The 72,089-nt window shown below is 38.6% G+C and overlaps 2 protein-coding genes and 1 pseudogene across 2 annotated transcripts; 1 reads left to right on the top strand and 2 right to left on the bottom strand.

The window, feature by feature from the left end:
- The first annotated feature begins 7,450 nt into the window (after positions 1-7,450).
- On the top strand, positions 7,451-20,811 carry LOC104211287 (UPF0613 protein PB24D3.06c). The gene is made up of 9 exons (XM_009760325.2): positions 7,451-7,867; positions 15,167-15,243; positions 16,287-16,392; positions 18,158-18,250; positions 18,377-18,442; positions 19,103-19,248; positions 19,909-20,017; positions 20,232-20,296; positions 20,428-20,811. The coding sequence occupies exons 1-9, from the start codon at positions 7,655-7,657 to the stop codon at positions 20,573-20,575; spliced, it is 1,023 nt and encodes a 340-aa protein (XP_009758627.1). The 5' UTR covers positions 7,451-7,654; the 3' UTR covers positions 20,576-20,811.
- Positions 20,812-23,376: 2,565 nt separating this feature from the next.
- On the bottom strand, positions 23,377-25,539 carry LOC104211286 (uncharacterized). The gene has a single exon (XM_009760324.2). It carries the CDS (start codon positions 25,474-25,476, stop codon positions 23,605-23,607), a length of 1,872 nt encoding a protein of 623 aa, XP_009758626.2. The 5' UTR covers positions 25,477-25,539; the 3' UTR covers positions 23,377-23,604.
- Positions 25,540-45,037: 19,498 nt separating this feature from the next.
- Positions 45,038-67,408, bottom strand: LOC104211284 (uncharacterized; annotated as a pseudogene).
- Between the last annotated feature and the right edge of the window lie 4,681 nt (positions 67,409-72,089).

Raw genomic sequence — 72,089 nt, 5'->3', positions numbered from 1 at the left:
CAAGAGGGGCCATACGATACGGAGGAATAGAAATGGGTTGAGTGCCCGACAACAGATCAATGCCAAAATCAATATCTCTATCGAGCGGCATGCCCGGAAGATCAGCTGGAAACACATCAGGAAAATCCCCTGCTACTGGGACTGAATCAACTGTAGGGGTATCAATACTGACATCTCTCACATAAGCTAGATACGCGTCACACCCCTTCTCAACCATTCGATGAGCCTTAAGGAAAGAAATAACTCTACTAGGAGTGTGATCTAAAGCACCCCTCTACTCAACACGCGGTACACCTGGCATAGCCAGCGTCACGATTTTGGCGTGACAATCAAGGATAGCATAATGGGGCGACAACCAGTACATGCCCAAGATAATATCAAAATCTACCATGCTAAGCAACAATAAATTGGCTCTGGTCTCAAAACCACTAAGAGCAACCAAAGACGACCGATAAACGCGATCTACAATAAGAGAATATCCCACATGATTAGAAACATAAATAGGGGGACTCAAAGAATCCCGAGATACACCCAAATACAAAGCAAAATAAGAAGACACATAAGAATAGGTGGAGCCTAGATCAAATAAAACAGATGCATCCCTATGACAAACCAGGACAATACCTGTGATGATAGAATCGGAGGCGACAACCTCGGTATGGGTAGGAAGGGCATAATATCTAGCCTAGCCTCCCCCTCTAGGGCAACCTCTACCTCCCAGACCTCCACCTCTAGCTGGCTAAGCAGGTGGGGTAGTAACTGAAGCTGTAACTATAGCCTGAGAACTCTACAGGGCACGCTGCGGCTGAGAAGTTGTGGAGGTGCACCCTTCCTAAGTCTGGGGAAATCCCTCACCATATAGTGTGTGTCACCACACTCAAAACAAGCTCTGCGAGGACGTGGCAGCTGTGACTGGCTCGAGCCAGGTCTGCTGAACTGACCACTGAAAGCACCCCACACAGGAGGCGCTATAGATACTGGAGGTGCATAATAAGGCTCCTGAGGCCTAAGAGGAGCTGGAATACCACTGGCTACTGGAAGAGCTGAATGAATAGGGTGACTCATATAAACCCTACCATGACGACCTACAGCTGGGGCACGGGCACCAGAATAATGGCCCGACTATCGAAACCTCTTGGCCTCCCTCTCCTCTTTATCCCTAGCATGCATACCCTCAATCCTCCTAGCAATTCTCACCACCTGCTGATAAGAAATATCCATCTCCAACTTATGATCCATGCTAGACCTGATGCTGGGAATAAGCCCCTTAATAAACCGGTAAACCCTCTCGCGAATAGTAGAAACCAAGGCTGGGGCATGTCTAGCCAAGCTAGTGTAACGGACAACATACTCCGAGACAGTCATAGTACCCTAGAGCAAATAATCAAACTCTGCGCGCCATGCGTCCCTGAGGCTTTGAGGAACATATTCTCTCAGGAACATATCTGAAAACTGAGTCCAAGTCAAGGAAGCAGCCTCAGCCGGACTGTCTAACTCATACGTGCGCCATCACTCATAGGCGGCTCTTCGAAGTTGGAAGGCAGTGAAGGAAACCCCGCTCGATCCTGTTATAGCCATGGTATAGAAAATACGGTATTACTCATCTAGAAATCCTAGATCATCATCCGATGCTAAACCATTGAATACATGAGGCTTGTACTTCTTGAACATCTCAAGCCTCAGCTGCTCATCCTCGGAAACTGCTGCCTTGTCCTCCGGTTGATTCAGACTGCAGGTTGTACAAGAATAATCTCTGGAACATGATCAACATGCACTCGCTGCTCAGGAGTACGGGCGATGGGAGTCTGTGCTCCTCCCCCGGACTGAGATGTAGCTGCAGCAAGGGGAAGCAACTCTGCCTGAGCCAGAGTGGTGTACATGCTCATGAACTATGCAAGAGTCTCCTGGAGTGTTGGAGTAGTAGTAGCAGTAGGCATATCAGATGCTTGGACTCCGGCTGAAACTGTTGGTGGTACCTCAGTGGTAGCTCGCGCAGGTGCTCTGGCTGCACTACGTGCGCGTCCTCGGCCTCTACCCCGGCCCCAGCCTCTGACGGCTGTAGTAGGGTGTGTGGGCGCCTGATCATCTCGGGTAGCATGTGTCCTCACCATCTGTGAGAGAATAGAAGACAGAAGTTTAGAGTTGTGATATCAAAAATCTTGCATGACAAGGAAATCAAATAAAGTGGAATTTTCCTAATAGTTTCATAGCCTCTCGTAGATAAGTACAGATGTCTCTGTACCGATCCGCGAGACTCTAATAAACCAGCTTATGATTCATGAATCCTATGAACCTAGAGCTCTAATACCAACTTGTCACGGCCCTAGTTCGCCTTCCGTGAACTATCATGACGGCACCTAGTCTCTGCGACTAGGTAAGCCTAACAAATGCGAAAAGAAAATAATTAAAAACCGAGATAACAAAATGAAACAGTGTTTAAGTTGCCGCCTGGCATATAGCAGTACAAGAATCTCAACCTAACACTCCCAAAATTCGGAACCCCATGAATCACAAGCTAAGAGTTTACATAAAAAGCTCTAACTCCAGAAATATCTATCAACAAGGAAAATACAAAAGGGATATACTAGTACTGAGAATAGAAAGGGACTCTTCGGTCTGCGGACGCGGCAGATATACCTCGAAGTCTCTACAAAAGCCGCCTCGCCTCAAGTTTGATAAGACTGAGTGGAAGTACCTGGATCTGCACATGAAAAATATACGCAGAAAGGGCATGAGTACATCACAACGGTACTCAGTAAGTGTCAAGCCTAACCTCGGTCGGGTAGTGACAAGGAAGGTCAGGGCCCTACTTAGATTAAATGAAATATAAGGTATAACAATATAGAATGAGACAGTACAACTAAGTGCGACAGTAAGAAATAACAGAATAGAAAGAACAACAACAACTATAACAGAGACAAAATAATCACGGAAAGGAGTACGGCTCAACAAAGAGATAACAACCGGGGATTTCCTAGGATACCGTCCTGTAGTCCTCAAACATAAATATCCAGTGGATCTCCCAGGTGCAATCCCATAGTCCAACTCATAATGCGCGGGGATCTACTGGAAATCCAATCCGTAGTCCCAAATGTAAATATCCAGTACAGGGAGAATCTACCGGGTGTAGTCTCATAGTTCCAATGTAAATGTGCATGGGGATCTACCGGAATACCAATCTATAGTCCCAAAGTAAACACGCAGGGGGATCTCCCGAGATACCCTCCCGTAGTCCCAAAGTAAACACACAGCAACAACATGAAGAATAGACAATTCAATTCAAATTCCATACCAAGGTAAAACATGTATTTCTAGCCTAGCATGCTGCACATATCCAAATAAGGCAGTTTGAGCAAGTAAGCAATTAAGTCAATTAGGCATGCTTCCCCAAGCTAACAACAAGCTTAAATTGCAAGTAATATAAACAGGAAAAGAAACACAATTATAATTACTTAATGAAAACCGGATTTTTCCAACAATTAGCACAAGTATGCACTCGTCACCTCACGTACAAGGCATTACAAATATCAGTAATACCAAATCCTAAGGGGAGTTCCCTCACACAAGGTTAGACAATCCACTTACCTCGAACCGGCTCAAAAATCAACCCGAAACCACGTTCTTACCACGAGTACTCAACTCCAAATGGCCCAAATCTATTCAATTTAATTGCATAATATATATATATATATATATAACTTCAAGTAACTCATTCCACAAATAAATTCTAAGCTAATACGCGAAATTAGGTAAAATGACCAAAACACCCTCCGGTCCCAAGTCTCGGAATCGGGTAAAATTTACATTTTCAGAATCCTCATACCCTCAAGAGTCTAACCATACCAAAATTATCCAAATCCAATGTCAAATCCCCAATCAAAACTCGAAATTTAGGTCTAAGAATTTCCCCCAATTTTCATCTCAATTACGGAATTAGATGATGAATTCATGTTTAGATTAATGGGTTATAAGCAAAAAGGAGTTAAGAATCATTACCCAATCGATATCTCTAAAAATCCCTCAAAACCTCACTCAAATCCGAGCTCCCAAGCTCTAGTTTTCACAAAAATGGTTAAACCCTCGACTTTGAAATTTTATACTCTGCCCAACTATTTCCTTCTTCGCGAACGCGGAAGGACCCTCGCGTTCATGAAGCACAACTCCGCTTGGTCCAACTTTCCTCTTTCGCGATCGCGATGCCCAAGTCACGAACGCGCCTCCTCCTACGCGAACGCGGAACTACCTTCACGAACGCGTAGGTATAGATCCGACAACCTTGTGAATGCGGGAGTACCTTCGTGAACGCGAAGCGTTAACCCTTCACCAGCCCCAGCTCCTCTTTGTGAATGCGAGACCCCACTCATGAACGTGAAGAAGGAAACCAGAACTGACTGCTGCAACTTTTTCTGCAATTTTCTGAGTTCCAAAAAAAACTCGTTGAGCATCCGAAACACACCCGAGACCCCCGGGACCTCAACCAAACATGCCAACCAATCCTAAAACATCATTCAAACTTGTTCCAATCTCCGGAATGGTCAAAACAACATTAAAACACCAATTTAACATCGGATTCAAGCCTAAGAACTCCAAAAACTCTCAAATTATGCTTTCGATAAAAAAGTCTATCAAACCTTGTCCGAATGACCTAAAATTTTGCAAGCACGTCACATTCAACACTATGGAGCTACCCCAACTTCCGAAATTCCATTCCGACCCCGATATCAAAATCTCACTATCGAACTGGAAACTTCAAAAATTCAACTTTCGGCATTTCAAGCCTAAATAAGCTACGGACCTCCAAAACAAAATCCGAACACGCCCCTAAGCCCGAAATCACCCAAAGGAGCTAACGGAACCATCGGAATTTCGAGGTCGTCTTCACACTGCTCCGACTACGGCCCAAATTCTACAACTTAAACTCTCATTTAGGGACTAAGTGTCCCAAAACACTCCGAAACTCAAAACCAAACATCCCAGCGAATCAAAATAGCAGAAACAAACTCGGGAAAAGCAGTTAATAGGGGATCGGGCGTTAATTCTTAAAACGACCGTCCGGGTCGTTACACATTCACTTGATGTTAGGCAGGGGAATAGCTGCCAATTGATTATATGAATCAATGACTTTACAACTACTTGTTACCACAATAATTTCCATAACATATGGTCTTCACAATAACCTCAAAGTTTAGGAAGAATAATAAATATGCGTAGAATGCTTTAGGCGTGCGTTATTAATCTATCATCGTGGTTGTGGACACGTTCGCGCAACTTCGACTAAAATTTCTTAATAATAACAAAGCGTTATTAATTGTGGACACGTTCGCATGACATGAATTTTTGACGCGCCAAACGAATGGGTACACGTGCGCGTGACCTGTCTAAAGATAATTTCTTAATTAAAAGAAGTAAATGCACAAAGGTTCTAAAATAAGTAATTAGACAATTTGATTAAGCCAAGTATGATCAAAGCGACCGTGCTAAAATTATGGAACCCGGGAATGCCTAACACCTTCCCCGGGTTAACAAAATTCCTTACCCAGATTTCTGTGTTCGCAGACCATAAATAAGAGTAAACTTCCTCAATTCGGGATTCTAAATCGATGACTTGGGATACCATAAATTATCCTAAGTGGAGACTCTGATTTTAATATAAATAATCCCGTTTCGATTGTCACTTAAATTGGAGAAAACTCCCTGATACCCCTTACGGGGTAGAAAAAGGAGGTGTGACACAACCAAGCCTCGAGAGGGTACCCGATCTCGAGGATTTCTGTCAAAATGAAAATAGGCTCTAAGGAGCCATCAATATCATTCTAAACCTTGAGATGGTGCCCGATCTCGAGGATTTTTGTCAAAATGAAAATAGGCTCTAAGGAGCCATCAATGTAATTTTAAACCTCGAGATGGTGCCCGATCTCGAGGATCTGTGTCAAAATAAAAGTAGACTCTAAGGAGCCATCAAAATCATTCTAAGCCTCGAGATGGTGCCCGATCTCGAGGATCTCTGTCAAAACGAAAAATAAGCTCTAAGTAGCTATCCGTATAAGCCTAACCCCGAGGTGGTACCTTATTTCGAGGGTTTCTACTATTACGAGCGTGGATCATTCACCCGATTCTTTGGCCCTCGAGCTACCTGAGCCCGAGCTAGTTCTCACTCGAAAATTACTAGTAAAGCCTTAGAACTGTTTTTGCCTTCAGATCAAGTCAAACGCCCTATCGATTACTTTAGTCCAGGGGCCACCCGAGTCCAGGCATATCCTCGTCTGGGGTCTGTCAATAACGCCTTAGGGCTTTGGGAAACGTATCAATAGGTGCAATCAATATTTTTTTTGGGAGACGGATCGACGACGATATTATCGCTTTGAGAAAATAAATCGGCGCTACATTGAATGCTTCTGGAAAGATGTACCGATGGGATGTATCGGTTATCACAAAGTCTTACATCATAAACATGATGTCATCACAAGAGGCTCGAGGGGGCTGGTGTCAAAACCGTTTCTTGTCATTTTCATTCTAAGAAACATGGGGACTGTATGTATACGACTAAAATGAGAGAGCCCGATTTTATGATTAGTATAATATCCCGCAGCCCGTTTTCGAAAGGCTCGAGTCCAGTTCGAGGTTCGAACTCGAGGATCCTATATGCTCGACCTCAGAGCAGAGTAAATCAACGGCTATGATGAACGGGTGAGAGATTCCTAAGGCGCATGATTAAAGCTGACCAAGTTTATTAGGCTAGTTCAAGCCCGTACCGTGGCATTAAATGGTTGTACCAGCCATATATCTTTGTAATAAATGCACTTGTACTATGTTAATAAATGCACTTGTACTATGTAGGGATTCCCCCTAGTATATAAAGGGGACCCTTGTCATTTTGTAGAGAGGAGATACTACTCGTAACATTCAATACAAGAACATTCTCTGCTCTCTAACTTAAACATATTCTCTTGGTTTCATTACTTACATTTAGTTGCTTATATTGTTCTTCATTCATTGCTCATTATTGACCATAAAGAGCCTTCGTCAGAGCTCTTAATACTGTTAGCCCTTCATCGGCCATCCATAGCTCAGCATCGAGCTCGACCTCGACCTCGAGGCCCCGTATAGTCAAGCTCGAGGCTCCGATTCTTAGCCACTCAGTTTGCTTAAACATATTATTTTCAAGTTCTTATCTTATTTTCTAGTCTCACACTTAGCATCTATTGCCTAACAAAACTAGCATAAAATTAGATCACGTATTTTTAGAACCACAAAATCAAATGTAATTATAATTACCATTTTCAAGGTAAACAATAACATAGTTTTTACCCTCGGTTAAAAACTAGACAACATTTATATATGTAAATTATTTGTAAATTCTCGACGAATTTTTCGGTATTACAATTATCAATAGATTACATAAATGAAATCTAATCTTTTTTGGTGGTAAAGAAATAATTCTTGGAGTTTTGGTACTATTCCTCTGCTTAATAAAGCATGTACTAGTAATTAAACAGTTTTCCATTTTTAATTAATAATTTCAAAAATCAGTAGTGTCAGTTGTCTCTGTTCCTATATCATTGTAAAACCTTCGATCAATGAAGACTTTTTTACCAAATCCAAACATCTAAAAATGAAATTATTTTTGTTGAAATCTGACCCTTTTGCTTAATCAATGGATCTGTCAACTTCTGCTTCTTTTTCATCTTCTTCATCGTCTTCTTGGTTTTCCGGCATAGTTCGTGGCCGTTCCGCTAGTGTCAAGATGCCTAATAAAAATCCGGCCGCCGCAGCCGGCGGTGCTGACAGTGTCTCCGGTGCTGGACCTATTACTGGGAAAAGGCAGTTCCGTGGTGTAATGTTTAAGTATGGTCCTAAGGCAATTCAGGTCTGTTTTTGAGTTTTCAAAGTTCTCTATTTTCTTGTGAAATTTGGACTTTGCTTATTGGCTGCTATTAATTCACATAAACAATGATTTTTGTTTTTTGAGTTTGTTAAGCATTATGGTATATCATGTATGGGAAAGATTTTTCTTTAGCTTACTGTATATAATGGAAAATTACTCATGAAGTATGGTTCTAAGCAAATTTAGGTATACTGAGTTTCTAGGTGCTGTAATTTGTTGGGGATGTTCAACTAAGCAAATCAATTTTCTTTTTGGAGTTCTTGACCAAAGGTTATTAACATATCAAGAAGGTAGATTGGTAATTGTCCCTAAGTTGATTAGTGTTAATTAACTGACCATTAGTTCTTTTAGTTGGATTAATGATTCTGACAACTATATGGGCATGGCGGACCTTGTATTAGGCGAAACATTTCTTGGGGAATGGGTGGAGAGTTGGACTTGGCATTCAAAGATTAATGGGACAACATGTATTCTTATTTGCAGGGAAGTTACTTATAGTGAGTTGGTCAACAACATCATTGCACTTGTGAGTTAAGAATCTGAGCTTTGTGTGTGCTAAGGATTGTGGTGTGTGGGAAATTGTGCTTTAGCTACTGTTCATTGCAACAACAAACTATACCTCAATTCCAAACTAGTTGGGGTCGGTTGTATGAATCATCAGTTCTGTTTAGTTCCGTTTGGACGAGTGCATACCAGTACTTAAGAATTCGTGATTCTCTGACTCTAGAAGTTCGCAACATTTTGAATTATGTTGGGAAAAAATTTCAGATAGTAGTTAACTGCATTGGATCTGGGAGTTTCCAGTTCCATGGAGAAGATTCAGCTTTTGAGTTTTGGGGAGGTTAGGGAGGATTATGGGGAAGTAGTTAGACTATTGTAATTCCTAATGCAGTACTTCATCGTTCATACCATACCTTTCAGATTCGGTGAAATGTGCCATCTTTCGATTCTATTGACCAAACGTTAAACTTGGTGGCGGGTCAATGCTACGAGCATATGATGTTGGGAGAATCCACAAAATTTGCTGCTTTATTTTGCAGATTCATCTATCATTTTGTTGATTAAACGAGATACAATCCATTGGTAAATCTGAGGGTGTTGACCACAAGTGCGAGCCCCTTTTGAGGGTAGACGTAGCATGTCATATATTAGATTGTACGATGAGTTCATCATTAAGTCTATAAGAAATTAAAAATCCTTATATACCGAGGTGCCTTTTAGTGGGAAAACATCGGATACCCATTTGGCCGAAAGATATAATGGCTAGAACCATAAAGGGCAAGATGGAAGTTATACATTAACACCCAGTGTTCTTTAAAGGCGAAAAGCACAAAAAAGCGACAAGGTTCACAAAGCTTGAAGTGAAAAGTAAGAAGTGAAGAGCACATTTCTTTGTAACGAACCGCACAATTTACCGAAAATAAAAAATTATCTAACATATAAGAATTTTGTACCACAATATGCAAATTGTAATTACAATAACTAATTTCACTGTCCAACATACAGTAATGCCGATATAAATCCAACTCCTCGGATTTGCAACTTAAAGAACCAAACTCTTCTTGTTAGGATCATTTTGCGAATCATTGTTTGAAGAGCACACTTCTCTAGAGCGCATTGCTCCATCCGTGAAGCGGTAACTCCTAGCTTTGCATTGCTTCATCGCTTAAGTGACAGAGCGATGTTTTTTTGTAATACTAAACACAAGATGATACAATATGCATTCTCAATATCCATTTTGCTCCATTTGAACCCATTTCATCCCCACACCCAATAAAGCCTTAGGTTCCTACCGCCAAAGGCTTGACCTAATGGTCAATAAAGCTAGAATGGATTATGAGAGACTAGAGTTTAAATTCTAATAGAGCAAAAAAATTTAGGTGATTTCTTCTCATATATCTAAACTTTGATGGACAGAGCTACCAGATACATTTTCGGTGTGAAGTAGCAGGTATGGAGTACGCGAGCTGGCCTGAACACCTGTTATTTAATGTAATGACAAAGTAGGTTCTCTTATGCTAGGAATTCTCGATGTTTTATACTGGTATGTAAATCTCTAAATAAACTAGAAGAATCTTGGAAAACATCAGACCGAATGGAAGTATACTAATTGATTAAGCCTTAGTTCCAACTTGTTGGTAGTGACTGCAAATTTATCTTGTGCAGTAGTTGTGTTTTATTCATCGAACTCCATAGATTTCGAGACAACTTCTCTCCACACGATTTTAGGTCTACATCGACCCCTTTTAACACAATAATCATCATGGTTTTACAATCATGGTCATGGACCGGTGTATTTGGAGTTCTACCTATGACATGGCCTAACTATCTCAGACAACCTTCTCTCATTTTATCCTTTACATGTGCTACTTGTATTTGTTATGTGATTATTTATTCTTTTGGTTAATGTTTTATGGCTGCACATCCATCTTCACATTCATATTTCTACAACATCTTGTAGATATGTTAATGGTAGTTGCCGTTTAGAAACTAAAACTTCAAGTCAACTAGTGGTAGAGTTGCAATGACATACAACAAAAAAAAGAATTGTGTTGTAGAGAGAGAGAGGGGAGTGTTGTCAGGGGGAGTTTGATGATCTCCAAGTGAGGCGTATTATTAGGAGAAAAGTATAACTCCAGTTTGAAGAAGAGTATATGGACTACTATCATAAGCTTCCTTGGAGGATAGTTAGAGACTCGGACACCCGGTGCAAATCAAAAAAAAAAAAAAAATCAAGCGGAAGACTTAATCTGATAGAATAACCAAAGCCAGTACGACAATGCTAACATACGTCTCTACCCGGAATCCGGTGTCACAATATCACGGACTGTCGATGAATTCTACAAGCAAATGTCTGAAAAGGAAGTACAATCTGTTTCGGAAACAACTGAAAACAGAATACATAATAAGATAGAAGAGAACGTCGGGCCTGCGAACGCCTGCAGGACTACCTCGGGATCTCTAGCCGAACTGAAGGCAGCCACCCCAAATGCTACTGTTCAAAAGCTGCTCCGGGATCTGCACATATTGCAGAGTGTAGCTTCAGCATAACCGACCCCATGTGCTAGTAAGTGCCTAGCCTAACCTCGGCGAAGTAGTGACGAGGTTAGGACCAGACTACCAGATAAACCTGTGCAGTTATATAATATGCAACAGAAAATAAAACAAGAACAACAAGTAAAGATGGGAGGGGGGTACATGTTACTAGGTATATCAATATCAACAGTAAATCAAGAAAAAGGCATAATGACAACTTAGAATTTACAACAAAACAATAAGGAACTTGTAACAAATCCATAAACACTTTATATCATCAATTGTTGCAGCGCGCAACTCGATCCCAACACATAACAACACTGTTGCGGCGTGCAACCTGATCCATATCATTTATCACTGTTGCGGCGTGCAACCCGATCCAATTATATCATTTATCACTGTTGCGGCGTGCAACCCGATCTAATTATATCATTGTTGCGGCGTGCAACCCGATCCACATATAATATTGTTGTGGTGTGCAACCCGATCCAAATATATCATTGTTGCGGCGTGCAACCCGATCCACATATACAATCAACAACAATCATAACAAGAGTCCCGGCAAGGGATCAATAAAGAACTACACTATCCCGGCAAGGGAATCGACAGTATAAGTAACTACGTCCCGGCAAGGGAGAAACAACTATAACCAGACTTGTTCCAACATCTAACCTCAGCTAACACCAATACTCAGTCATAAGTAATTTCCACGAGAATAATCATAGTCCTTGCTCAATACCGAGAATCATCAACTTAAGCATCCGTAGTATTTTAAGAACACAATAAATTACGATTTAAGACTCACGGTCATGCTCGACACTAACGTATAGATACTCGTCACCATGCCTATACGTCGTACTCAACAAGAAACAAGTAGCAAATAGGACACAACTCTTAATCCCTCAAGCTAAGGTTAGGCCAAACACTTACCTCGAACTTCCACAGCTAACTCAAGCCTCAAACACCGCTTTTCCTTTTGAATTTGGCTCCAAATCAATTGTATCTAGACATAATCGACTTAATATCATCAATAAACGCTAAACAATCCAATTCCAATGCTTAATTATAGCTTTCCCATCATTCTTTCCAAAAAGTCAAAAATTGGTTCGGGTCCGCTTGGTCAAAACACGAGGTTCAGACCAAAATCCGATCACCCATTCACCCACGAGCCCGAATATACAATTAGTTCCAAAATTTTACCCCAAAACGAGGTCTAAATCCCAAATATACAAAAAAAACTAACTCTACCCAAATCCCTAATTTTCTACCCTTAAAAACATGATTTAGGCCTAGAAATCTAATGGGTGTTAATGGAAATTAAAGAAAATGAGTCTAAGATTACATACCTATGAATTGGTGGTGAAATCCTCTTTCAAAAATCGCCCAATTTGGAGTTTGGAAGAAGAAGCTATGAAATTTTGATTATGTCCCGTTTTTGCTTATGTTTTAAAATCACTGGACAGGCCTTCATAGCGTTCGCAATAGGCCTGTCGCGTTCGCGAAGAGTTGGGCCTAAGTGACCTTTGCGTTCGCGACATTGGGCTCGCATTCGCGGAGCTTTGACCCCTCGAGCCTTCGCGTTCGCGGGCCAATGGCCGCGTTCGTGTAGAACAAAATGTGAACCCCTCCCCAGGCCTTTAACCTTACGCGTTCGCGTGTGCCTCGACGCGTTCGCGAAGGGTACTCCCCCCTCAGCCTTGCGTTCGCGAAGAAGAAAACTAGCACCTGGGAAGTTTGCCTTACGCGTTCGCGAGTTGGACCACGCGAACGCGAAGAACAAAATCCCTGTGCACTGAACAACCAAAAACCTGCAACTTTCAATAGTTCGAAAACTTTTCGAAACCCATCCGAAACTCACCCGAGCCCTCGGGGCTCCAAACCAAACATACGTACTAACTCAAAAACATCATATGAACTTATCCGTGCGATCAAATCGCCAAAATAACCTCTTAAACAACGAATTTAGCATAGAAATCTAAGAAAAATTTCAAAACTTTCAAAGTAGGAATTTTCACAACTACGGATCCGAATCACCTCAAACGACTTCCGTTTCTTACCAAATTTCACAGACTCATCTTATTTCACATATAAGACTTGTACCGGGCTCCGGATCCAGAATACGGGCCCGATACCATCAATTCTAAATACATTTCATTTCCAAAACTCATAGAAATTTCTAGAAAATAATTTTCTTTAAAAATTTATTTCTCGGGCCTGGGACCTTGGAATTCGATTTCGGGCATACGCCCAAGTCCCATATTTTTCTACGGACCCTCCGGGACCGTCAAATCACGGGTCCGGGTCCGTTTACCCAAAATGTTGACCGAAGTCAACTGAAATGCATTTTAAGTCAAAATTTCAACATTTTTCACAGATTTTCACATAATAGCTTTTCGGCTACGCGCCCGGACTGCGCACGCAAATCGAGGTGATGCTGAAAGAGGTTTTTAAGACCTCGGAACACAGAATTCATTTTAAAAACAAGTGATGATCTTTTGGGTCATCACAATAACTTTATGTTCCTCCACAATTTTATTTGTCTCCTCCACTTCCTTATTTAGATAGGACCTCTGATTTCATGATAAGTGGGGGGCTTCATTCCAGGTCCATATTGACCAACGACCTCAATAAAGTCTTCAAAAATGTCAGTATAGTTGGCGCAAATGAATGGGAGCTTGCATAATAGACCCATCGTGCAAAAGCTTTAAGTGCACGATCTCTTAAAATGTCCTTGGCAATTTTTTGCAAATCTTTTCCACCGCTCTTTGCTTCTGTCTTCTTTGGGAAATAACAATCTATAGGACCTTTAGTCCTACTCGTACCCGTTGATTCGAGATTGCATCTCTTCCCCATTTTGTTGGAACTTGGTAGTAACCAATTAGCAGCTTCACTTTCTTCCATATGATCATCAAGATTGGTCATAAATGGTTGATGACTCATTTGATGTTTTAGCTCCTTCTTCTCATCAAAATTCTTTATTTCCTCCCTCACATTCGGCGGCCATTTCCGACAACTTGTGACGTTTCTATCGTCGCCAATAAGATGGAATTTAAAGCAATAAACTTTTCCTGTGATAATCTTGTTACAAAGCTTGCATATAACATTTGTTATTCTTCTCATTAACTTTATCGCCATATTGTCAAGCCGGATCTTTCTCTTTCGAACTTTGAGACATTTTTAATCCCTATTAAGATATAAAAAAACAAATATAAAGATATAAGCTGAAAATATAACATATATATTTTAGCTGAAATTAGCAACACCTTAATTAAATTAAATTTAATTACTTAAATCAGTAACATTTCAAATGAAAAAAATATAATAATTAAGTTTATAAACTGAGATATACACAAAAATTAATAAACAAAGGCTGAATAAGAAGGAAAAAAAAGACTGATGCCTGCCCTAGCAGTGTGCAGCAGTTGACGCCTCGACGAGAAGAAAGAATAGAGAAAAAAAAAAGGGAAGAAAAATTACCTGGAGGCTGGAGCGGCGGACCCTAGCAGCAGCAGTCTGCTCGATGGAAGAAGAAATGTCTTTGCTTTGGGTTGGGGTCTATGTTTTGTATAATTAAAAAAAAAGACCCAATCTTTTTTTTTAAATTGACCTATTTAAATGAAGCGATCGCTTTTTTCGCTTCGTTTCTCGATTCAAGTATTGAAGCGCTCGCTTTCGTAAATCGATTCGCTTCCGGATCAGAAAAGTGATGGATCGTCGCCTCGCGTCGCTCGCTTTTTCGAACACTGTCTCTAAAGCAGTCTGGATTTGCTCACGTTAATCCTTCAACATTTGTTTGTGCTCATAACTGGTCCTTCTAGCTAGTGGAATGTTATTTCCATCAAACATTATCTTGACTGGAACATGTTTTTTATATGGGGACACAGATCATAACTCGAGGGAAGAGTATGACCAATCAAGAATTAAACCTAAAATAATCAAACACAAAATACCGAACCAAACTGCCTTACGTTGCTATTTTTCTCCTCCAATCCTTTTCCTCAATAAGTTAGAGGTCTCTGTCCTTCTATTGCCTGTCAAATTGAAGAATGCACAGTGGAGAAACATTCTGCTTATTCCCCTTCTCCCCTAAAGCTTGGCAGCTTGCTAAAAGACAATGTGTAGGGAACAGGGGGAAAAAGTTTCAATTTAAGGAAGTAATTATAGAATCAAAAGCTTCAAGGACTTCCAATGCCATTTACTCTTATGTACACAATTCTCTAACGTGATGCCTTCAATTTCTTGCAGGTTGCTTTTAAAACGGGTGATTATAAACAACAGGTCATTTTCATAGGTGGACTAACGGATGGATTTTTAGCTACTGAGTATGTATCTTATTACATTGGTTTAAACATCCCTCTCACCCATCTGCCCTCTCTTCCTCTTTTCTCATTCCCTTCTCCATGTTTTTGTTTTCTTTTTTCACTTTTTTGTTCATGGTCTGGATTAAGGGTGTTCAAAATATATTGAAGATAAGGTCTTTCTTTTCAAACTGGCTTATCAAAGAAAGAAAAAATGATTTTCTTTTCGAACTGTTCCTTATTTGACTTGGCTCAATTCAAATGACTTATCAAAGATTTTGCATTTTCCATAATCACGAAAATTTTGGACTAAGGTCCTCAGTGATAACATTTTAAATTTAAAGAAAATTACCTTGAAATTCTTTTTCTGCAACCTATTCCCCAAAACTGTATTTAAATCTGCTGCTACTTGCCCTTGGTCTTTTTGACTTTTCCTTTTCTAATGTGGTTCTGCCTTTGTCTTCTTTTTTTTTTTTTGGGGGGGGGGGGGGGGGGGGTGGGGGGTGGGAGGGGGTGTTGTCTGAGTTATAGTTAATAGTGACTGTTCTTTTGCAATACACATAACCAGTGGCGGAGGCAGGATCTCCACGAAGGGGGTTCAAAAATATTTTTTTGTAGCTAGTGGAAATTGAACCTATGACCTTATGAAGATTTTGAACCCCGTTGACCACTAAACTACACTTTTGGATTGTGTTAAGGGGGTTCAAAACTTAATATATAGAGGTAAAAAACAGATTTTGCCTTATATATACAGTGTAATTTTTCGGCGAAGGGGGTTCGGGTGAACCCCCTTCCACCCCCCTAAATCCGCCCCTGCACATAACACATTATTTTATCTGTATGCTTATATTGGTTCGAACAAGAGTTGAAGTCTTTTCTACAAGGCTGAACGCACACACAAAAAAGAAGATAAAGGAACCAAAAATAAAGAGAATGAAAGTTAATGACGTTAAATCCACAAAGCTCTCCCACGTCGAGCAGCAAAATCATCAAATATACTCTTGATAGCCCTTCCTACTTCTTTTGTCTTTTGTGGTTATTAAACTTGATGATCTCCGTTATTGCAGTTACTTAGAGCCTCTGGCTATTGCTTTGGATAAAGAAAAATGGTCATTGGTTCAGCTTCTACTTTCATCATCTTATAGTGGATATGGAACGTCAAGCTTGAGACAAGTAAAAATTTCTTCCTCCTCTTTCCACGTATATTCAAACTGTTCTCATTGATATGTAGATTCTTGTACTAGATCTGAGGTATCAGCAAGAGGGTGTATTTTACTCAATATTTCCATGTCAATATATTTTGTTCAAGTTCTCGACATGCTTATTAGGTTATTCCATCATTGATCATGTACTTTGAAAGGTAAAAGTTACAATCTCTCTCAACTCATTTAGTCCATAGAAAGAAGAAAAATAAAGGGCAGCCCGGTGAACAAAGCATCATGCATTCACGCAGGTCCATAGAAACATGTTCTTATATATGCCTTCTCCTGAAAACAATAAAGACTTTTAAAGAAGGAAAAGCTTAATTTTTGCAATCCTGTTCCGGAAAAACTTAAATTGTGCAATTTCAAGGATGTCTTGGACAGCCGGAAGACATCATAATTCAGTGCAAATTTGCTCGTGGTTTGTTTTTCAGAAGGTTTGATACCGAAACTTGTTAGAAGTTCCTTAATCATAAAGGATTTATGATGGGTAAGGGCTTGACACAGTTTTAAGGTCAGAAGGATATAAAAGGAGCTGGACTAGAGACAATTTACTCTGTTTGCAAGGCTGGAAATCAAAGAGGAATTGTGTTGAGAAAAAGGAATAGATCACATAATAACTCCTAGATCTCTCGGACATGGAACTTAAGCTAAGATTTGCTTCACATGATTTTAAGGCAGTTGCTTTGGGATCTTTACTCGCTGAAGTTTTTAATGAATTGAAAATGTTGGAATGGTGTTTGTAGTTGTTAAGGTTTGAGGAACACGAATTAGAAATTCCTGTTGGATTGTTTAAACCCCCATACAGCTCCATCTTCATCTAAATTAGTGCTTGAACATGGCTATCACCCTCACTTTCCTATACTTGTCATATAACTGGAAAGGTTGCTGCCAGTTCTTCTATATACTCTCATTCAGAAGTGCATGGAACTTGACCAAAAGATGTTATTCTCAAATTCAGCATGTTGGTCAGTGGCAATTTTTTGAACAATAGATCATAAACTATAAATTAGGCCCTCTTGGAAGAGTGGGAACACAAGTTTGGGATAAATGGTATGAGAACAAACCTCTATCCCATTCCCCACCACAAAAAAAAAAGGAAAGAAAGAAGAATGATCTATAACAGCACAAGGCTTACATATGATTCTATACCAAGCACCCAAGGGTTGGTCAATGAAGTGGGAAGAGGACCACAAGGTGTCAGGTTCAAATTCCATCGGAGGCAAAAAACACTTGGTGATTTCTTTCTATCTGCCTAACCTTGGTAAGCAGAGTTACCTGGTACCTGTGTTGGTGGGAGGTAGCAGGTACCCAGTGGAATAGCTGAGGTGTACAAGCCGGCCCGGACACCATCGTCATAAAGAATAACGATTTTGTACCAATTTATGGTGTCATATATATACCTATAAAACGTTAAACCTTGCATTCCCCAATATGTTTTACTCAAATGTCAAGCCTCATTTTCTTGTGAAATCGTCATGTCCCAGATCTGCTTTTGTATTAATGATTATTTTCCTATTTTAGTCTTCATTTGGTTTTCAAAAAAGCATGTTATTATGTCTATGTTTGACGTCCTAACACCTGTGCATTCAAAATATTGCGTTTATATATTTACCACACTCAATAATGTTTCCTGTTTTGGGAGCATAAACCTTTGGATCTGCTTGTTAGAGCTATTCCTCTTTTTGCTTGTGTTTGTGAGCTTAACTTCCTTCGACCTCCGTGAATTTCTAAAGGACGCAACGGAGCTTGATCAGTTGATAAGTTACTTGATAAACAAGGAAGATTCTGAAGGGGTGGTACTACTCGGGCACAGCACTGGCTGTCAGGTAGGTATTTGTTTCTTTGTATGGACGAATCGAACATTTGATACTACTACATTAAAAAAAGCATGTAATATCATTATGCACGAAACGTGAGGATAGAGGAAGCTGACTTTCTCTATTTGTATACAGGATATTGTGTATTACATGCGCACAAATGCTGCATGCTCCAGAGCAGTACGTGCAGCCATATTGCAGGTAATACCTGCTTAAAAATTGTAGTTTAAGTTGCCTCTTTTGGTACAAATAAATTCAGTACATGCTTCCTACCATTTTAGCTGAATGTGCTAATTTACTGTACCTCAATGCTCATGATAGCACATGCAATGGATATGGTCCTTTGAGCTCTAATGGTTTATCCAAATCTCTGTCTTTCTTTAGTGAGGAGAAATTTGTAAAATGGACAAGATTTTGCCTCTTGATATCTTTATTACTTCATACCTGATATGTGACTCTTGCAGTTACTGGTAAATGACCTACATTTAGTTCGAATGGAGCTAAGGCAGTCTTCAAAGTCATATGCTGTTTGAGTTTTGCAGTTTCTGTGTGTGTGTGTGGGGGGGGGGGGGGTTGATGAAAATAATGGTGAGATGGGAAGGAGGAAAATATAATTGTTGCGGTCAGTGACTGGCGTTTACAGACATTCAATTATGAGAGTTCAGGTGCTTTTCCTCTGAGAGAGAATCAAGCTGGCAGTGTAATCTTATCTCAAGAGATCAGTCTTAAGCGTGGTGAATATGGAGACAGCATTTAGAATAGTATCTGTGTTCTCATAGCCACTTTTATGCGGCCAACTTTATGTAATCTGGGTAATGTGCTGCTTTCAGCATCAACCATAATGTTCTTTTGGCTTTTCAGGCTCCAGTTAGCGATCGAGAATACAAAGCCACTCTTGCTGATACTGCTTCTATGATTGACTTGGCCTCAAACATGATAAGTGAAGGCCGTGAATCAGAGTTAATGCCAAGGGAGGCAAATCCAGATGCCCCAATTACTGCCTTTAGGTAAGGACGATGATGTAGTCCAGTTACTTTCCCATATACTGCACTCTACCACTTCATGATCATGGTTTCTACTGAATCTTAATTCAAAGGAGGTCAACTACAGCAACAACAAAATACCCAGTGTAATCTCACGAGTGGGGTCTGGGGAGGGTAGTATGTACACAGACCTTATCCCTACCTTGTGGAGGTAGAGAGGCGGTTTCCGATAGACCTTAGGCTCAGGAAAAACATAGTTACAGCATAGTTGAAAAGAAAAAAAGAAAAAAGGAGGTCTATATGTATTAAAAAGCATGCTCCAAGTTAGTTTATTACAATTACGAAGTTTTGATAATGGACAATAATTATCAAATAAAAACCGTGAATTGATTGCAATAAGACACCTTTTCCTGCTATTTGTTCAACTGGAATTTTATAATAAGGCAAGATATTGAGGATGACGTGGAAAATGCCTCACAATGAAGAGGTCCTTCAGAAACTTTTAGCGGAGTTCTTCCACTGAGGCATAAGTGGATTCTCTGGCATATACGATACCAGAAAAGAAGGCCATCATAGATATGATAGGGGTCTGAACAAGAAGTTGGATTTCTTGTTTGGAATCTCAAGTCTTTGCTTACTCTTTTCTACACATGGTTGCCTTCCTAATAATGATGTTTTTGACAGATATCACTCACTTTGCGCATACAATGGCGAGGACGACTTGTTCAGTTCTGACTTTAGTGATGACCAGCTGAAGCAAAGACTTGGGCACATGTCTAACACTCCTTGTCAGGTTGAGACCTTTTAGTTTACTATGTAGAAAGACTTTAGTTTAGGTCCGAGCAATTTATGTTACTTTTTAAGTGTTACATGGCAAAAGAAAGAAACAGACATGGTGAATTTCCTGGATAAAATGTCACTTTTGACATTTTCCACTTAGCCCTAGAAATTTCAATCTGTTTACAAGGACAAAATGGCAGGTTCTGATTCTCACCTATTCTCTGCAGGTTATATTTTCCATGGGTGACGAGTACGTTCCAGATTATGTTGACAAGAAAGCGTTGGTTGATAGGCAAGCACAAAACCTTATGCAGTCTGTGATGATCTCAGTGCACTAATACTTTTTTATGTGTTTTCTCGTACATTTGTCCTCATGGTTACTTGACCATAGTTCTTGTCTACGCATTTTTTAACTTGGTGCAGATTGTGTAGAGCAATGGGTGGTGCTGAAAAAGTTGAAATTGAACATGGGAACCATTCTCTATCTAACAGAGTTGCTGAAGCTGTTGAAGCCATAATGAGCTTCGTCAAGCGAGAAGGTCCGAGCGGGTGGGATGATCCATGGAACTAAACGGGTTGATCCTGCAACTTGAATGAATTATTTTGCCTTTACATTCTTTGTTTCTATGTATCCTATCAGTTACATGTACACTGCAGATTGAGGAAAGTACAATATTATTTGTCTTTACCTAGCGAATGGTAGTCTAGAAGAGCATATCATTTCTTTCCATTCTTTGTCATGAATATTTGGAATTGATTCTTCGCAAGATTGGGAATTGAATATTTATCCTTCTTTTATTGGAGTAATTTTGTGGATTCTTGGATCTGAATATTTTCATTGTAAAAGGTTGTGTTGTCTTGTATATTTATTGTGGAAAGAAAGCACAATCGTGCTTTTCTTTAATTTATTTGACATGTACATTTGATTTGTTAGTTTACTACATTTGTTTGTGTCTAGTTTCTAGCTTGGATATTTTCTCGGTGTAAAAGAAAAATAAAAACTTGTATATATTCTTAAATTAAAAATTTAAGGGGTCGTTTGGTTTAGAAACAAGTTTTACTGGGATTATGATGTGTGGATTATACTACGAGGATTTTTTTTTTTTATAGAATTTCCCAGATTTCCTGGGGTGTTGTATTTATTTCCAAAATATAGGAGGAGGATGTGAGCATTTACCTCCAAGGATTACAACATAATGATATACATCTGACAGAGGTTGTTACATAAGTTTGCGCCTCTGTTAAAGTACAAGACATTTACTACTTAGCTAACAAAAAAATTTGCTTTGTCATATTTAAGCCTAACAGTAGGCATCTGGTGTTTGTCAAGCACAAAAGAACTTTTAGTTCCTTTTGGGAGTTGTTGGAAAGAAAGGTATAATTTGGCTTCAGAGTTAGTAGTTGCCAATTTTGCGAGAGAATCTGCTACTTCATTTGCCTCCCTGAAGCAATGCACAAGGCTAATATTGGCCTGGTTCATTATTTGCGAAGTGTCTTTTATGATCTTCTTCAACCTATAGTTGTTGGTATCACCCTCCTTAAGTATATTCATTACCAGCATTGAGTCCAATTCAATTGTGAAGTCTGAGAACCCATTTTGTACACACCAATTAATGTCAAACATAGCAGCTTGAGCCTCTGCCATGTTATTGCTGCTGCATTTTGAAGGAATTGAGAAGGCCATAATGAGATCTCCTAGGTCGTTTCTCACTACTCCTCCCAATCCCGCTTTTCCATTACCATGAATAAAGCTTCCATCAGTGTTTACTTTAATTGATCCCTGTTTAGGTTTGTTCCAGCATACTGAGATAGCCTTAGGAATAGGTTGAAGTTTCTTTATGTTGTCACAAAAGTTGGTCCAAGGCAATGTTAGCTTGCATTTTGGGAAAGCTCTATTGATTGCAGCTTGAGTATTCCAGTAAATCTGTTGCTTCATCTTGTAGTAGTTGAACCTCTTTTTATCACCTATTTGCAAGAACATCTACTCTTCCACATCTCCCAGCATATTATAATAGGGATGATTTGGAGAGCAAGTTTGTGAAGAGCATTATTGGATTTTTGTAGCCACCAATGATTTATTAATCCTTTAATTGGCAATTGCATAGGAATGATTCCTAGGGGGGATCCTATAGCTTTCCAGATATACCTAGCTGCATCACTCTCAACAAAAACATGTTGCATAGTTTCTTTTTTTGGGTTAGTGCAGCAGTTACAATTAGAAGTAATATTCTTACCAAGATTAAGGATAATATCATCAAAAGGAAGTTTAGATAAGCACAATCTCCATGTTAGAAAAGAAATTTTAAAAGGAATGCTAGAGTGCCATACCTTTGTAAGGAATTGATCTTTCTCCTTTGTGTCTCTGAACAGATGTAAAGCCGTCTTGTTAGAATACTTACCATTTTCAGTAAGATCCCAAAAGGTTTGGTCAGGCAAATCATGCCTACCAATGTTGATATTTTCTATATGGTTGAACTCATCTGGAAACAAATCTTTGAGCCTTTGGATATTCCATTTGCCATCTTGAATAAAATCTTTAACGAGGATTAAATAATGATTATTATCATTATCATTATTATTATTATTTAATGGATATACTTTTTATGTAGATGTTTGTTTGTAGGATTAAAGCTGGAATATATGGTGTACAAATAGAGACGGAATCAGGATTTGAAATTTATGGATTCTAAATTTGTCACGGGATTGATAACTTATCTTAGTTATTGGGTTCATAATTAAATATTATATATATTTAATGAATTTTCTAGTACAAATACAATGCAGTCAATACTTAAGCAAAAGTGATGTGTTAGGTTTTTTTACCGTAGATAAGTTTGAAATAATATTTTAAATTTAACTTTGACCATCTTAAGTACTTTTGAGAGAAAGAGCTTTAGAGAAAATAATTTTGGAGATTAACATTCTGGAAAGAAGATTTTGGAGATTGATATCATGGTCATCTGGTTGATTTATCCTCAAATTAGCTAATCTCGTTATTGTTGTTTCATATTAAATGTGATATAAAAATAATATTAGTGGTGTGGTACAATAAATCCCAAGATTACTTAAACCGAAATCACAAGTTTCAATCAAGGAGAGGACAATAGAATTGGGATTTTGATTTATTTATTTCTCAAAGTGAATGTCACTCTCATAGAAGGTTCACTTGCTATGTTCATACAATATATTTTTCTTCTAGCTTTTGACTTAATAAAATGTGATCCACTTGCAAAAAACGACTGTAGCAAGTTGGCTTGCAAATGAAATAATTGGAAATAGTAATTCTCAGATCTACAATAGTCCAAGCAAATGGGACTAGAAGAAGCTCAAAAATGAATAGTATAATATACAACACTATTCCCCTATACAACCTTTAGTATTGGCACTAGACCTGGAGATGACTACAACGTGGAAGTAGTTTCAGAAAACATAATGACAGTAAAATACAGATAGATAGATCAAAAATATCACCAAACTTCTTTCACCCTACTCTCACCCCCTTTTCCTCTCGCAAAAATCTATCAGCCCAGCTTGAAATGCACCATCCAAACGCTTGAAACCAGAGACAATGCGCCGTTTACCATCACCGCTAGCCACCTTCTATCGTGCACATAATGCATTGAGCAGTACATGACCAAGCATGAGGTCCACAAAGTATTGGTGCCCAATCTGGCCATCCCTCCACTTCAGCTTGGCAGGAGCACGGCCATAATGCACCCCGTCATTGCATCGGTTGTCATAGTGCCATGGATAAGTCATGTCAAAATCATCAATTACGCGATCAACTAAACCGTATGCCCTCAACTTATCCAGGACTACCCCATTGAAGGCCTCCATTTTATTTGGATTGAATGCCAATCTTCTAGCGTATCCGCCTGTGGTGACTGTGGTCCTATATATGACTTCTGGTAGTGTCAACCCTCTCTGCCTTACCTCATTCAATACTTCAGCCCAGAATGATGCAGCATAGTCGGCGCCTTTAATGAAATGCCTAAGACTAGACCAATACACTCCATCGTGTAAGCCCGAATTCATGATTATGGCGTCTGGAATAACATTTCCAGAGAAGTACCCTTTCAGAAGTTCTCTATAGTCAGCATCTGCCAACGAATTCAAGCCTCGATACTTGCCTGTCTCATTAGGATGCCCGTTGTAAATGTTAGTAAATCGAACTGCTTGTGATGGATTCCTTGCGTTGCTAATGTTCATATCAACTCTTCTTGGGACATCCTTCATATCATTCACGTCTAAAATGAAATTAAGGATGTTTCTCACTGTATCACAGTGATTCGAATCGCCCCACCAGAAAATCCAGCGATCCTTCAAACAGTTCCAGGCTTCTTCACTTGAGAACATCTTGAATGAACAATGTGTTGAATATACCCAACCATTGCTCTCCAACAACCCCAAGGGTCCATCACACCATGGTTTTTGGCATGGGAAATTTGGTTCTTCACATCTATATCGCCCGTCATTGCTAATTGGGCAGCTATTATTCTTAGCATGACGAGTCCATCGACCAGACCACACATCTCTAACAAGATCTGACTTCTTGCATTGAGATATTTCAGGTAATTCAACAGAGGATTTGGAGAACTTGACTGGGATCACGCGGAGAACCTTGTCAAATGCAAATCTTTCAGGCGAAAACTTCAAGCCTTCATAATGTCGAAATAGTAGAATAACCGTAAGATTGTAATCCCCAGCAAAATCAGGATGGACTTGCAGGGAAAGCTGGTAAGTACCATTGCCTAAATCTTTAAGGGTAGGCCTAGACTTCCATGTTTCACCAGCAAGATCAGTCTCAAAATAATCACCACCCAAACAATGGGGTTTCCCAGAATCATCCAATGCATGGAAAACAAACTCATGAATATCCCCTGTTGACAATTCAACGTTTTCGCGACCATCCAAAGCTGGAATCTTTACATCCACAGTTCTTGATTCCCTACATGGCTCACCTCCAGGAGCCAACCAATTAGTAAGAAGATTTGATGAATAGTTTGCCTCTAATTCAGCTGAAATCCACCTATGAACTCTCGGCCTTGAAACCTCTACCAATTCTGGTTCCGTATGTGACACATTTGTCACTATTTCAAGACTGAAATCAGGGGCATTACCTTGATTCTCAGTCAAAATAATCTTTTGAGGTTCAACTTTAGGAGGTAAAGTTTCTCGGACAAAATCTTGGTTCAGATTCTGGTTAGTATTTACAGAATGGGGTCTGAGAGAAATATTGGTAAAGCTGAAATTTTTAAAGGTAGGACTAAACTTTCCTGAACTATTCACCTTCAACAGAACAAAATCTCTCTGAAAATCACCCACGTTCACCCCATAAAATGACCATACAATCAAGAATCTAAGTAAAAGAGCCATTGTCAGTATCTTAAACCACCATTGAACCTTGGGGTTATTTGACCTCATAACCCACCCAATAGTTGCACCTTTCTCTGGCATCTCAGCAGAAAACATATTGACGATGCTTACACAGAACTAACTGTACATGCACATTTCAAACTTGTCCAAGTTCGTAGAGATGATACAAGGTTAACAAAGAATGCAACGTGAAAGTTATTAGTATTACCACATTACAAGTAAAAGTATATTAATTGCAGAAAATATCATAGTCTAGATCACGTGATAGTGCATAGTGATATTCATTAGTTTTGACCACATTACAAGTAACTATATTATTTTGCACAAAATGTCATTGTCCAGATCAAGTGATTGAAACATAAGATCTTCATTATATTTATTTCATTCATCGTACTATGCACAAATAAATTGATGAATGAAAAGGTAAATCAATTAGTACGTTAATGATATTATACAAATAGCATCGTTCGGTCATTGTGTATATATAATAAAGGCATGTAATCAATCATAACTAAAAATAATAGACTCATTTTTAGAAAAGAGAGATTTTAATCTAACTAATACTACAAGAATTTACTAAAATGACATAACTGGAGTATAATGGTCGGTAGCAGTAACCATTTATCGAATTGTTTAATCAAATAGTGTAAACGCAAAGAGTTGATGGAGTGGCGTGTAAGGCAAAATTTGTCTGTGACTGGCAGGCGGCAGCAGCAGATTCTTCTTATGAGAAATTAACTTGAAAATCAATGATAGCTTCAGCGCAACGATACCATTTTTGTCGGTGCAGTACTACTTGAATGATCTTCTGCCCATGGCTGAGGGCTTATATTCTATACAGAGAACTTTCGTCCTCCTCTGCTCTGTACATGGGAGGAGGGTGCGGAGAGGTAAACTACTCGTAGGGGTTTGGGTCGGTTTTTTCCTAAAAATAAACCAAATCAAGTAAATCGATTTGTTTTTCAAATATTGGAATCAAACCAAACCAATTAAGTCCTACCTCTTCAGTTTTATTGCTTTTACTTTATTATTTATACTTCATTGTTCTTAGCTGACCTCGAGGTCCCCAAGAAAGTCAATGTCACAACCCAAACCGATGGGCCGCGACGGGTGTCTGAGTCCTACCTGTCAAACACCCCTAAGCATGCGTATAAGATATAAACCTAAATAATATCTGCTGAATTACGAGAATGATGTACATGAAGGAAATCTGCCCAAAAAGGCATACATACATATACGTGAAACGTACGTAGAGCGAGCCGACAAGGCTGCTATAGACAACTATATACCTCAAAACTGGAAGCCGCCAAGGCCACATACTATCCGACTAGACATACTGTCTACAGACATCTAATAGAAATATAATTGTACAAAGACGGGACTGAGCCACGTCAAGCCCATATATATATATATATACAAACATATCGTACCAAAATCCAAAGCAGCTCTGGATCAAGTGGAGCATGCCAACTTTCGCCGATCAAGGATCCTAAGAAGGGGGGACCGTCAGCTTGCCTACCTGCACCTGCGGACATGAAACGCAGGCCCCGTGAAATAGGGCGTCAGTACGAAAAATGTACTGAGTATGTAAGGCATGAAAATTAGCACGTAAAAGACATAGATGAAACATGGAATAAAGAAACACATCTTTAAATCTGAATAACTTTGTAAATTCTGAAACATTTATAATGTCATGCATGTGCGTATAAATGTCGTGTCATGCATAGGTATGGGTGTACATAATATCATCAAGCCACCGAGGGCATCCCATCATATCGTCTCGGCCAATGTGGGTAACATCAACAACATATACCAGCTGATCAGGGGGTGGTGCGTATATAACGCCGTAACCTTTTTCCATATCCTATATACATATATTTACATATATACGCGTATATAACGTCATCCGGTCATGGGTCAATGCACATGTATAAAAGGGTGAAATGCATGAAAAATACATAATAATCTCAATATTCCTTCCGGATAAATTTTTTCAACTGCGTATTATTCTGAAACCCATGAACAGAAGATAAAAATAATAATTCACATGGGGAATCAAGAATATAGACACCCTTAATATTTCTATGAATAGAGTAATTTATGAAAATTGTGCGTTTGCTCGTTTCTTCGGTATAATTTGGACCATGCCAAAAGAAAGAAATGATGCTCTTAACATACCTAGAGTAGAGAAAACTCCGTATAATATTCCTGGCGAAGATTGCACCATACTCTTTTAGAAGCTTGAAATTAGCTTTTGTTGAAAGAAATTAGCTTTCAACAGAAATTAGCTTTTGTTGAAAGGAATTTGAAGATGGTTACTGTTTCCATGGAGGCCATCATCTCTTTTGATTCCAAAATGACAATTTCTTTAGTCTTTGTAAGTTTCTTAAGAATGATAGTGTTTATTATATCAAATGTAAAGTATAAAAAGTGAGGTCTTTCTATCTCAAATGAACTAAGTGGCTAACGTTTTTGTGCAGGTAATATTTTCCTATACAAAATATAAAGGTGAGGTGTCTTATACTTAATGAATTAAGTGGCCACCTACTCATAAATGAATACGAGCTATTTTCCTAATTGATGGCATTCTGCCACGTTTTGGGAGTTAATTTATTAATTTTTGCCCACTTATTAGTTAATTGGGTAATGTTCTGTTATCTGGTAATTAATCAATTACCCGCATAATTTAAATATTATCTCAAATTACTTAAAATACTATTTATTTTTAATATACTTTATACATCGTACTATCGTGGTCATATAATACCTTGCATGATACTAGTCCATAATTATCGGGTATTATCGCTCGACCCGTATTTTATCCCAAATTGGCCACTTTCAACGAAACTCGTTTTTTTTTAATTCGTGTACCCTTTATCCTTCATAACACTTATTTATCGCTTGTTATAAATAGCGTAAATATGTTAACCTCAAGATAATCTCATCCCCGAGTCTATGTCAATTAACTGAAAACGAAACTTTTAACGTACGAAAATGCAAGATGTAACATCCAAGCTCGAGGTCCTCATTATTATAGCAACACTAGTTTGGTTCATCAATTCTTCTTATCTAAACTTAATATTACTTGTATATTCGTTAGTATTAGAATAAATCACATATCTTTAAAACCACAAATTACATTTAATTATTATCTCTATTTTTCGAGGTAAACACTTTGGCGCCCACCGTGGGGATAAAGATAATAGTGATTGTTTTAGTGCTAGTTTTCTGATAACACACGTTATTCTTTACACTTTTTCTTGTCAAAGATTCTTTAATTTCAGGCTTAAACATGTCTAGCACACAGAATGCGCCTATTCACGAGGACGAAAGTCTTGGAGAAAACAGCAGTATAGGGGTCGGTGTACCACCCATAAACCCTAAGGGAGTGCCAAACATGGAGCCAGTTGATATCAGTTCGCACAACGCTCTAAACACGGACACAAGCATATACCCCACAAGGAACACACATAGGGAAGCCCGAGCAGGAGGCCAGGAAACACGAGGGATGGAAGAAGGAGGAGTCATCCTCCAAGTGATATTCGAGATACTCCAAGCTCAGCAAGTCGCCATCGCTCAGCTTTAGAGTCAGAACAGAACTTCTAACACCGCCGAACCAGTAAATACCCGGCATGAGCCAGCGCTAGAAAGCCTGATGAAAGCGGCTCGGGGACTGACCCTACAATCATGAAAATGCTCGAAGAACTAACTAAAAGAATCGAGTCAGGAGAAAAGAAGATAGAAGACAACGATAAAAAGGTGGAAACTTATAACTCTCGGGTAGACCTAATACCGGGAGCACCTCCAGTTTTGAAAGGTCTAGATGCCAAGAAATTCATACAAAAACCTTTCCCCCCCAAGTGCGGCTCCAATGCCCATTCCTAAGAAATTTCGCATGCCCGATATACGAAAATACAACGGAACAACTGACCCTAATGAACATATTACTTCATACACTTGTGGAATCAAAGGAAATGACTTGAATGACGATGAAATCGAGTCAGTATTATTGAAAACGTTTGGGGAAACACTATCAAAAGGAGCTATGATATGGTATCACAACTTAGCTCCTAACCCAATAGATTCATTTGCTTTATTAGCAGACGCCTTCATGAAAGTACATGTCGGGGCTATAAAGGTGGCCACAAGAAAATCGGACATCTTCAAAATAAAACAAAGGGATGACGAGATGCTAAGGGAGTTCGTGTCCCGATTTCAGATGGAAAGGATGGAATTACCACCGGTCTCTGATGACTAGGCAGTTCAGGCCTTTATGCATGGTTGAATGAAAGAAGCTCGATTGATCTCAATAGCTAAAGCAAAACTTGATTGAATATCCCGTTGTGACATGGTCGGATGTGCACAATCATTATCAGTCAAAAATTAGGGTCGAGGACGACCAGTTAGGAGCCCCTTCGGGCTCAGTTCATCCTAACAGATTTGCAGCCAAGCCCCTGAGGGACTCAGAACGGGGATCAAGATTCAACAAGGAAAGATATCAATCGTACGTCGAATATAGAAGGAACATTTCAAGGCATGATACACCTTGGAATGATCATAGAGTAGATCGAGGCCAAAATACTCGAGGGCTCATGAATAAAATCGGGTTCGACAAGCGCTCGGGACTGATGGAGGCGCCCAAATTGTCAGAATACAACTTCAGTGTCGATGCCTCGGGTATCGTCTCAGCCATTGACAAATTTAAAGATACTAGATGGCCCACGACCATACAGATCGGACCTTCTCAGAGAAATACCAACTTAATATGTAAGTATCATGGTACTCATGGGCATAGGACCGAGGATTGCAGGCAGCTTAGGGAGGAGGTATGTTGCGCCCCCTTTTTCTCGCAAAATCGGGTTTATGACATTTAGGAGGACAACTCATTCCTTTTGGGAATTGGGTTTGATTTGAAGAGTCGCCACCTAATGATTAAAGTGCATTAGGACACTAGGAGGGGTTTGTTTTGAGTAACCAGAGATTGGGTAAGGGCTTGAAATTATCCCAAGGGGAAGGTGTTAGGCACCCCTCAGGATCCACTAGTGTGGTTCCGACCAAACTATTGTTGTGACTTAAGTGCAAATAACACACAGGCAAGTAAAGGCTTCAAATAAGAGGGAATTTTCACGTAATGGTTACAAATAAACAAAAGTAAGAAGAAGGAACTAAAAGAGTTGATTTCCTTAAAAGAAATATTTTTAAAAAAAAAAAATTAAAAGAAACAAAGAAAACAAAGGAAAGGGGGGAGGGGGTCCTAGGTTTATTGATAATATGGATCACTCCACATAACATTCGGTAATCACTCCTCAGTGATGGACTACACGTGATGTTATCGCGTGGTCATCATATCCATATCTACCCTTTTCCCACCCCGTTAAGGTATTAAAGCGCAAAATGGTCTCGTTTAGTTATTGCATGCTATTACTCGCCCCAATCCTATCAGCCTCGGAGGCACTTGGGACTACTAATCCTAAAGGGAGGAGGTATTGGGCTCATTTGTGGTTTCAAAAGGTAAAATACTAAGGCGACAAACAAGACACATATAGCAAGTTTGGGGAAGCATATAAACAAATAAAAGGCTCAGACAGACCTCCTTTAAACCAAAGAAAGCACATAATGTAGCATGACTTGCATGTACTGTTTAGGGTCTGATTAAAACTTAAAAGGTTGAGGCAGACTGATTTATTACATAGTTTAGATAAGAAGCCCGAATCAGGCCCGCCTGCTGGTTGTAGCACATAAAATCTAATTCAGCTTATAAGCTTTCACCTTATGGCTTGCCTAAGTGTTAGATGAAGACCCTATAGGCATGATATCTACTGATTTCAGAAACAAGGATATGAGCTGATTACATACTGATTTAAGAAAAGATGTCAATTATTAAAGGAGGGCGAGTTTTAGCAAAAGATCATAAGCTTTGCAACTGGTAATGCATTATTATTGCTGGTTTTAGACTCATAAGCGAGTGAGGTGATTCAGATTTGATTAAAGCTCCTATAGGCATGCTTTCTATGCGTTTGTCGACTTTAGAACACTTTTATAGACATAGAGAAATGCAGAAATCCTACAAACATGATATCTAGGTGTTGTATTTTTTATGGACATGATATCTAATGCAGTTGGTTATTTAAGACCTATAAACATGTTTGCCTAATGAAAAGTGGATATGCAAGATTCAGAAAGACCTATAGGCATATTTTCTATATATGCACATGCAGAATTCAGATTTCGAGTAATTATAGACATGATATCTATATGAGAGGATGCAGGATTCCTATAGACATGATATCTATATGAGAGTGCAGAAATTCAGGAAATTCTATATATGAGAATGTAGGATTCCTATAGACATTGTATCTATATGGAGTGTAGAAATCAGAGATTCCTATAGACATGGTTATCTACATGGAAATGCAGAAATTCAGAAACTCCTATAGGCAGGTTATCTACATGGAAATGTAGAAATTCAGAAACTCCTATAGGCAAGTTATCTACCCCTTTTCGCATACATTAGTTGATTTAGAACCTAAGGGTTTATTATGTTCCGGATGCAGTATTCGGACTAATCGTTATAGTTATACACTCAAATTTTTCACAAACGAAGGCAGAATGGAATTCAATATGAATTGAAGATGAAATAGAGAAATTCTTTATATTGACAAAAGATATTTACAAAGCCCACGAGGGGCCCTTACACAGAAACAAAGAAGCAAAAGCAAAAAGCCAAGAACCTAATCTACTTTTTGGGGCATATCCTCGAGAGCTACATCTTCGAGAACCTCCTCCTCGGGGACTCCACCTTGATCTTTAGAGAAAATTGGAGCCTGGTGAAAAACTTGGAGAGTATTCTTATCAGCACAACTATTTTGAAGCCACTTCTTGAGACGTTGCACCGGTGTGGGATGCAAAAGTTAGTAGATGATAGTGTCACCTCATTACATGGAAAGCAAAAGGAATGAAGCGCCACACCAGGCTGAAGTTAAGAGAGATGAGCAGTAGTGTAAAGTTGGCATATCTTCTGATACGGGAAGAACTCAGTGCCCTTCTCTCATTGTTTCGAGCCAACAACAACAACAACAACTCAGTATAATCCCACTTAGTGGGGTAAAGCTTTGAAAAAGGGAGCCATGGCATAACTGGTAAAGTTGTTGCCATGTGACCTTGTGGTCACAGGTTTGAACCATAAAAATAGATGATTAGAGGAGGATATAGAGAAGGGAAAGGGCTAAAAGTTGATGAAGAAGGAATGCGTGTAGTTTTTGTTCAGCCAAATAACCCCTTATTTATAGAAAACTGACGATGAAACCGGCGGCGCATGCAATGCTTTTGGGGGAAATGGACCAGCGGTACGTTCAATGCTTTTGGGTAAATGGACCGACGAGACATTTCGATCACTTCAAACGCCTACGTCACGAGCATGACGTCATCGCGAGAGGCTCGAAAAAATTGAGGTTCAAATCGTTTCATATCATTTCATTCTAAGAAACGTGGGGACTATCTGTATACGGTCAAAATCAAGGAGCCCGATTTTGAAGTCTCGGATTGGGCTATGAGTTCGAGTTCGGGCGACTTGAAGTAGAGTTCAGACTTGGCTGAAAGACACACACCTCGAGGAAGCAGATCAAAGTCTTGGCACGACCTACATCGAGGGCAGTACATTCTCGAGGGCAATCAAGAAAGAGCGGGAATTTCTCAAGGACACGTGGATCAGGGCATAAATTAAAGGATAAGATTTGTACGAAATGGTACATGTCTGTACTAGGTTGTTATACACCTGTACCAATAGAATTCTTCACCTCAATTAGGAATGTACTATATTGGAATTTTCTCCTCCTATATAAAGGAGACCCCAATTATTTGTATAAGGACACATTATTATTCACTACAATAGAATATTTTACTCTGCTTTTCTTGTTTAACGTGCTCAACAAGTGTTCTTCAGCTTTATTGCTTTTACTTTATTATTCAGACTTCATTGTTCTTAGCTTACCTCGAGGTCCCCAAGAAAGTCAAGCTCGAGGTCCTCATTATTATAGCAACACTGATTTGGTTCATCAATTCTTCTTATCTAAACTTAATATTACTTGTATATTCGCTAGTATTAGAATAAATCGCATATCTTTAAAACCACAAATTACATTTAATTGTTAGCCCCATTTTTCGAGGTAAACAAGTCTAAAACCTATTCTCAACTAATATGTATTACTGTATCTATATGTATTTTTTTCTTCTATTATGCTCAGTCTTTAACTGTATTGATTAAATGAATTTATAAAACTTTCAAGATAACTTCTTTCCGCGTAATTTTGTGTCTATACCGTCTACTTCTGTCTTGGTACACCACGCTTAGGTCATGTAAAGCTTAACTCAACCACCGCGCTTCATTATAGAGGAAGTGAACAATCATATGGCAACTTTTGCTTCTCACTTGTAATACACATTAAATTAACTTTTAGTATAAGTTGACTTTTGGAGAACAAAATCCTAACTTAGAGGAGCGATTGGTTAGAAAATTTTATATTATGTTAACAATGTCGTGTGTGGCCCTCTCAAATTTTGCAAAATGATAGAAATAGAACCACCATAAGAGTTGGTCTTTAGCTTTTGGCATTCGAGGAAGTCCCCTAATCAATGGGCAAATTTTCAGTGTCAAAAACTAAAATTTTTGCCCATATTCAAGTTTTGCTCATTGGTCAGATAACCCGCCCAAAAGGTCAAAATTTCAAGACCAACTATTTAATAAGGGGCTAGTCCTGGCCTGGATAGGGGCTCTTAATTAAGGGGACCAGTCCGGCTCACAACTCCTTAATAAGGGGCCAGTTAGGGGCCTAAGCCCGTGTATTTTCTTGGAAATTTTTGCTAACAATCACTTTCAACATTTGCTATCAAATATTAGTCACTATTTTAAAGGAATTTTTACACCCTATAGCAAACTTTAGTACCCTATTTATTTTAAATAAATAATATTTTAAAATATTACATCCTATAGATACCTTTTATACTTTATAGCCAAATATCTAATTATAGTTACATCCTACATTTAAGGCACCATATATGCTAAATAATATTTTTCTCTCTCCTTTTTAGTCTTTTCTCTCACATAATCACAGTAAAATTGACTAACCACGTTCTCTCTCTTTTTGCATACACTTTACTCTTTCTCCCTCAACCCACGATTCATACCTCTCCTCCCACCCAAATTCTCTAGTTCTCCTCCATTATCACTCCATTACAATCGCCTAGGGTAAGTTTAATTCGTTGATTTTGATAGACGAAGAGCAATTGGTTCAACTGTAGCGGCTCGATTCTGCTTAGCAGTGGTCGTTGAAGTAGGGTTCACAGCTTTTGCGTAATTCATGGCTTCGTTTGTGGGGTTTGAGGGCTGGGGATTGTTTGTAGTTGCTGTAGGAGGTTGGGCAGATGTGTTAAGGGGCTGACCAGCCGGAATTAATGGCTGGCTGCCGGCCGGCGAAGCCATCAGGCTGCTTCTCTCTCTAGATCGCCCAAATCGCCTATTTGTATTCAGTTGTATTCGAATGTATATTTCAGTTGTATTCACATGTATTCAGTAACATTAATTTATATATTTTAGATGTATTAAAAAGTTATGCGTATTCTCTTGTATTCAGTTTTAATCAGTTGTATTTCACTATTTTATTCAGCAGAAGTTAGTTGTATTTTGTTGCATTAAAGAGTTTTATTCAGCTGTATTCAGTTGTATTTTGTTGTATTCAAGTGTTTTATTCAGATGAATTAAGTTGTATTTTGTTGTATTCAACTGTATAAAGTTCTACTCAACTGTATTATTCATATGTATTTCTCTTTATTCAACTATAATCGCCTATTTGTATTCAGTTGTATTCGAATGTATATTTCAGTTGTATTCACATGTATTCAGTAGCATTAATTTATATATTTTAGATGTATTAAAAAGTTATGTGTATTCTCTTGTATTCAGTTTTAATCAGTTGTATTTCACTATTTTATTCAGCAGAAGTTAGTTGTATTTTGTTGCATTAAAGAGTTTTATTCAGCTGTATTCAGTTGTATTTTGTTGTATTCAAGTGTTTTATTCAGATGAATTAAGTTGTATTTTGTTGTATTCAACTGTATACAGTTCTACTCAACTGTATTATTCATATGTATTTCTCTTTATTCAGTTATAATCTTTATTATGTATCTTTCAAATACAGACTAATGAGGGATCGTTTTAGTTCGTTGAGTTAAATTAGGAGAATATCATGTGATTTGATTTCCTTAGTTCGTGGAGTTAAATTAGGAGAATATCATGTGATTTGATTTCCTTCCGTTTTTAACCAGTTTAACCTTCTGTATTTAACGTTAATGCCGCTTGAATACAGCTAAATACATGTCAAACTTAGCTGGAATTCCAGTTTTTACGCCTATTTTTTTGGTTGTATTAATGAATACAACAGCTTAAATACATAAAATACATTGTATAAAAACATAAAAGGTATCTATAACACGTAATATAGCAAAGGGTATCTATAAATGACTAATTAGACTTAAAAGATGGTGCTTTATGAAAAATTCTCTATTTTAAAAGCTATTAACATTTGCCCATTTTTTAATATAAAAAAAAATTTTGAACCAAAATATTCCCAACTCCAATAAATAGTGTTGGAGTTAGAATCTTTAACAAGTAAAATTCCGGTACTTCAAAATTTTGCTTGAAATTACCCACGTTCAAACTATCAATTGCCCATACATAGAGATGGTAGTGGGGCGGGGCAGGGCAGGTTTGGAAAAACCCACGAAAATCAACCCGCCCCACACCACTTAAGTTATTTTTCTTTTTTCTTTTATTTTTTTCTAAAACAAACTAGTTTGATATTTTAGTAATTTTAAAACTAGAGAGAATAATATTATTCAAGCAATTATATCTTTTCTCTTCGTCGTAGTGTGAAATTACATGCTCCGCCAATTAATCTCATTAGTAGTAACATAATGTTCCAAATGTATAAAGTTAATCATGCGCTGTTCATGAAATAAAAGAGACTAGATTTTATCACCCAATCAGTCAGTTGGTATATGCATAATACATTCTTTTTTAGTTTGCCATTCTTCCTTAATAATGAATATATAATTACTATCAGCAAAATAAAGCTGAAACAAAACAAATCTTAGAAGCTTTATAAACCATCCTTTTTAATATTTCATAATGTATTTTACTGTCACGATTCCGAATATGAACATTCCAATATAGTAACCATTATCGTTTTTAAATACCAAAAGATTAATGAAAACAAAATAATTATAAGATACAAAACAAGAATGCTTTTCTTGGATAGAAACGGACAGTTAAATTGATAGTCAATAAAATTAAAGTTGAAACGATCACTTTGTTACAGAAAAGATCATAATTCAAAGCCGACCCACCTTGAACCCGCATTAAACCCGCAACCCGCCCCGCCCCGCTTTAAATTTTTTAAAAACTATTTAAACCCGCCCCGCCCCTCATCAAACAAAACCCGCCTCGCCTCGCATGCGCTCTACCTCATTGCCATCCCTACCTGATCACGCCCAACTATGCCTTAAAAAAAGGACTAAGCGGTCATTGCAAATATAATCTAGTTTACAAGTTCGGAGTCGAATCTCACAGAGAACTAAGGCCTAGCTACAGTTGTTCACTATCACCAAGAAGAGAAGCTTGAACAGTTCCTAACTTATAGATATTAAGATTCTTATGTTTAACTAATTAACTAACAAATTCAAATAGTAAATTAACAACTACAGATACTAAGGGTTAGAGACAAAATTAAGGAGGTCTAGAGTTATGATTTCCCCAATTGTAAGAATCCTTCCCGCTATGTCTTCTATAATTTTGCCTAAACCAATCATGAACGCTCTGCGTGTTGTAATTTTCTCCCGAGTAATTACGACAATTTACTAGACATACTCTCCCGAGTTACACTAGTTGGCTATAATTACAGCTCACTTAGATCGCACCCAAGGTTTCGTTATCCCTAATCCCACCTTTAAACCCTTGGTTATTGATTCCTCACATACGTCGGGAGTGATGTTGTTCAACAACTACCTAAATATGCACTCTCTCCCGAGTAATACATACTAAATAGGCACAGCTAATTGAGGGCCCTTCAATCAAACACAAGAATAATATAGTTGAACAAATAAAGAAAATACTACGGCTCAATTATATAAAAACATAATAAGAATTTATCCTATAAAAGGTTCCATCAAAACCCTAGATAACAAATTAGCTATTCATAATAGTATGTAAAACTACAATACTAAAAGTCATAACCAACAATGAAAAATAGGAAGAGGAAGGAAAAACTCGTAGAAGAATTTCCCTCCTTGCTCCTATTGTGTCTCTGCCTCCTTAGGTCGAATCTGTGTCAAAAATTGGTCTCCTCCCCTCCTTAGGTCTAAATTATGTTAAAAGTGTGTCCAACCTCCTAAAATACCATTTTTCCATGTATATATACCAAGTAGGGTCGGGCCCAAATAATTATACACGAAAAAGGACAATATTTCACGTATGGACTGTCGCGGTCAAACCGCGGTACGAACGCGGTATATGGCAGGTATACTGCCTCAGCCCGCCTCAGGTCCGCGATCACGATTTCGACCACGTTTTTCACCCTGTTCCATTTGGAATTTGGCAAAACATAAAACATATAGCCTTTGAGTTAGCTTTCCAACCATATATTGTGGAGCCCAAATGGAGTTCTGAGCAAAAAGTTATGTACATTTTACTAGACAGTGCGCAATATGCTTACTCGATTCTTCGTTTTGTTGCTCTATCATCCGTTGATCCCCGAACACGATCCCGGATTAATTCCTTGGGCTTTTACTCAGACTTCAAAGCTCTAAATCACTTGAATTCAATCCATAACATCCATATAGTTCGGAATCACTCCTACAAGGCATAAAACACACTGTTAGTGCAAAACACTAGCGATTAAAGCGCAAACTCAACTAAAGTGCAGTAAATTAGAATGTAATAATCGACTAAAATACGTAATTATAGCCTATCATCAACACCCCACACTTAAATCATTGGTCGTCCTCGAGCAATCAAACTACACTTTTTTTATAGACACGACCTTTTTAAACAATTCTCCTAACTCATCACACCAAGAGTATTTGAAATAGACTAAGCACAAAAGCATAACATCTTCACCTCAAGATTTAACTCACAAGTACCACGCATTATTCACAACTCACCCACTTACTCGTACATAGAAGTCGCTAACATTACCTTTCCTTCATGAATCAAGTGCCCTCACACAACAAAAGAGAGTAATCTCACACAATAAAATTTAAGAACATTTAGGAACTCAAGATAGAAATAATTCACTCACTCTCAGAAATAACATTCATATGCCACAAAAGATGCACCATAAGCTTGCTCGTAGTGTATTACTCTACTAATCGAGCTCATTCAGTCTAGGATTAAGTAGGACTTTATTGGTTGTAATGTAGGCTGCGGGACGGGTAGGATACATTTAGATATAAGAGTGACTACATCTCCCTAAGCACTTTAATACATATACTTTAACATTCACGCCATACTTATGTCAAACCAAACTCCACCTTCACATCAATAAATATTACCCCATACTTCTTTAAGCACAATTACATCAAGAACCACCACTTATCAAGGAATATTTTTCGCAACAATCCAACTATTTTTTTTCTTTTTTTCTTTTTTTTTCCAATTCAAGTGGCTCTTACTTTTTTCAAAACAGTGCACCTTTCTCCTTATTCCATTAATTTCATTCAAAAGCCAAACCAACCACCCCACACTTTAACTTTTACACAGTTCATAATAGTTCAAGTGTTCATAGGAGGTTAAAAGGTTCAAATAGATGATTAATTCAAACAAATGAGTAAGGCTTGTAATGTGGTTGCCAAAGAAACAAGATTACAGGCTCAAAGGGGTTAACTACGATACATAACAATTAGGTGGGTAAAATATACATATTTGGCTCAACAAAGAAACGCCTATATCACTTCCAAGACCAAACAAAACTACTATTTCGCTTTGCAAACACACTGGACAAGTTCTAGGCATCAAATGCAATGCACAGAATATAACAAATCCTTAGACACACATGGAACATAACTCACTCAGGGTTGGTTTCATAGACACTCTAGTCAAAGAAGTTAAGCAAAGTTAAGATCATACAATTTAAGGTACTTCTACAAGAGTCAAAAACTGAGCCTAAGCGTCACAACCAAAGTACTCACTATTCTCAAGGCATAACAAAGTCAAGAGATATTGCTTCATTTCAAAATATAATACAATGGATCATATTTCTGGAAAAAAAAAACTAACTACACCCGGTTCAAATAAAACCCTTGGAAAAGAACCGCGGTTTAAAGAAAAATCAAGGGATAATTGCTACACTACCTAACAAAAGAAAATCTTTTTTTTTCTTTAGACTTAAATCCCTCAAAAAATTGTCTAATAGATCCATCGTCGGGAAAAGTCCAATCCTTTTTTTTCGTTTTTCTAAAAAAATAAAAAAAGTATTCAATTAAACTAACACAACTAAAATAGAATAGAAAGTCACCCAGGCAATCTCCTCACCCCACACTTAAAATTGTGCATTGTCCCCAGTGCACACCATACTAATAAGAGGGTAAAAGAAACTCCATGGTAGGCCAAAGGCCGAAGCACTAGCATCTCATGGGGTACTCAGACTTCTCCCAGGCATGGTCCTTCGTGTGGGTACCTCACACTTAGTTCCAACCATCTGGTTTGTTGTTGCATCCTTCCAATGGTTTTGCATTCCATTCTCCTAAAAATCAAAAATCGACACTACAAGAATAATACAATAAAAAATAAACTAAATTAAAAATAAAAAAATAAAATAAAGTTGGGTTGCCTCCAAACAAGCACTTGATTTAACGTCGCGGCACGACGTGAATCACTCTTTGCCTCCACCTCGAGCTTATGAATTGAACCCCAAGTTTTGATTCTGCTCTATGATCATGCTCCGGGGGTGGTGGAATAAATCTACTAGCCCAATAAAATAATGTAGTGTTCTGCACTTCTTGGCCTTTAGATGAGGTGTGTAATCCCGACTTTCTGGCAAGAAGAATTCCAGAATGTAAGCACTTTGTTCCTCATTCCTTGACTCCTCAAATGGCTCGGACGACTCTATCTCCATATCATCATCTAAACACAATGTGGACAAATGCTTGGAGTGAGGACCAATGCGCTCAACTACATGAACATTGGGACTGTCTACATTCTCAACACTAATGAAAATAGAGTCAACTAAATATGTATCCTCAATATCCTGGTTGACTCTAGTATCTCTTCTACAACATTGACATCCTCAAAATCTAGTGCGATTGATTGTTGGTGTTCTACTCTAGCCTCCTCCTCTAGCTCATCCTCGTATTTTTTAAATCCTCCAGTAAAATGGCAATTTCTATAGCCAAATCATGCTCATATTGGCTACTATCCACAATGTCAACTTGTTGCGCTTTACAAGGTTCAATTAATTTATTCGCTTGAGCCTCCAAGTTGTGAATAGTTGCCCCTTGGCTTTGTACCCGCAGTTGTATCTCGTCATATTGTTCCGTAAGACACTTTAGCATATCCTTGATCTTTTTCAGGTCCTCATACCTGGGTTCTTTGTTCCTATTAACTCCACAAGAAAAAGAAGAACCATCAAAGTAAGGGGTTGGGGGAAGATAAGAAATATAAGCACAACCATGAAAGTGACCATCTTGACCACCACACATATCGCACACATTCTACACATAAGATTGAGTTGGTGCACATAACTCGCTCTCGGGAATGTTTTGATAATTTTGCCCTGGGTGGTTTCCTCCACTAAACGCATAAGAAGGATCAAAAGTAGAATTACCAATATCAAAACTCTCATAATTCCAAGATGTCATGTTTCTCAAATTAATAAGTAAAACAAAAATAAAAAAAAACACAAATAAAAATCAAATACAAAAAAATAAAAGTTCAAACTTGAAACCTAGCAATATGTATACCTACAACTACACCGTTAGTTCCCCGGCAACGGCGCCAAAATTTAATCTTGCCCAACTATGCCTTATAAAAAGGACTAAGCGTTCATTGCAAATATAATCTGGTTTATAAGTCCAGAGTCGAATCCCACAGAGAACTAAGACCTAACTACAGCTGTTCATTATCACCAAAAAGAGATGCTTGAACAGTTCCTAACTTATAGATATTAAGATTCTTGTGTTTAACTAATTAACTAACAAATTAAAATAGTAAATTAACAACTACAAATACTAAGGGTTAGAGACAAGATTAAGGAGATCTAGAGTTATGATTTCCCCAATTGTCAGAATCCTTCCCACTATATCTTCTATAATTTTGCCTAAGCCGATCATGAGCGCTCTGCGTGTTGTAATTCTCTCCCGAGTAACTACGACAATTTACTAGACATACTCTCCCGAGTTACGCTAGCTGGCTATAATTACAGCTCACTTAGATCGCACCCAAGGTTTCGTTATCCCTAATCCCACCTTTAAACCCTTGGTTATTGATTCCTCACATACGTCGGGAGTGATGTTGTTCAACAACTACCTAAATATGCACTCTCTCCCGAGTAATACATACTAAATAGGCACAGCTAATTGAGGGTCCTTCAATCAAACACAAGAATAATATAGTTGAACAAATAGAGAAAATACTACGGCTCAATTATATAAAAACATAAAAAGAATTTATCCTACAAAAGGTTCCATCAAAACCCTAGATAACAAATTAGCTATTCATAATAGTATGTAAAACTACACTACTAAAAGTCATAACCAACAATGAAAAATAGGAAGAGGAAGGAAAAACTCGTAGAAGAATTCCCCGCCTTGCTCCTATTGTGTCTCTGCCTCCTTAGGTCGAATCTGTGTCAAAAATTGGTCTCCTCCCCTCCTTAGGTCTAAATTATGTCAAAAGTGTGTCTAACCTCCTACAATACCGTTTTTCCATGTATATATACCAAGTAAGGTCGGGCCCAAATAATTATACCTTCTTCCGCGAAAAAGGACAATATTTCACGTATGGAATGTTGCGGCCGCGGTCAAACCGCGATACGAACGCGATATATGGCAGGTATACTGCCTCAGCCCGCCTCAGGTCCGTGATCGTGGTTTCGACCGCGTTTTTCACCCTGTTCCATTTGGAATTTGGAAAAACATAAAACATATAGCCTTTGAGTTAGCTTTCCAACCATATATTGTGGAGCCCAGATGGAGTTCTGAGCGAAAAGTTATGTGCATTTTACTAGATAGTGCGCAATATGCCTACTCGATTCTTCGTTTTATTGCTCTATCATCCGTTGATCCCCGAACACGATCCTGGCTTAATTCCTTGGGCTTTTACTCAGACTTCAAAGCTCTAAATCACTTGAATTCATTCCATAACATCTATATAGCTCGGAATCACTCGTACAAGGCATAAAACACACCGTTAGTGCAAAACACTAGCGATTAAAGCGCAAACTCAACTAAAGTGCAATAAATTAAAATGTAATAATCGACTAAAATATGTAATTATAGCCTATCATCACTATCCATACAATCAAGATTCTAAAGAAAACAGCCATTGTTAATATTTTTTATCCATCATTAGCCTTGGGGTTACTGGACCTCATAACCCGCCCAAATTTTGCATGTTTCTAAATTCTAAGGTATCGTCTAGGTCGAGTGATAGTTTTTTTTACCAAATTACAAGTAGTATTATTTTGCACAAAATGTCATCATCTAGGTCAAATGATGGATAAGGACTTTCATTATTTCATTCATCGTACTATACACAAATAAATTGATGAATGAAAAGGTAAATCAATTAGTACGTTAAATAATATTATACAATAATATCATTTGTTCATCTTGCATTATTGTGAATAAAGGCATGTAATCAATCATAACTAAAAATAATACTCACTTTTAGAAAAGAAATATTCCCTATAAGGATCGCTGGAAAGTAATTTTGTAAAAGAACAGAAGCTTTCATGAATGTGCAGATGTCACAATCAAATTCACATATTGTTTGCTTAAAAGCACCAAAACAAAGAAAAAAATTATCCTCTTCTTTTTTACTATGATTGATGCATTTGCAAATTGCAATCATTACTTGGAAACCGCGTTTCTATTACACAAAGTTGCTAAATTTGGATTTAGCACTTATAAACCATGGTGCCATTACCAAATGGTAATTGACATTCAATTTCGTCTTTATTAATTTGTTTATTCAACTTTCATTTTGTTGGTTGTGAGGGTGCTTGTCGAAAAAAGGCCTTTACAAAATTTATCTCACGTTCAAATCAAATACCCCTTCTAAGTTAACACAAGGCATTTTAAAGATAGAAATTCTATATATGAAATTGTTAAATCTTTTTAATCAATTTAGCATCCTCAAAATTATCATTGCCACTACATCACAACTTAGTATTATTAATATCAATTGAAAATCCATGATACGCAGAAGGAATATGGTAAAAATAACTATCTCCATATACAGAAAAATAAATCAACCAAAATTACTAACTCTGGAAAGAAAACCATGCCATAGCCTCCAGCTGAGTCCCATTTTCGAATTTCAATTGTGGGGCACATATTTTTGTGATTTGTGGTGACGTTTTCACTTATATATATTACAGTAAGTAAAGTCAAGCTTTAGGTTAGGGTAGGGGGTTAAATTATTTGAGTTTTGAATTGTTGAAAGCGCACTAATACTATCCTTCATAGTTTTCTTCCTTTGCAACAAACGTGCCATTATGCCTGTTCCTTTTTTTCTTTTGTTTCAGTCTGTACAAGAGCGAATGTATGTTCCTAATGCGTACCATTTTTTATATATTAGCTAGTTAACGTGAATGCATTATAAAAAAAAAAATTGTCTTTCCTCATGTGGCGTCCCCTTTCGTGACTTCGGGCGCAATGACCTACAAAATATTTACACAAACATTGTCGATTTATTGTCATAATTCAACTTGTAAGTATGTTTTAGTTTGGACTGCGCTAGTTTTAATTTTTAAGACTTTGGACTCCTATCTATTGGTGTTTTCATTACGGATTGGTCAACCTGTCACAAACTCACGATTACTTACTCACACATAATTAAAGGCAGACCTGGTCATAGTTTTTTTTTTTCCAAATTTGTAACACAAACTCAAATTTTGGACTATATTTTCAGATATCTTTAGCAATTCGTTTCAACTTCATGTCAAGACGAGACCAATACCCATCCCAACATAAATACATAATAATGCTTAATCTGGTGCAAACACAATAATACTAAGGCATTCCAGTTGAAATTTCCTCATGTAAGAAATTCACCGCACTTGTCAATTTCTTAGTGCAGCAGATGAAGGTATCATAATAGAGTCAAAACACACGATTAGGTCAAACCGTCTAAAAGGCAGCTACTCTTGGGATCTAAGCTCCATCTCAGCCGATTAATGCTATCGACCATTGACTGGGAAAGACTTCAAAACAGAAGCTGTTTCGTGTACAAGTTATTAAGTGTTGACGGCAATACGATCTACATGTATCAACAAGCCAAAGGTACGTGGAAGAATCCACAGAAACAGGTTGCTGGATCGTTCCATTTTAACATATTCGCTGCTTTGGGACTAAGAAATCCCCAAGTCTACTCAGACACTTGCCCATCTCTTATCATAATAGTAACTGTATTGACTATTTTCTGCAAAACTTGCAGTCTCCAAATAGGCACCTAAGCCAGGAGCGCAGGAGCATACTACAAGCAAGGACCAAATAAAAAAAATAAAATAGGCATTACAGCAGCACCAGCACCTGGTGCTCGCGTGCTCCTTCACATAGCTCCTACACCTCCTCTGTTTGAAGCAGCTCCGCTTGTGACTGATCCACTGTGAGATGGTTCTGGCTCCATGTAAAACCGAGCACGGAAAGCTGCCAAATGTGCATAATAGGCTGGTGGAATTGCAAACAGCATCAATTAACTTAAGTTAGTAACATGATACGATGAACAGGCTATACGTGGAGAAATTCCAAACAAAAAAAGGATAAGGGGGGAGGGGGTTGACACTGGGAAATAAAAATAGATGCTGAAGAAAAGCCACTAACAAGTGCAGCGAACATAGCAATGGAGACAGAACGAGTACACCTAGCATATCTGAAATAATGAGTAACAATTAAGCCACCAGAATTAGAATGCTGGAAAATTTCAACTACGGCAGTCAAAAGTAAACATATGTATAGCAGAGATTGTTAGTCAAAGACTGCAGGGCGTCAGCAGTAAAATCGTTCTCATCCCACAGAACATGATAATGAGCTGGGCGGCTAGCACCCTGCAGTATCACAAACTCCAGTAACTTACAACAGAATCCTTAGTACACGACTTGGAGTGGCAAAATGGTTAAAATTAAACAGTTAACCACCCATATTATCCACTAAAAAATGGGTTGGATAATGAACATTTTAAAAACGGGTCAAATATGGATAAGAACCATATTATCCATTTAGAAAATGGATAACCAATGGATAACCAATGGGTTTAACTTTTACATTTGTAAAGCCTCAAATTGGGAGTTCCTCAAGTTAGGGAGACTAAGAATTCTCCCAAAAGTTATCATATGCAAGAAGTCATGGATAATATGGGCTCCGCCGGTTAACCTGTTTTTTATCCGTATTAAATATGGGTCGGGTCGGATAATTTACCCGTTTTTCAGTATCCGTTTTCGACCCAAATCATATCCGACCCGACCCAACCCGCCCGTTTGCCACTCTGACTATTATATGTTTATGGAATACCAATCTTATTACATGTATGCCGGCATGGCTACAGAGATAGAAATCAAATTCAGTAGGGCGGCATATCTTTGAATGAACAACCGTACCTTCACAATTACATTATAAAAAGGTTTTAGAATCAATTTGCAGCTAAGCTAGTATAGAATCACTATTTGATAGATTCTTACGAGTAACATCAACCCTGTCAATCAACATACTAGATAAATCAACTAGTCAGTTTAAGCCAAGAACGCAACAAGATTGTTAGCTAAGCTATGACCCTAGAATATCTTCTCCTACTGAATTTTATCCGAAATTGCCTACGTGTGTTAGTTGATCTCTAGTTTAGTTAACGGCTCGATAGTCTCTTTGATTGTCGATTAATTACCTACACATTTTGGAAAAAATCTCTTGAATAGATAAGTTGTTTGAGTTTGAATCACTCAAAAGTTAATCATAAGTCTCTGTAGGAACGATACTCTACTCACTACTTTATTACTTGACGACCACGTATACTTGCGTATGTGTTTGGTCGCAACAAGTTTTTGGCGCCGTTGCCGGGGACTTAGAAATTATCTACCTGTCTGAGTTAAGCTTTTATTATTTATTGTTCAAGTTCTAATTTTAACTTTGCCTTATTTATGTTAACGCAGGCTCTTCTCTTGAATGCGGAGGAGTAGAAGGGCAAACAACCTCCTTCCTCTTGATCCTCTTGATCCTGAAATTGAACGAACACTTCACAGGGTGAGGAGGAAAGTCTAAGCTAGAACTAGAATAGAAAGAGAGTTGGACATCGTAGTTCAACCACAGCCACTAGAGATGGCAGGTAAAGAAGAGCGTCCGGTGATAGAAACCGCAAGGCCCAATCTTGCTAATATGACTCAGGCTATTTGTGAAGCATGATATCACAAGTCACTTTGAACTCAAACAGTACATGGTACAGCTGATTCAGCCCATAGGGCAATATGTGGGTCTATCTCGTGAAGACCCGCAACGGCACATTCAGAACTTCCTGGAAATTACGGACACTTATAATTATCCGAACGTTTCCAAGGACTACGTCATGCTGACACTATTTCCCTTTTCACTGCTGAGGGGAGCTAAAGAATCGTTGCAAAAGGAGCCTGCGAACTCGATCCACACTATGATCTAGCAAGAAAATTCTTCATCAAGTTTTTTCCCACTAAGAAGACAGGGATGGCGAGACTCTTCGTCAAGCTTGGGAAAGATACAAGAAGCTACTCAGAGACTGCCCACATCACTGTCAGACTGATAGGTGTTGGGTCATTCTTTCGTTGATGGGTTAGACAAGACATCAAAGATGAATCTTGACTCAGCTTGTGGGGAAATTGCATGGCAAGGCCGTATAGTGAAATCCAACTCCTGCTAAACAATTCCACCGCTAATGATAATAATTGGCAAGGAGATGGGGAATAACGAAGAGCACTTAAAAAGAAAGCAGCCGGTGTAATTGAGCTTGATGACTTCTTAGTCATGAGAGCAGATATAGCAAAATTGGCAAATCAGAAGAATAGAATGACAATGCACCAAACACAACAGATGCAACACGTACAACAAATGTCTACTTACTGCGAATTATGTGGTGACGGTCACACGAGTGACATGTGCCCCACGAATCCTGAATCTATCTACTATGTAGGGCAACAAAGCAGAAGTCCGATAAATCAGCATGCACTATATGGGAACACAAATTGGAAGAATCATCCTAACTTCTCCTGGGGTGGAAATATCAGACGACTCAGAATCATTATAGGCCCCAAGGAAATTTTAATCAACCTTAGAAGCCACCCAGCAAGTAGAAGAGAGTACGAATGACTTGTTGAAGAAGTTGTTGCTTGACAATCAACAACTCATGACCGATTTCAGAAATCTTGAGAGACAAATGGGGCAGTTAGCGTCAAATCAAAATACTAGGCATGCAGGCGCTCTTCCCAGTGATACAGAGAAGAACTCTCAAGTTAATGCAGTCGCACTCATAAACGGGAGAGAATTAGAAGAAGTGCCAAAGAATAGAAGGGATAAGCCTATACCTGAGGGGGAGTTGATTCCTAAGGCAACGCACGAGTCAAAGAAAGATGATACATACTTTAAGCCAAATATCAATACCCCACACTTAGACTCTTGCTCGTCCTCGAGCAACAGAACTATATCAACACCCCAAAACGTACATCTCACTAGGAAAGAGCAATTCAAATTTAATTCAATCACACTCAACCTTTTGACTATGGTCGATACTAGCGATCAAGCATGAACACACGAATTTTACATTCTTCCCGTTTTAAACAAGCCCAAGTATACACAATGCGATTCAACCCAACTCAAACAACCTATCCACAACCACCCTACCTCAAGAGTCGACTTGTTACCACTAAGCACCGTTAACTTGCGCACTCGCCAACAAGAGAAGTTTACAACATTACCAATTTGTCATGAGACCAAGTGCCCTCACCACCTATGTTACTCGGACTCTTCAAAAATGTTGTTGGGTGCGTGTCGGATCCTCCAAATTTAGTGCATTTTTGGAGGATTCGACACGGGTGCAGCAACACTTTTGGAGAGTCCAAGCAACATAGCAGTCACCACAAGCAAAAGAGTGAATATAGAAGTAGCTCATAAGTTCAAATATGCCATTGAACATAAATTAAGGACATTAGACACAGAGTTCAGAAAAGCGCCCGCTTCCTCGCTTTAAGCGAGAAGCGAAGCGGAGCGGGAGGTTGGGCGCTACTCAAATTAAAAGCGGCTCAGGTAAAGAAAAGCGCCCGCTTCTCTCTAAAAAGCGAGAAGCGGTGAAGCGGATCGAAGCGGTCGATTTTTGAATTAAAAAACCTAAAGTCTTTTTTTCAATTAAAAGACCAAATCGCTGACTTCTGTTCCATACCTAATAGTTTCTTCGACTTCTTCAGCAGCAAACTAGAGTTCTAAACTAGCGATTTCTTCCTCACTAAAACGGTAAAACCAACAATTTCTTCAACAAACTAGGGTTCTTCGTTTCTTCTTCAACACTACAACAACAGGCTTCATTCCTGGGCCATATTGGCCTACGACATCAATAAAAGCAGCAAAAGTGTCAGTATAATTAACACAATTAAAAGGAAGACCTACATCATACATCCACCGCGCAAAAAAGGTAACTGCACGGTCCCTCAAAATCGCTTTGGCATCAACTTGAGGATTACCACTTTTTCCTCCCTTATCTCCAGATTTTTGCGGGAAGTAACAATCCATAGGACCTTTGGTCTTGCCAGTAGATCCACAACTAGAAGACATTGGTGGAAACATCCTTCCCCGCTTTTGTGATGTTGGTGAAAGCGACGAAGCATCGTCACCTTCTTCTGTTTCATCATCATCATCAAGATTATAAAGTTCTTGTTCATGAATCATGAATTATACTGACACTTTTGCTGCTTTTATTGATGTCGTAGGCCAATATGGCCCAGGAATGAAGCCTCCAACTTATTATGAAGTTAGTGGGCCATATCTAAAACATGAGGTGGCAGAGGTGAACAAAATCGTGGAGGAGCACAAAGTAGAATGGAACAAGTTTGAGGGGCACAAAGTCGAATGATCAAGCAGATGAAGAAGTATTTGAGGATACTTCTGATTTCACTTGGGGTGATGTTGCGGAGGCGCGTGGAATTGGGGAGAGGATTTATGGTTTGAGGGGGAGTACCTCAACTTCAAGTTCACAGAGGAAGGGAAAACAGGTAGCTACTTTGTCCCTAGTTGATGAAGTTGAAGAAGATGACGAGCAATATAATAATGATAGTGGAATACAAGAATTTGACAATCTTGTAGAAGAATAGGATGCTCATTTTGTGCTTTAATTAATGCTACTCTTTAGTTTTTTATTTGAAGTATTGAACATTTGCTTACAATTACATGTATTGTCTATGACGTATTTATTTTAATTTTTTTTAAAATTCCGCTTTAGTTAAAAAAAGCGGGCGTTTCGCTTCTCGCTTTTCGTGAAATGTGGGTTGTCGCTTTTCCTCGCTTCACGCTTTTTTTAACACTGATTAAACAATTGAATAAAATTCGGTTAATCTCACAAAGAATTTCATGTGCATCCCGTGGTCGTACCATAAACTTGCCCGTAATGTACATCTCTACTAATCTAAGCTAGCCAAATCTAGAATCAATTAGGACTTTATGGTTGTAATGTAGGCTAAGGGAGGGGTCGGATACATTTAGGAGTAGTGACTAACCCTCCTAAGCACTTTAATACACTACACTCACAAATCGAGCACATATTCTTCTCAACCAATTCACTCGTCATAAACCATATCTAACATAGCCCTATTTTCAATTAAACACTTCTATATCTCCACTAGCACGAATTAGAAAGACTAGGAGGTGTATTTTTTTTCTACATTATTTGAACTGTTCTTTTTTTCTTTCTTGCACTTTTGTTTTTTGTTTTTTTTCTCTTTTTTTTTTCTTCACACACTCTATACATTAAGGTTCATCGGCTCGTGACCTTTTTTTCACAACTTTAGTGCACCTTAAGAACTCTTCCATGGTTCCACTCGAAAGCTACTCCCCAATCTCTCACCTTACTTCTTTTAACGACTAAGTGCCTTAGGAGGTAAAGGTTCAACAATCTCAAATTAAGAACAAATAGGGATACGGCTTGTAGTGTGGGTGCCAAAGAAAAGGTCTATAGGTTCAAAGGGGCTAGCAACGGAAAAATTTTATTTGTGAGTGCCAAGCACCTCTATTATCAAGCAAGAAATGCCTACGTCATCTCCTAGACTAGCACAACTTAACGATTCCGCTTCGATTAACACACGGGGCAAGTTTTAGACTACACACGATAGCACAGAATATCATGAACCTTACACACACATTGCACATGACTCAATCGAGACGGTTCTATTCGACTCTCAAGTCAAGCAAGCATAGCGAGTTGAGAATTTTTAAGCAATAATGCACTAGGTGGCATACAAGTCAAACAACTGAGAAAAAGGCGTCACAGAGTAGGCTACTTAATTTACTTGGGCATTACAATTCAAATCAAATATTCAGGAAGACAGAGTGCATGCCATAGCTTAATGTGCCAACACCAAACATGTCAACAGGTACCTCAGAGCACCTCAGTTTTCACCCTATCCTACTCCTAAAAAAACACCCGGTTCGAGCTTACACCCTTGGAAAAGAACCGGCGTCCAAAGAAAAATCTAGGGATACTACCTAACTATCCTAACAAGAACAAAAGAAAATCTTTTTGGTATTTCTAATCGGACTTTAATCCCTCAAGAAAATTGTCCAACAGATCCATCGTAGGGAAAAGTCCGAGCTTTTTCTGATTTTTTTTCTTTTTTTACTAGCTAATTAGACTGTAAGTTCTAAACTAAGCTAAAAAAATTAACAATAAATAAAAAAATTATACAATTACAAGTCAGGAAGTATTTCCCCCACCCCACACTTAAATAATGCATAGTCCCCGATGCATAACAAATTTAAAACAAAGTAAGGTGGAAAGAAAGAACTCCCTGCTAGTCGAATTCCTCCTCCTCAGAATGCCCACCAGCCGCAGCTCCGGGCTCATCATCCGCTCCTAGGGGCACCAAAGCCATGGGACCCGTGACTTCATCACCAATCTTATTCCCATCATCGAATCCTTTGCGAGTGTTCTCATCCTCAGATGGGTGAATATGACTGCCCAGTGCAATTCCCAACATCTTCTTGGAAGAACTGGAGAGATCATTGCATATATGCATACGCTCCTTCTCCGACCTGTTTAAGTTTTCGTCCCTCTCATTCCTCGCAGCCTGGCTTAGCTTTGATGTGGATTCCAGCAAGGATGTAATGTCTAGCAACACCTTTGGTGCCTCCACTACCTCATCATAGCCAGGGCACTCCGGTAGCCCATGGGAGAGCATGTACTGCGTCAAGAGGTTTTCAAAGAAGAACCTTTTGATTCTTTGGCCAAAGCGGGTGCGGGCCATCTCCCCTAGCATGATCTCACCCACGTTTATGGGTCGCCCAGTCATCAGAAAGAATATCACACACACTCGAGCTCAAGTGCATTCACTGTTATGCTCAACGAGCATCAATCTAGCCTGCACGAAGTTTTGCCATACCTTGGCCGTCTTGTTGAAGTCGAAACGGAGCATCTCAAGGTGGACATCTCCCTTGGTCCGTGTCCACTTCGCATTAGAATCAACGCCACAAAGCGACGTATTGTCCGATAGCGTGGGCTTTTGACGACCTTTTGTAGCCTCCACAGATTCGGGCTATCAACTCCCAAAAATTCAAACAAGGATCGCCTATCCAGTGGTTTCTCCTTTCCTTGGCCCTAGGGGTGTTCATAAAAATCCGAAAAACCGAACCAAACCGAAAACCAAACCAAACCGACCAAAAAAACCGTTACTTTTTGGTTTGGTTTGGTTTTGAATTTTAAAAACCGATCAAATTTGGTTTGGTTTTGGTTTTAATCAGAAAAAAACCGAACCAAACCGACTATATGAGTAGTTATTTCAAATTTATATTACACTTATATTTATGTATATTGTTATACAAAATTTCAAAAAATTTATGGTAAATGTATAATTTGCACTTTTAATATAGTTCTTTACCTTTACATTATAGTTTGATTGGTAGTTTTCTTTTGTTTAGTGCAAGAATCCATTTCGTGTTAAAAATAACATATTTTAATTGAGTCCTTAAATTATTCATCACTATTTGATTCAATTATCATCAATATATTTTGGTAAATAATAAATTTCTCAAAGGGTAATTGATTTGATAGTGTTACATTGAAAATGTGGTCGCCGGAATATGTGTTTGGTAGTGTATGTCTTATATTTAAGAAAAAATCGACAAATAACCGAAAAACCGACATAAACCGAATCGAGAAAAACCGACTTAATTGGTTTGGTTCTAATATTTGAAAAACTGACTTACTTGGTTTGGTTTCTTTTTAGGAAAAAACCGATCCATGAACACCCCCACTTGGACCCATGACCGGAACAGGTCCGCATTCCAATTGGCATACATCTCTCGCATTATGCTCAGATTTGCAGGGCCCGGGCATTCTATGAGCTTATTCATCTTCATCTCTACCAACCGGGCAAGCACATCCGGGAAGTTTTTTTCTAGAGCCTTCACATTAATTTCGGAGACATATCTCCCATATGGCACAAAGTTATTATGCCATTTGATTGCATCTTCTCGAACTAGATCCAACCGAGGTCGTGGGAGCGATGGTGTCCTCACGACCCGCTAGCAACCTGCTTTCCCTAAGCTTGCCGGGAAGAACCTTCACCCTGCTTACGTTTTTTGGGAGGGGGAGCAGTAGTGGAGGACTTTCCCACCCCTTTTCCTTTGGGAGGGGGAGCAGTAGCGGAGAATTATCCGAACGTTTCCATGGAAAAGGGGTGAGAAAGTCCTCCACTACTGCTCCCCTCCCAAAAAATGCAAGCAGGGTGAAGGTTCTTCCCGGCAATCTTAGGGAAAGCATGTTGCTAGCGGGTCGACGAGGACACCATCGGTCCCACGGCATCGGTTGGATCTAGATCGAGAAGATGCAATCAAATGGCATATTAACTTTGTGCCATATGGGAGATATGTCTCCGAAATGGGGATTAATGTGAAGGCTCTAGAAAAAAACTTCCCGGATGTGCTTGCCCGGTTGGTAGAGATGAAGATGGATAAGCTCATAGAATGCCCTGGCCCTGCAAATCTGAACATGGTGCAAGAGATGTATGCCAATTGGAACACCTTGTTCCAGTCATGGGTCCAAGGAAAGGAGATACCACTGGATAGGCGATCCTTGTTTGAATTTTTGGGAGTTGATAGCCCTAATCTACGGAGGCTACAAAAGGTCGTCAAAAGCCCACGCTATCGGACAATACGTCTCTTTGTGGCGTTGATTCTAATGCGAAGTGGACACGGACCAAGGGAGATGGCCACCTTGAGATGCTCCGTTTCGACTTCAACAAGACGGCCAAGGTATGGCAAAACTTCATGCAGGCTAGATTGATGCCCGTTGAGCATAACAGTGAATGTACTCGAGCTCGAGTGTGTGTGATATTCTTTCTGATAACTGAGCGGCCCATAAACGTGGGTGAGATCATGCTAGGGGAGATGGCCCGCACCCGCTTTGGCCAAAGAATCAAAGGGTTCTTCTTTGGAAACCTCCTGACGCAGTACATGCTCTCCCGTGGGGTAACTGGGGGCTGATAGTTGGGTTCTAAAGATGCACATGCCTGAATTGGGTTCAAGTCAATTCATACCTTCTAACAAATAAAAAGGGCAAACTTGTTTTCTACCCATCTTCATGGTCCAAAAAATAGAGAGAAATCCGGAGCTTATAATAAACAGGCATAGTAAGGTATAACAGGCAGACGGGAAATTACCTTGCGATTGCATCAAGTTCAAAAAGAAGAACTTGATAAAATTGTCCTTCACTAACACCATCTCTGAAGGGGAAAAGGATAATTCACTTCAGACAAAAAAGGAACAGAAATTTCTATAATGCAGGTATAGAAGCATTATTCAACAATACCTGTACAATATAATTCTCTGAGGCTTCTGTGCAGTTGCTCGACGGAAGGAAATAAGCAATTCCCTGAATTATAAATGAGATAGACCATCAGTCAGAAGCAAATTTAAGTCCATTAGCTTGAACCTTGAAAACCAAGACATGTTCTTTGAAAATGAGGAAAGAAAAAGGCGGTGTACAGATCTTGTATAAGCTCTTGCCTATGCGCTTGAGCAGAAACCAAACCAGCATACTTTGTAATCTCAGGCCAATCTTGAGAAGCAACCACCTGAAAGATATGAAAAGTTAGCACTTCTTTGCTTCAGATATATAGATGAAGGGAGTGGATTAATGAAACCAAAAGAATGAAGTCTACAGCAATTACCGCAGCAATTGACGGGCTAGAATCCTCCCCAGGGTGGGGATGGGTGACATCTGCACCAAAAATGATAGTTGGGCGGTCGCTGACAAGGGAAATTCGTCTAGAGAGCACATCAACCAGCACAGTATTTCTTCCTCCAACCTTCACATTTATCTTCAGGGATACATTGGCCAAAAACTGCTTAGTCATCTTAAATACATGTTTTGTCAAGCAGCATTGCGAGATTTCACCATTCTGGGCTTGTACCATAAAGAGAAGAAAGGTGCAAATGTCTCCTCTCCTTCTGAGTCCTAGAAATCCCCTAAGCAGTTTAAGAGAGTTATTTTTAAGAGATACCTCATTTTTATCATTAATTATCTCCTCGGATTCAAATATCTCCTCTCCTTCTGAGTCCTCCATCTCTTCGCACTCAAACTCTACACCTTCTCCTATTTCTTCCTCTGAGTCACTTAACTCTCCCTGCTCCATCGCAATTTCTGCAAGGGACTGGTCTGCCATATAATCAAGGTCATTTCCATTTTCTTGGTCGCTGGATAAAATCATTGCGGTAGCACCTGAATCATGGTGTTGCGTGGTTCTATTTGGAGTTCTATTGATTTGATGATTTTGATCTCCAGAATCTGAAGCACTAGTAGGTGATCTTCCCATATAATGGTCAGCCACTCCTCTGCTTCCCATGGCTTTCTGCTTTCTGGACGTGAAACTCAAGTGCATCTCCAAGTCAACCTCATTGCTTTTTCCCACAGGGCTAGAGGGCATAGAACAAGTAACATTTGAACTACTATCGACAACATTCTGAACTTGAGTGCACCTTCCTTTTGATGACTCTAAGATATATAAAGTTGGTGCAGCAAAGGATGCAGCTTCCAAGTCACAATTTGCATCATCAGTTCTTTGCAGAAGTGGATGAAAGTCAAAACCAGATGATATTGAAGTTTTATCCCTGAGCTTAGAAGACTTGTCAAGAAAGTTAACAGTATGGGCTAATTGGCGTGAATGATGAAAGAGGCTAAGATTTAGTTGAGGTTGACAACCCGAAAAGAAACTGAACAAACTGGATGTACTAAAACTAGAGTTAGACTGATAATATGGCAAAGGGCCATCTTCAGGGGCCCGGAAGAGCAAAGGATGCATCTGTAGATCTGACTCATCTTTTCCTTCAGTAACATTCTTATTATCCTTTGACACACTGCTTTCCTGTAGATTCTGATTACTTATAGTGTTCCTCCCAGCACTAATGCTAAACAGTCCATCTTTCACATAATAATTCTTTGCAGCACTTGCAATTGTTGGGACTGTGTTGTCTGTATCACCCGTACAAGCATCCCCACCAAAAGTCCTTGGATACGTTCCACCATGATAGCTTTTAAAAGCCGACTGAGATATAACTCGAACAGATGGTGGAAGATTAACAGGAGGCAGGCCCGGAGCTAATTTGACTAATTGTCCACTGTTAAATTTACGGGCTCGGTATGGCCGCGAAAAGGACTCGGTTTTTGAGGCCCTTCAAGTCAGATGAGAAGCATAGCGAGTCATCATAATGCAGAAAGTCTGCCATCTTGAGAACACAAATACAAAAACAAAGGAGATGAAAAGAGTAAGATGCAATGTGTACCTCAGAGAAACAGGGAACTCGTTAGAGATGTGCGATTGCCCATTTCCAGAACGACTGCTATTCATCTCTTCAGCAACTGGAGAACTCTCATCTCCCAATAGCTGAGCAGGAGCAATTTTCTCTGCCAGGTCTGACATAGAATGATTCACTTGGATGCTGGATACAGCAGGCCTCCAATCTGCCAAAAAGGCCTCATGAACATAAGCCTCCTCATCTCTTTCTGTACAATTATCTGCACCACTATTTTCTGTTACAGCATAGTCAGCAGCATTATCCTGCAATATTTTTCATGAGCAAGGGCATTATAGTTTATATACAACTGCATCCAGTGGATGAATGTAGAAAAGGAACATTAAAGTTAAAGACCCTTCTCAAAAGTGTAGGGAGCCAACAAAAATCCATTCATCATTCAATGAATCAACTATGTCTCAATCACAAGCTAGTTGGGGTTGTATTATCCATTTCGCTTTATTCGGGACATTTTATTTTAATACTAATGAATAATTTGACTTTTAAGAAAATTAGAAGTTTTCTAAACTAGAGATCCTCTAAATCTCACATAAAACATCTATGTCATCTGTAGAAATAAAATTACGTCAGATATCCAACAGATGTAAACAAGAAAATTTCAAATTGTACTAATGTATGTTTTCATTCAAATGTTTGTGGTCTGCTCCCACCAGGTAACCCATAGATCAAAAGAAGTCTCATGTTCCAAACACTGCACTAACAATTATTAGCCACAGCACAAAATAAAAAGAAATGATTTATATTTGAGTCTCCTCCTAACACATGTAACAGTTGCCGCATATAGTATAAAGCCTCTTCGGCTTCTTTTTTTATTAGCCTCTTCTGCTTAAATTGTCCTAAGTTAGACATGCCTCATAAACTACTATCCAACAAAAACATGAAACATCGGGAAGACCTCTAGTTTTGCAACAGTTTCCATCGCCAATGGCTTCTACCGTCTGCATAACTGGATAGGGCGTCATAAGTACCTTACACGGAGAACAGATGTTTACTGCCAAATTTCGACCACAGAGAATATTTCCCCCTAGAAACTGTTCCTTTATCTTCAATCTAGATTTAGCCTAGCTAAACTATATAGCGAGTGCCTCCTGATCCTGGCAACAACAACAACAACAACAACAATAACAACAACAAACTCAACTTAATTTCATACGTGGGTCTGGGGAGGGTAATATGTACGCAGCCTTAACCCTACCCTATAAAGGCAGAGAGACAGTTTCCGATAGACTCTCGGCTTAAGGAACGGTAAAAATAAAGCAACAAGCAATAACAGCAGTAATACAATAAGTAATGGAAGCGAGTGACATAACAAGTAATAAAGAACTAAGAATAAAAGAATACAAGAATGATACTAGTACTATTGGTAAACCTAGGAGAAACTCACAACTACGTGTCAACCCACCACCTTAATTCTCGACCTCCACACCTTCCTATCGCTAGTCATGTCCTCTGTTAGGTGAAGCAATGTCATGTCCTGCCTCATCACCTCTCCCCAATACTTCTTTGACCTACCCCTGCCCTTCCTCAAGCACGCCATGGTCAGCCTCTCACACCTCCTGACCGGGCATCTATGTCTCTCCTCTTCACATGCCCAAACCATCGCAACCTCGATTCCCGCAACTTGTCTTCCACAGATGTCAGTCCCACCTTGTCCCTAATAACTTCATTCCTAATCTTGTCTTTCGTGGTATGTCCACACATCCATCTCAACATCCTCATTTCAACTACTTTCATCTTTTGGACATGAGGCTTCTTGACGGGCCAACACTCAGCTCCATACAACATGGTCGGTCTAACCACCACCCCTGTAGAATTTGCCCTTAAGTCTAGACGGCACATTCTTATCGCATAAACCCCCGAAGCTAGCCTCTATCTCATCCACCCCGCTCCAATGCAATGAGTAACATCCTCGTCAATCTCCCTGTTGCCTTGGATTATAGACCCAAGATATTTGAAACTATCTTTCTTGGGAATGACTTGAGTATCAATCTCCACTTCCACTTCTTCTTCATGCCTCTCATCACTGAACTTGCACTTTAAGTATTCAGATTTCGACCTACTCAACTTGAAACCTTTGAACTCTAGCGTCTGTCTCCAAACTTCCAACCTAGCGTTAACACCCCGTCGCGTCTCGTCAATCGGTACTATGTCATCAGCAAATAACATACACCATGGCACCCTCCCTTGTATGTGTCGTGTCAGCACATCCAACGCTAGGGCAAACAAAAACGGACTAAGGGCCGATCCCTGATGCAACCCCATCTCCACAGAAAAATGTTCTGAGTCTCCTCCCGCAGTCCACACACTAGTCTTAGCACCTTCGTACATGTCCTTAATCACCCTAATATCCGCTACCGGGACTCCGCTAACCTCCAAACATCTCCATAGCACCTCCCTCGGAACTTTGTCATAAGCCTTCTCAAGGTCAATGAACACCATGTGAATGGCTTCTGTAGTTGACTGTCCCGGCATAAATCCGAACCCTGATCCTAGGAATTTCTTCAAAACTTAATGTCCTATACTCTACTGTTCATGTTTTGAGCAATCGTTGACTTGAACACCATGTGCAAGTCATGTTTTCTCTCCCTATACTGCTCCACCAATCGTCTCACCTTAACTGTCCCGGCATAAATCCGAACCCTGATCCTGGCAATTTCTTCAAAATTTAGTGTCCTATACTCTACTGTTCATGTTTTGAGCAATCGTTGACTCAGGACAACCTATAAAACTAAAAAGATGTGGATATTCCAGTCTTAAGTGATGTGTTAAATTACTAAATTTCTGGCCAGATTCTTGTTTTTCTACTGTAACTGACCTTAAAATGTGTATCTTATGAATTCCTCCCTTTGACCTCCCATATATTTCCACCTTAAACGAGCAGATATGAAAGAGCTCATTAGCCAACTCGAAAAGATAAGGATTCCTAGGGCTTTGAACCGGAAAAAGGTAAAACAGTAGAATTTCATCTCCTTTTTTTGGTTTGACAATAGAATGAAGGTAATTGGATAGAGGAAAATAATTGCCATTTTTTTGGGCCTGCCAACTTTTCAAGTGTTTGCAGGACTTATACTTCCCGGTCTTCCCTCCAACTTTGATGATTAGATATCTGAACACCTCTTTTCTACTCCCAAATTAACTGTTCCACCAAAATCAAGGAGTGGAGTACCTTTTCGTAGGCCCAACCTCCTTCGCTTCATGCCAAAATAGCAAAGGCCCCTACATCCCGACTTCTCCTTTTCCCTCATATATGAAGAGGCTCTAACCTTGCATTTAAGAATGTGGCCTAGTGGTCAATGAAGTTGGAATGACGAATATGCGAAACCAGGATCCAAATCTCAACAAAGACAAAAAAATGCTAAGTGAATTTTTTCCAATGCCTAAATCTGGTGGACAGAGTATCCGATAATTGGTGGGAGAATGGAGGTACTCAATGCAATAATCAAGGTGTGCGCCAATCGGCCTGAACACAACCGTCATCAAAAATAAAAATTTAAAATTTAAAGAATCTCTAACCTTAAGGGGGGAGTTGTTGTGACATGGTCCATATGCATAACCAGGTAAATGGATATGAATGATATCTAGTCAGCAAGACTTAGGTCCACTCTTTGCTCTTGTTTGCATTCCAATATGTTGAACGTGGACTTAACAAACAAAAAAGTCTACAACATGATAGACAACTCTTCAACACCAACATATAAAGCAGCTATATGTGTAGCCTTGCAAGGTACATGCATTATCAGCTTAGCTAGAATATTTTGTGAAGTACAACAAAATCACTAACAGACCAGATCATGTTGATGGCATAATATAATTAAGTCAATAAAAATGTGCTCTCTCTTTATGTTTTCTATAAATAAAGTGTACTCTCTCTAATATCTTAAACTTTTAGATGAGATGGTCACACACTTTAATATTATCAGACTCGAATCTCACAGCTACCCTTTATCAAAACGAATTTCCACTTGGGCTATGAAAGGAAGGAATTTTCACTTAGCCAGCATGTGAGGAGGCATGTTAAAGACATAATATAATTAAGTAAATAAAAGTGTGACCTCCCTAACAAGCTTTAAATGAGATGGTCACACACTTCTACAGGTTCAACTTAGAGGAGGCATAATGTTTAAGCGATCTATAAATCAATCAACAACCAGATGCGCCTCAAGCAAAAACTAGTACTGGGCTATATGAATCCTCCGTATCCACTCCAATGTATTCTAACCCATTTCATTCCAAAACTGGAAAATATTTTTTTTTGAAGTGTAAACTAATGGTCTTTACAACAAGAGGTTTTCGAAATTTCACCATCATCCCTACATTGACATGCAAGTTTCCAATTAAGCTAAAAAGAATCCTATTCCTGGCAAACATCGGATCTAATGCAAGTGTAAAACTAACAACTGAGCTTTAATCACAAAAGTTGATGCCGAAAATGGATCTTTTCCATCCATTGTGTCTGTTCTTAGCTAATTCACATTGGTCTCAAGAGATTATGTCTTTTGAGACTTCCCTTCATGTGATTACAAGCCTACCTTGTCCATTTTTAGGAGATTCAATCGCCATGATATAGTTTAAAGTCTATGTAGAACATGATCAACCTTGCACACTCAGCCTGGTGCTGCCGAAAATGCATAGATGATGAATGCATAACGATTAGGAGATAAATGGTTACGTCATATTAAAATATAACGCAAAACGGCTTCTAGATAGAAGCATGAAATCCTTCCCATTTATTACTGATTACCCCTACCTATATAGAATCCATTATGTACAAACTCTATTTATTATATATCCTTTTTTCCATCTCTATTTGACTACGTTCAACTTTAACATTTGATTGAGAACATGTTTTATCCAACCAATTAGCACTAATAGAACATAGTTGGGCCACATGTAAGTGGCTCTATTGGGGAAACTGTAATTGAACCATAATACAATAGAAGACTTTGATAACTTTCTCTTCAATTTTTCTGAGAATCGTAATTTAGTTTTCTTCCACCTTATCCAACCACCGGCGAAACCCACTTATTATTTTTCTTTCTCCTCCTGTCAGCCACTGTTCACACAATTGCATCCTCAGCTCCATGCCCACACCCCAAATCCATCATGCTCTCTCCTCCTCCGCCAGTTCAACGTAAAGACATTCAATTAGAGGATACCTTCATCCTTTCTTATAGAAATTTGCTTTTCTCTTGTGTAATCTCTTTTGCAAAAAGATTTTCAAATAGGATACAATACAATCCTAGCTTTAGTCAAACAAGCATTAAACAATATCTTAGTAATAACATATTTGATTATTTATACATAGTATTAGATAAGTTAGATCACTCTTAGTCCAATCTAATTCTTCCGGTTCCCAGCCCATAGCCACAAGAATGATGAATTTCAACATGACTAATAGCCCGTTTGGCCAAGCTGCAAAAATCAACTTATTTTGAGAAGTGCTTTTCTCAAAAGTACTTTTGGTAAAAAGCAGTTTGTGTTTGGCTAATTAATTTGAAAAGCACTTCTGAGCAGCAATTAGTGTTTGGCCAAGCTTTAAAAAACTGCTTCTAAGTGTATTTTTCTCATAAGTGTTTTTCAAAAAAGTACTTTTGGAGAGAAGCTACCTTTTTTTGCTTCTCCAAAACTGCTTCTGCTTCTCCCAAAAGCACTTTTTTTCCTTTCAAAAGCCTGGCCAAACACCTTAATTTTAGAAGAAAAAAAAAAGCACTTTTGACAAAAAAAAGTGCTTTTGCCTCAAAAGAAGCTTGGCCAAACAGGCTATAATCCAGCCGAGCAACCAATAATCACATCCAATGCAAGTCTAAGCCAGTCTAAGCCAGCTGCAGCAACTGGCCTAATCTATAGTAACTGCAAGCAAGCCTAATCTACTTGATAATCGTAGCTTACTAAAGAGAAAATCCAGATTTACAAATGGTAAACTAAATCCCTTTCAGGGGAAGTTGAGATTAGGCTCAACTAGGGATTGTAAAACAAAGATTTGGTGCAATTAATCACATTATATGATCAGGCTTAAACAGTAAACAGTAACAAGGAAGGATCTATACTTCAGCAAACAGTAATTAACCAAGATTCAGGTAATAAATATCAATCCAACTTATAATTTCTAAACATAACTAAGATTCTTAGCAGATTTGGCATCATGACTATGAGCCCGTTTGGATTGGCTTAAAAAAAGTGACTTTTCAGCAGAAATAGCTTTTAAGTCAAAAAGCAGTAAGTTGGGGTTGCCCAGCTTATTGCTTTTGGCTTGTTTTAAGCAGTTTTTAACTTATTTTAAGTACTTTTTAACTTTGCCAAACACTGAAAAAAGCTAAAAAGAGCTTAAAAGTTTATTTGGCCAGCTTAAAAGCCAATCCAAACACCCTCTACATTGCAAAACAAACCTACTTCCCTATTTTACCAGTTCCATGCTCCAATTTTGTGGTACTAACTAGCAATTGGCAAGATGACATTTAAATATATGGTAATAAGAGAAAGAACATACTGCATGGGCGAGTTAGGTACTTCTTTGACAAAGTACACCTTTCTAACATGGAAAATGGATGCGGAATAATAGTTTGATTGAAAGACACAGCCTTACCTCCTTTTCGGAAGAAACATACCAAGTTTCCAAAGCAGCAGCTTTTGATTTTCTTCTCTCTTCATATAACCGGTGTTTTGCCTTCTTACTAGCATCGGATTTATATGATTTCTGAGTTCCAATAGCAATGCGCCACTGCCGGGGTAACAAGGAAGGATCTCTATGAGGAACAATAAACTTCCACACTGACATCCAGTCAAGCTTGAACACCTTCAGACCCTGCGTGATCATGACTATGTAAATAGTGAAGCAGCGACAAATGGAGATGGTGGTGCTATGGAAATTTAAGTTGCAGTGTAAACTTACCTCTTCAATACGTGCAACCTCTTCTGCTGTCAAGGGAGAGTTTTTTATCCTCCGAACCGCCTACAAGGTTCATTACCACATTATTTACCACAATCAATGACCACAACAATCATAAAACACATTGTGACATTCAAAACAAAAAAATGGCGTCTCTAGCAACATATATATTTTTTGATAAGGTAAATAATTTTATTAATAATTGGGGGAAACCCCGTATACAAGTCGTATGCCAAAAAGAAAGAACCTACACAAATATATGGTTCTCAACAACATAGGCCCAATCCTCTATACAAATAGGGACCTCATGAGTGCACCAAAAAGAAATTAGAAACAAAAGGCAGCTTTGCAATTTTACAAACTCAAGTTCCGCCCCTTCAAAAGCCTCTTATTTCTCTCTTTCCAAATAACCCACATGATTGCTACGGGAGCAACCTCCAAGCCTTTGGACTTCTCTTCCCCCTCATGTGAGACCAACTATGCAACGCCTCCTTCACTATGCTCAGCATCACCCATCACACCCCAAACAAATTAAGGACCAGATATTTTGGAAAATACTGCAAAAAAGGTCATGATTCATGGATGAATTGCGATTGTGGGTTGTACTTTTATTAGGTGAATCGAGAAAGTCATTTTCGAGTTAAAAAAATCTTTGAACTGTTGAAGGAGTGGTAGGAGATGGCTTAAACATTCAGCATGTTCCAACTGATAGAATGAATAGATTGCTAAAGTGGTTTTGCAGGCACTTTTCGGAAGAGGCAGTTCAAATGGGGCCAGAGTGTTAATAGTATGATTGTTTATAAATGTTTTATGCACACCAGTAACAAACCTTTATTGGATTATCAGGTGCTTTAGATGATGAGCGATTCTTCTGCCTGACGAAAATCTGCAAAAAGGGTCAAGCACTTCTTCACGTTAAGCACAACTAAACATTAAGAAGACGATGAAATCGAGAGGATAAATGACTGACAACACTGTTGCTGCAACTGGAAGTGCACATAAGAATCACCTGAAGCTTAGATTTGCAAGGAAGATAGCGCTGCTGAATTCCCCTCCAGTCTGTATTATACTCCATCAAACCCAATGCTAATAATCTGCACCAGATGCCAAGGTAATATTACAAAACTTATTAGTAATGGTAAAAGTGAATATGGGTAAAAATGAAAATCATCCATGATATTAAAACCTTAAGAACCTAGTAGGGAATTGATGAAATTGCCTAAGGAAGTGGAGGATGAATGATACATGGTATTTAACCAAATCACAATGACTAAAACTGCTTAGGCTCTCATAGATATAGGTAATTAGCTTCATTCAATTGTTTTCGTACAATAGACGTAAATAAATTCTTTTCGCTTTATGATAACACCCAATTTTGTATCATGCTGAGAAATAAATTGTATTAAAAGATCGTTTATTTAGGGGAAATTTCAGAATCCATATGTGAATTCCAACTTTGCAACTCTAAACCCTAACTAAATTCACTACTTTCTCTGTTCTTCCTATAGCAAGGTTTTAGTTCACAACCTATCACCATAGGACTGTGGAGAATATGAGAATACCAACTAATAAAAGCGAGAAGGCATCAAATGCCCCGAAGCAAGGTCAATGTTGCCTCAATTTTACAATCATGACCTAATCAGTAAAGCGACTCATTTCATAAGAAACCTGATACTGCTACTGCAAGAAAGGTAAAAGAAGACATAAAACTCACTCATCCTCTGCATCAGTAAAAAGCACCCGGTTTGTTACCGCTGCAGGGGGTGGCTTATGGGGATACAGGATTAAACAAAGGAAAGAAGAGCTGGGCTAACTTAGCAATCTCCTTTGGAACAGGAGCAACTGCCTGTTTTTTAGCTTTTTCTACTAATACAGCAGCTATAGTCTTCTTTGATGTTCGAAAACTTGATGAAGGAGGAGGCACACCGTTTGAATACAAGGAAGCCTGACCATCAGGTTCAGCAGTAAAATGAATGTTTTGCACAGGAAACAAGGGTTCCTTCTCGGAGCAGATATCATCCATACCTCCTACTTGCCGATGTCGGTAATCTTGCATAGCTGTCAATATATATCACCCGTGATGAAGTAAATAAAGTATCATAAACTGAGCAACCATAAGAAAACTAAGTGAAATTTAGTGTTCTAACATGATATACCATGAGAAACATCATCCATGAAGTCCTTGACTAATTTGATCAGAGCCACATCAAGAACAGATAGTATTGGACCACTAATATAAGGTACCCAGGAGCCTATGTTAAGTCCAGATGAGCAATCTCCCTGCAAAACATGTGCTGAAGATATTTTGTTGGTGATTTGGGCAGGCGAAGTCTTCGAAGGTTCATCAGACACTGAGGGATGAACATATGGGAAGAAGAAGCAAAAACTGGGATATGCTACACTCCTACTAGCTAATACTTCATCACGTTTATGAAGCATTTGTGATATCAATTGCCGAACATCAGAAGCAATGTGCCGTATGGCCGGCTCAAGAACACAAACCGCAAAAACCTGAATAAGAAGTTGAACATGCTCATGTATCAAACAATGTAATTGTCCTATCTGATGGGCTGCAAATCCATTCATAAAGCCATCATTCGCAGGCGACAGACTGAGTGAAGCTAGAGAACATCTTGGCATCGTCATGCTTTTTGCACCATGTCCAGAGTAAGGAGAAATGGGCAGATATGGTAACAAAGGGCGTAGTGGCCTATTTGACAGCCCTAAAACCTTCTTCTTGTTCTCAAGAGAAGCTCTTTGGCGCCTAGTTTGCCTAGTCTTAGGTCTTCGAGTAACAGCCTCGTACTCCTCTTCAACATCAGCCTTCACGTGTTCATCAATGTCACTCTCCAATGCCTCCTCAATTTCAAGCTCAAAATCTGCATCGTTGTCTTCATCTTCATCATCAACATTTTCATTCTCTTGTACATTTCCAGAATTTCCATCTTCAACCAGTAAAACAGCTGCAAGTAACTTCCTGTGCGCTTCATCGAGTGAGTACCTCGCTCTAGTGCGCTTACATTTAGCATCTTCATTATCCATATCTATGATGGATCTCCTTGAATTTGCAACTGAAAGATATTCAATGCCCTCTTCCCCTCCACTGAATACAGTCCTCTTGTTATTTGAAATTCCACTTTCAGGTTCAGTATCCAAAACAGATTCTCTCTCAGAAGAAGAGATTTTCTTCACGTCTTCTGGACAAGCTCCAGAAGAAGCTCTATTTTGCATCATTTCCTCACCAAGTTCTTTGCAAGGGCGGCTCTAGGGCTCTTGCCTTAGGCCCCCAAATATTTAAGGCCCCAAAAATATAAAGCAGGCGATATTGGGGCGAGTCTTAGGGCGCGCATCAGGGCGGGGCGGTCAAAAATCGCCTCGGGGCGGAAATGGAAAGGGCAGGCCTACGTCTCAAATGATTAGGCGTTCGCCCAGCCGCGCCTTGCGCCTTTAGAGAGAGAGAGACGCAAGCAATTCTGATGATAAATCTAAAGAAGAAGAAGAAGAAGAATACCGCAACAGGGATCTATTTCTTCACCATAAACATACAAATCAAAACTTGGAGGCTGCCTGTTGTTGCTGTTTAACAAATAATATAACTTGCTTTCTGTATGGACAGCAGATCGCAGATAAATAAGGGGAAAATAGGTACACCATTGCTTCTTCTGTCTCGATTTCAGCAACTTGGATCTAGGTTTGGAGCACAATTTAGAATTGAAAATTAATTCTCAAAGCCATTACAGTCAAATTTTGGTTAAAATGGCAGGGGAGAGTAGCGAAGACGATAGTGGATAATTCTTGAACAATACCTTTTCTCTTCTTTGGAGAATTCTATTAAACACTGTTTGCTTCTCCTAATATTGCTTGCGTATAAGTCAATGAATAAGTTCTTTTTTCTTAATTGGCTTTAACAGTTTTTTCATTAATATTCCCAAAAGAGATTTTTACTTTTTACTTTTAGTTTTTTAATTGGTATTATTCTAAACTTGGCCAGGTTATCTCCTTACAAAATCATAACGCAAGATATTGATATATAAAATTTTATTAAAAGATAAGAACAAAAAATATTGGCAACCCATTACAAATATGGAAGTTGACGTAGATGAGGATGAACATCGACATTGGTTAACTTTATACATTTGCAATTTTGTATTGTCTAAACTTGTGTTAGAATGTTTATTTATAATAATTATTCCTATAATACTGGATGTAATTTTTTTAAAATAATTTCTATTATATTTTACACATTTTGAATATTTTATGATATTTTTAATAATTTATAAGTAAAATCCATGGGGCTTACACCCTGTGTTTCAGGACTTCCGCCTCGCTCGATCTTAAGTGAAACGCCTCATGTTACGCCCCCGTCTTTTAAAATACTGATATAAAGTACTACTATATCATTATATTATCTATGTAATTTATATTTATACAATTTGTCTAAAGATCTAGTAAATTCTAATCAATCCCTTAATTTTTTAAAAGTTAGAAAATAATTATTTATTAACCTTTCAAATGAAGCGAATAAAAACTAGGAACGAAAACGGGGCGGAATCAAGCAGCTAAAAATAATTAATTTATACACAAATCAGAGTCTCCAAAAAATAGTTTTCTCTAATAAATAAGTAGGTAAATAATAAATAACAGTAGTATCATTTGAGGCATCCCACATCAATCTCCATTGCTTGCAAAAACAAATTCTGCTCCAATTCATTCACATGAAAGGCTTGCTGACAAGACTGAAAATGTGTTAGATCTCTCAATTTCATGATATATATACATACGTTTTATCAATAATTCAACAATGTCTTGATTCACGTGGTTTTTGAACAGCTTCCTTCTTTTCCTTTTAAATCAAATAGCTAGCAGTAAACTAAAAAACGTCTTAATTTACAACGACGTAATTGGAGAGTTTAAACAAGGATGAGTCCACCTATCAACAAACGACTCCAATCTATTGGTGTTTTCATTATGTATCGGTCGACTTGTCACAATTACTTATTCACACATAATTAAGGCAGACCTGGTCACAGTTTTTTTTCTTCAAATTTGTGAAAATTAGTAACACATAACTCCTCGAAGGGAAAACTACAAAGTATAGCCACTTCCAAAAATAATAGTTGAAAAAATATATATATTCCAACAACAATCCAATAATAATTTCACTAGTGAAAAAAATATATATTTTTCGTATATTCATATAATATATATATATATATATATATATATATATATTGTATATTTGATTAGCGGATATTACTTCAAAATGTTCTTGCCTTTGAAACAATCGTAGGAAAGAATTCCACCCACTTGTTCGAAGGAAAACAACGATTAATGTGAGATTGGTTTAAGTTGGTATAAATTTAAAATCCAAAAAAGGAGAAGTAGAGAGAAGATAAACCTACGGCATCCATAAACATGTTGACAAACCATTCATGATCACAACAAAGTAGATTTTTCTTTTATTAATAAGATACTTTTATATATATAACCATTCATGATCACAACAACGTAGATTTTTTTTGATTAACAAGATACTTTTATATATATAACCATTCATGATCACAACAACATAATTTTTTTTTTATTAACAAGATACTTATATATATATAGGGGAGGTCTTAGCCTCCACAAAAAGATAGTAATCTATTGCTATATTATAAATATTACAACTCCTCGTGTTTCTTTCCAAAATAGTACCTAGGATGTCTGCTCATATTGTTTCATTGCCAAACACCGGAGGAACTATCAAAAAGTTTGTTCTTGCTTCATTCATCATGCTTGCTTCCTTGGCCAGCTTATCCGCCACCCTATTGGTTTTCCTGTAGCAATGGTTTACTGGTGGATGCCCCAGTGTTGTTAGGAGTGACATGCATTCACATGCAATAGTCTCATAAAATAGATTGTGTTTATTGATATTGTGTATTACCTCTACGGAGTCTATGTTAACCTCCAAGGGCGTAAAGTTGTTCGATACTGCCATTTTTTGTCACTGCACTAGAGCTGTTAGTTCAGAGTGAAGAGTATTGGTATAATTTATTTTCCCCATGAATCCGAACAACCAATCCCTACTGTTGTTTCGGATTACTCCTCATATTCCCCCCTATAAGGCCATTTTGAAGGGTTGCCCTTTCACGTTCCAAACTACCCCTAGACGTGACTGGCACCCAACTAACATCACACGCCAAGCGAACCAATTCATGTACACTTAACCTTTTATATAAGCACTGAGAAAAATACGTACAAGTCCAAACGCATTTGTTACGACCCGGATTTCCCATCATCGGGATCGTGATGGCGCCTACTCTTGAAAGCTAGGCAAGCCAACAGATACATTTCTAACGCATTTTATCATTAACCCAAATAGTAATAAATAATAACTAAAACTAAGCAGATATAAAGTGCGGAAGTTTCATAACAGCTCAAAGTTCTAAAACACGATTACCCCGATGATCTGGTGTCACAATTTTACAGACATCTAAGGATTTCTACAAATATTGGTTTAAAAGAAATACAGTTGTTCTCGAAATGAAAAGAGACGTGTAATCTAGAGCATAAGGAAGGGGACTCCAGGGTCTGCGAACGCCAGCAGATCTATCTCGGGTCTCCTGTGGACTAAAGGCAGCCACCCAACACGAGGTCCATCACCGAAATCTGCATAGAAAGTGCAGAGTGCAGTATTAGTACAACCGACCCCATATACTGATAAGTGTCGAGCCTAACCTCGGCGAAGTAGTGACGAGGCTAGGATACGACAAACAACATAAACTTGTACAGTTAAACAATATACTAACAGAATAACAATAATAGAAGCTAAATAGAGATTAAGGGAAGGGGCAACATTCTATGGGGGTACCAGGATAAGGAATCACAGTAGTAATGAAAATTAAACAATTAGGGCACTTGAACCGATAACAGTAATTAATCACAGCAAACAGAAAATGCACGGCATCACACTTCGTGCTTTACTCTCAATCTTCACCATGCAATCAATAATAGGAATGTGCACGGCATCACACTTCATGCTTTATCACTCTTCCTCACCATATGAATAATAAAAATGTGCACGACATCACCCTTCGTGTTGTAACACTCTTTCTCACCATATGAATAATATGAATGTGCACGGCATCACCCTTCGTGCTTTAACACTCTTCCTCACCATATGAATAATATAAATGTGCATGGCATCATCCTTCGCGCTTTGTCACTCTTCCTCACCATAACAATAATAGAAACAACAATAACCCGGCAAGGGCATCACAATCAAACAACTTTGTTTCATCATTTTATTTCGCAATAGAAATCTCAACTTGAGCCAATACTCACACAATATCCAAACCAGGAACAACATAGTAAGACTTGTTAATATGAACAATAACTAGCTTAAGCAGGAATAATACGTATAAAGAAACATAATTATCACAATGTATAGAACTCACTCGCATGCTATGACCCGACAACGATGTATAGATACTCGTCACCACACCTATAAGTCGTACTAAACAACTAACAAGTAGTAAATAGGGCAAACAATACCTAATCCCTCAAACTAAGGTTAACTACAACACTTACCTCGATTCCATGGCCACAGTCAAACCTCAATTACTGTTTTACCTCTCGATTCCACATCCAATCTGCTTGTATCTAATCATAATTAACTTAATAACATCAATAAATACTAAAGAACTCAATTTCAATGCTTAATTATAGATTTTCCAACATTTTTCCAAAAAGTCAAAACCCGACCCCGTGCCCGTTTGGTCAAAACTTGAAGTTCGGACCAAAACCCGATTACCCATTCACCCCCGAGCCTGGATATGCAATTGTTTTGAAATCTCGCCTCAATTTGAGGTCTAAATCCCCAAATTTCAAAATTCCTAAATTCTACCCAAAAATACCCAATTCCCCCGTGAAAATCCCTTGATTTTGTGATGAAATCTTGTAAAAAGATAGAATAGATTGAAGGAAATGAGTTAGAAATTGTTTACCTATAATTTGGAGAAGAACTCTCCTTTAGAAAATCGCCTATGGGAGCTTAGGGTTTGAAATTTTGAGAAATGAAGTGAAAATCCCGTCAAAACTTGTTTTTGAACAGTTGCAGGTATCACATTTGTGATTACAGGTTTGCAAATGCGAACTCGCAAATGCGACCAATGCTTCGCAAATGCGAAGCTTGGCCTAACCTGCTGCCTTCGCAAATGCGAACAGATGTTCATATAAGAGATAACCATGCTGGTAGAATGACCAGGAGTCCCTCTCCACACCAATCGAGGCAACCCCCGCAATTCTAAGGTCACTGTCTTGGCGTGACAATCCAATATGGAATGATAAGGTGACAACCAATCCATCCCTAAAATGACATTGAAATCCACCATATCGAGAAGTAGGAGATCTACGCTAGTCTCAAGACCTCCAATAACAACCACGCACGAATGATCGACACGATCTACAATAATAGAATCACCCACCGGTGTGGACACATATATAGGAGCACTCAAAGAATCACGAGGCACAACAAAATACGAAGCAA

Source organism: Nicotiana sylvestris, chromosome 1 (genome assembly GCF_000393655.2).
Source record: "Nicotiana sylvestris chromosome 1, ASM39365v2, whole genome shotgun sequence".
NCBI classification, from domain to species: domain Eukaryota; kingdom Viridiplantae; phylum Streptophyta; class Magnoliopsida; order Solanales; family Solanaceae; genus Nicotiana; species Nicotiana sylvestris.
Note: the sequence above shows the minus strand (reverse complement) of the source record. Positions and strands in the feature narration are given on the sequence as shown.

Bases quoted from the DNA above. Each gene is read 5' to 3' on its own strand.
- LOC104211286 (XM_009760324.2), bottom strand. From the start codon at position 25,476: ATGTTTTCTGCTGAGATGCCAGAGAAAGGTGCAACTATTGGGTGGGTT.
- LOC104211287 (XM_009760325.2), top strand. From the start codon at position 7,655: ATGGATCTGTCAACTTCTGCTTCTTTTTCATCTTCTTCATCGTCTTCT. The intron at 16,393-18,157 runs GTAAAAATTTCT...GAATTTCTAAAG, and splicing joins GAACGTCAAGCTTGAGACAA to GACGCAACGGAGCTTGATCA. The intron at 19,249-19,908 runs GTAAGGACGATG...TGTTTTTGACAG, and splicing joins GCCCCAATTACTGCCTTTAG to ATATCACTCACTTTGCGCAT.